Raw genomic sequence first — 70,269 nt, 5'->3', positions numbered from 1 at the left:
GGCGGAGTCTCCCGTGGTCCGTCGGGGATCAGCAGCCCGTGGCGTCCGTGATGAGGCGGTGGCGGAAGAGCCTGGTCCATCTCGAGTACCCGCGTTTGTGCTTCCTGCGTGTCTTGCCTGCCGGCATGCTTGGCAACTTCGGTGGCGACCTGCGCGCGAGGCGCATGTTAAGAAGACGGTGGCGCCATTGCGGCATCCGCATGGGAGGCCCTCGCAAACTATTATAACGCCAGGCTGAGCACGTCCGGCATGTGCCCTCATACTGTGGACGGACAAGCGCACTCTGCCGCAGATTGGGCAGGAGGACGTCAATCCGCCGCTCGCTGGTCGACAAGGAGTTGCGGCGCTCACGTCGGGAAGAGGTTCCGGCGGAGGCAGTGACGGGCCGGTCACCGCAGTGAGGGAGGGACGGCGCCACCGACACAGAGGGTTCCTTGTGATCCGCAGGGCGCGTGCAGGCCTGTCGAAGAGTGGGCAGGAGTCGCATCGCGCCTGTGCGCAGTGCCGCCACTCGGGGACCGATGTCCGGGTCAACACCAGGAATAGAGTCCTCGCCACACCGACAGGCGCCTGTCACGCGGTGTGCGCGCCTTCCTTTTCCTCCTGGGCATCCTTCCATTATAACCTCTTCACTGCAGTGAGGAAGTCCACGTGCCAGGCATTGACGCAGTCCTGCGAGAGGGATCGTGCAATCGTGGCTTGTTTGTCAGCGGCCGCACCGCGTGGAATACCGCAGTGTGATGGGAAAATATAAAATCCACTGGGTGACCTCGCCTCACCAAGGAAAGCAGCATAATCCAAATTTACTCAGTAACGCGGTCTCGCACGGTCGGTGGGCAACGCGGGGTGCCTCCATTGCCGAGAGGGAGTCCGTTTCCTCCAGCATTCGTGTGGGCGATTGGGATGTTTCCAGACAAGGAGGTATGAGATGTCTAAAAACATTTTCGATCGCAAGGCAGTCTGCCCTATATGAGCATGCGAGGCTGCCAGCTGCTGCACGATGTACCTCCACAGGGAGATCATTTGTCGTGGTGGAGTCATATAATAGCGCAGCGGATCCAGATGCGAGTGCAGCGAGATATGAAGGACCGTCCGTCCACAATTCAAAGTCACAATCCCCCAAAGAGGAGTGAGTAGAATCAAAAGCCGTGCGCCCGACATCGTCAGAGGCGTCTTCGGCAAACAGTGGCTGATAAAATCTCAAGTTGTTGCAGATCGCAGTGTCCCGGGGAAAAATTCGATGTTGGGCAAGAGGCGCGCGAATGTGGTTGTGGGGTGTCCCAATAATGTCACAGACGCGTAGCAATCCATTAATAGCAGCATCTCTCGGAAACGGATTGATGTCGCCGCTTTCCCATGCATGGACGGAGGCATAGGTTGCGAGTAGATAAGGGAACGCAAATCCTCGTGATCATGGAGGCGTATATAGCGTTCGTATTGTGTGAGTGCACGACGCCAGAGTACCTTCCGGAGCGGAAGAATATTGGCCTCCAAATAGACAGATGTGTCTTCCGTAGAGGCGCTCAGGCCAAGAATGTTATGCCGCCGTCGCGGTACCGTACCTCCATATTGTGGAGGTGAGTGGGGGCGAGTCACGGGAGAATTGCCTCGCCATTATGAAATAGCACAACATGAACGTATCCAATCAAAAAGGATCGCATGGTGTGATGGGACGTGCCCGCCTCTGCGACCAGACGCAGCTGATAGCGGCGTGGCATGGTCCTCTTTGCAGCGGTGGAAGCATGCGCAACAAAATTAAGAAGTTGATCGAACGTGTTGCCCAGCAAGCGCACTGGGCGTGGCTGAATACGCAGGTTCCCGCTAACAAGATGGAGATCGACCATGTCCTCGTCAGACCGTGTGTGTGTGAAGAGATGTAGAATAGAGCAGCTTTGCTCTTAGCGACGTTGATTTTTAGGCTGTGCTCGGCAGCCCATGTGGCCACAAGAGACAAGAGCGGTCGCATTGCCGCAGCACAGGCATGAATGTCCGCACCTGAGGCAACAAGTGCGTGTTCGTCAGCGTACATGAATGCGGCGGCAGAGTAGATGCTGCCCAGGCGGCGCAGCAGATCATCCACACAGTAGAGGAAGAGTTGGGGTCGCGGGACGCCGCCTTGCAGTACTCCAGCTGAGGCGAGTTGTTTCCGGGAGTGCTGTTCACGAGTGCATACCCCAACATAGCGGCCCCGCAGGTAGTTGTGCAGCCAGCGTTTGGTTCGAGGCCAAGGCGCGGAAGTCTGTCAAGCATGCAGAATAAATTCCCATGGTCAGTGGTGTCGAACGCAGTCGGAAAATCAATCGAGACCACAAGCGATGGCGACGAGGGCGTCGTGTGGGGGCGTCGTCCCCAGGGCGCTCATGCTCCACAGTGCCAAACTCATTCAGTCCACGAGTAATTTATCGATAACAAGTGCCACCACATCCGACGTAGAACGCGGAGGTGCAAATCCAAAATTGACGTGGGTGGTGCGGCAATAACGCCGACAGACGGCGGTGAATCATTCCTTCGGTTAACTTTAGTAAAACAGAGAGCAGCGTGATGGGTCTGTAACTCTCTGGGCGGCATGGATCCTTCCCGGGCTTGGGAATAGGAATAGCATCTCCCATTTTCCAGGAGCCAGGCAGGCTTCCGTTTGCGAAGGAGTCGTGGATCATCGTTCTAAGTGTGCTACGCGCGACGGGCCCGAGACGGTGCAGGAATTCATTCAACATGTCGTCGGGGCCAGGGGCTGAGCCAAGCAAAGAGTCACGGATGGTCACGTCAAGTTCATGCGGCAGGAAAGGCCGATCCATTTCCCAGCCACCAGGAACCGAAGGAGTGCAGCGAGCAGCAGCAGCAGTATAAGGCGGTATGGCACGTGAAACCGCACAAAATGACGAACAGGCAGATTTGCCTGTTGCCGAGGCAGGGCGCATACGCGGCCAAGTTCAGTGCGGAGCACAACCGATTCCAGAGGATGAGGGTGCGGCGCCGCCACGCCGTGAAGATATCGCCACCTCGGGCTGGGTGAGGCTCCAAGTCCTTTCGCGCGGGCCTCCAGAAGCACAGCGGAGCAACGGCGTAAGGCTTGATTTCGTTCCTCCCTTTTCGGGTACATTCGGGTCAAAGTAGGCTGTCTCCGGGTGAGGCAATGTGTGTGCTTCGTGTGCTGCTTCGGCGGCGGACTCGGCCTGTTCCATTTCGTGTGTCCATATCTTTTTGGAGCTGTCACGGCTGCCGCGCGGGATGTGGCACTCAGCTGCTCGTAAGATGCCTCCGCGAGGATCCAACCATGTGGACGCGGTGGCAAGGAGGGTTTCACACAACGATGCAAAAGCAGGCCAATCCGCTTTACGCAGGGCAAAGGTGGCTTTCTTCCGTCAAGGCAGCGTGTTTGCTAGTCGTGGAGTGCCATCGTCCATCTCTACCAAGTAAGATATTCAGCAGTGGTCCGAGTCCATGTAAGGGGCGAATGTCCAGTGGGAGACGCGTAGGGCGCAATACGCAGTCGCGTCAGGGGACGAGGCATTACGATGTGTGATCCGTGTTGCCTGTGTCGGGTAATTTGCCTGCCCAAAATCCATATCGATTAGAACAGCGGCGAAATCATCGCCTCCAGTCCTTGATGGTACATATGACTGTCCCAGAGTTCACGATGCAAATTCGGGTCACCCGCGATAATCGCTTCGGGCACAAGCGACAAACGATATTGATAAATGCGGATTCTTGACCAATTGCTGTGGGAGGGTTGTAGATATTCGCCACGCAAATGCTGCGACAGCCCGGTGGAAATACACGGGCAGCTATGGTCTCCAGGAGGTCAGTGCCAGGGAGCAACAGGCGCTCGCACGGTAGAGAGTGGCGCACCAGAACGGCAACGCCACCACCGCGCCCAGTGAGGCCTGAAGGTAGTCATTATGGCCACATAATTTCGTCGCCACGCCACCACGGTTACTTATTTCCAGCAGAAGAACGGTGTCAGGTGGACGCTGCTCCAATCGCGCCGCAAATGCAATCTTTTTCACGGACGAGAGGCCTGCAATGTTAAGCCGCCAAATATTGATGAAGCCATCCTCCTCGGTGGCGGGGTTGTGAACGTCACCGCCACGGGCGATATCAACGGAGTGACCGCTGCGAAACGGTCGTGCAGTTCTGACCGACAGTCTGCAGGCAGACCGCCTCACCTCCCCACACCGGGCATGGCGTGGAACCTTCTCGGGGGGTGAAGTCACCTTGGTCTCCGTCGTGCTCGCGGCAACGCCCAGCTGCGGAGTTCCTATACGCAACCAAGCCCCAACACCGCGACAAGGTGCAACGTCATCGCTGGGGACCGTGGATAATTACGAAGAATAGCGGTGTCGGCATTCCCAAGTCAGCCGGGATTGGCATACTGCTCTCATCCCTGCATTCCTCGGAAATAATAGAGAAGGTCAGTACCAACGGCGGCACACGCCCATGCAGCCGCGCGACGGAATCCCGTGCCCTGCTCCCGGCCATGGAAAGGCTGAGTATCCATCGTATCCAGCACAGGCAAAAGCCCTGCTTGTGGTTACGGACAGTCAGTCTCTTCTAGCCGCCGTCACCAAGGGCCCGCTCAGTCATACCGACTGGACGGAGGATCGGCTCTGGCAGCGTCTCTTGTCGCTGACGCGTGCCGGCTGGTCCGTGCAGCTGCAGTTTGCTACGAACATCGCGGAGTACATGTTAACGAGCCTGCAGATCAGCATGCGACGCAGAACACGGCAACCGGGCAATACACGGAGCATGGAATAGCACCCATACGGCACACGGACCTGCTGTCATGCATTAACACCCAGCTCACCAACAAGTGGCGTAGTACCATGCATCAGGACACCCACCACTACCTGCTTGGCGGCGCCAGGCCATCAGATCCAGGCGGCAAGCACCTAATCACTCAGGAGGCCCTCGACCAACAGGAACAGATACACACTGCACGGGAAGGGTGCGGGGAATCCGAGCTCTGGGGCCGCCTGTACTGGACTGTGAGAGACTGCACGAACCAACGCCGTTTCCGCAACATCTCACCGGAACACTCTGCTTTCATGCGCTCCAACGACGATCCCACCGCACCGGGACGGACGCTGTTCCCCCGACGACAAGGGAGGCCGACGCACCGCCTGTGGAGAGACGGCCCTCCACACGCCGTCGAAAGAAGAAACGCCCGCACTGTGACGCCACACTGGTGGGACACACGAACCACGTCGGCCACTGTCGGTGATTTCATCCGGAACGCCCTCCACCGCTTCCCGACCCCCACCGCGATTGCTGCGACACGGTCCTCCCCACACAAAAAAAGCACCGCACAGCACAGAAGTCGCCGCGCACACAACCCAGACGCTGACCGACACCGCAGCAGCAGTGCCAGGAGGCGATCTCTGCTGCCACAGGATCAGCCAGCCTCCACAAGCGCAACAATTAGCCCGCAGAAAACACTGCACCATCTGCTTCCGGAATGTACAGACGCTCTGGCTGTGCGCCAACGGCTGGGCATTAAGAAGGGCCTTCGCACCGAAAGCTTCTCCCAATGGCAGCTGCCTCATAGCAGGAAACTCATGTCGCTGCTCGACCATCTCCTCGGCACCCTGATGACATCGTGTGGCTAGACATGTCGGTAAGAGCAGGGAAAAATAATAATAATGAGCATTCCCGCCACTGTAGAGACGTGGTGCATCTTGCGATCCCGCTGGCGGCTCTCCTCTTCCACCGCTGTTTCTGCGCAAGAGGCCACCACAGTCATTTTTGTGGTTTGGTCGGCCTCGTGTTGCGCTCCGGGTTCTCTTCCATCGCCCTGCGGTGCTTCCTTCGCCGTCCCTGGCACCTGTGACTGTCCCGTGACGGTTTGTTCCGAAGCCTGACTGCCCTGGGAGGTCCTCCCGCCACCAGCATGCACTCCACCCGCTGCCTGCTGAGACGCGTCGGAGCGTGGGGATGTTGTGCCTGCAGATTGCCCTCCGCCCAAAGACTCCGGTCCACTTGCACGCATCCGAGCAGCAGACGCGCTGCCAGTGCCGGACGGATTGCAAGTGCCACTTCGCAGTGGGTCGCTGCTGGATTGGTCCTGCCTCGTCCGAGCAGTGAGTGGTCCTCCCGAGGTGGGATTGGGGTCCTCACCCTCAATGCTTCCCCCACCCTCCTCCTCTTCCTGATTGCTATTGTCCTCAGAGTTCACATTCCCCCTTCGTCCAGAGCCACCGGCCACGGGTCCACCTTCCGCAGCCATCACACCCCGCGCGTGCCCAGCAGTCACCGCGCCATCACCCGCGGCCGCACACGCACCCCGTCGCAGCAGCCGTCACTCACACGCACAAGCAGCTGCACATCACTGCAGGGGCCAACAGGACGCAGAGCACACGGCCAGTCATCATCACAAACAGTGGAGTCGCCTAACGCTGCGGAGCCAACCTGCGATAGCACGAGAAAAACAAAAGGGAGACACAGCCGCTACACCACCGCACAGCAACAAATGGCAGCACCCCAGCAGCATCAGCGCACACACCACGAGACAGATGGAATCAGTACGATTGCAGAGCTCGCGCACCGCACCGCAAACCACAAGTTTAAAAAGCAATAAAAAACAATAATTAAAAAACAATAATTAAAAAAGAAAACAAACCCAGGGCTCCAGTGCGCATGCTTATGAGTGTGTCCGCGATGCGTTCAACGTGGCGGATGCGGGGCACAACGCGGAGCACACAGCACGGCAGCAGAAGCAAGTGAAGCAAAACACAATCATTATTTCCTCTTATTTTATACAGTGAACAACAACACACGCGCACAAATCCCCGCGGTTGAGTGCTGGCACGCACAGCCCGCACACACCTCTTCAGCCCACAGTGGTGTACGCCAGCGCGGATGCGGCGAGCACCAGCGGGGCACACACCCACGCAGAGCTGCTGAGGCTGCCGTCGATTTCGCGAAGACGTGACGGTGCGCTGGTGGTCGACACAGCTGGCGCCTCTGTAGTCGTAGTGCTTGGTGCCTGTGTTGTAGTGGTCGTCGTGGTGGTCGTCTGGGCAGAAGTTTCAGACACCTTATTTTTTTGTTCTGCGGATGTATTAGTGCGACTTTGTTGCTCTTTCGTACCCTCTGTCATTGATTTATTTGGTTCGGTACTTACTTTTGGTCCCAGACCTGCCGTACTGTTAGATCCCGACCCCTCTCCGCCACCATTTCCCGGCTTTGCAACGGGTCCCTTTGTTGAAAGATCTGAATGACCGGGGTCCGGTGGTGCTACACCTGTTGCAGAGTTCGATTGACTGGGGCCGCTTCCATTGGCAGCATGCGGCTTAGTAGTTGGTGGCTGTGGTGGAGGCGGTGGAACGACACCTACATCAGGTTTGAGGTCGGCCTTCCCTTTGGGGTCTGCTGGCTGCGTTTTATTCGTCATTGCCGTACTGGAAGAACCATGAACATCAACTTCAGGCTCAGGCTCTGCCACGCACACGGACGGGCAGCAGCAGCACAAGGCGAGCACCAACAGGGCGCACAGCAGACGGTACGTCATCATCATCATCGTGAGTGTGGTCGTTCAGTGGTGTGGAGCTGATCTGCACAGTGAGGGAAATGGAGAGCAACAGGGGAGACGAGAGGTGCGGCAGACACACACAGAGGGCACACCACATGAGGAGAGGGCAGCAGCCAGGCATGCACCGCACGCCGCACACCACGCACCACACACACTCCAATCCACGGCAGCAGGCACACACACACACACAGCCCTGCCGCAACACCAACACACAGATGGAGGAGGGAGAAGCAAACAGGAGCGGCACACAAGGCTCCACCGCATGCACATACGGCGAGAGCGGTCCGTCGTGTCGGCACCCCTCACGGAGGGTGCGCACACACACAAGAAAGTGCAGCGCACACAGCAACACAAAAGCAAAGTAACAATTAAAAAGGAGATCCACGCACACCACGCGGATTGTTGGTCCACGGGAAGTGCAGCCAATATTCATCACAAAGCAGCTTGTTATCTTGTTTTGGTTGTATGCTGCTACAATAATGAGTGAGTAGCGCAAGAACCGTCCGTACAAAAGTGGCAAGTATTCCGTCGTGCGGGCTGGGGCAGTCACAAACAGTCGCAGTCCAGTTCCCAACGACGAGGGCATTCCCGCAGTGGATGAGGCGGGGTCTCCCGCGGTCCGTCGGGGATCAGCAGCCCGTGGCGTCTGTGATGAGGCGGTGGCGGAAGAGCCTGGTCCATCCCGAATACCCGCGTTTGTGCTTCCTGCGTGTCTCGCCTGCTGGCATGCTTGGCAACTTCGGTGGTGACCAGCGCGCGAGGCACCTGTTAAGAAGACGGTGGCGCCATTGTGGCATCCGCATGGGAGGCCCTCGCAAACTATTGTAACGCCAGGCTGAGCACGTCCGGCGTGTGCCCTCATACTGTGGACGGACAAGCGCACTCAGCCGCAGGTTGGGCAGGAGGACGTCAATCCGCCGCTCGCTGGTCGACAAGGAGTTGCGGTGCTCACGTCGGGAAGAGGTTCCGGCGGAGGCAGAGGCGGGCCGGTCACCGCAGTCAGGGAGGGACGGTACCACCGACACAGAGGGTTCCTTGTGATCCGCAGGGCGCATGCAGGCCTGCCGAAGAGTGGGCAGGAGTCGCATCGCGCCTGTGCGCAGTGCCGCCACTCGGGGACCGATGTCCGGGTCAACACCAGGAATAGAGTCCTCGCCACACCGACAGGCGCCTGTCACGCGGTGTGCGCGCCCTCCTTTTCCTCCTGGGCATCCTTCCATTATAACCTCTTGACGGCGGTAGGGAAGTCCACGTGCCAGGCACTGACGCAGTCCTGCGAGAGGGATCGTGCAATCGTGGCTTGTTTGTCAGCGGTCTCACTGCGTGGAATACCGCAGTGTGATGGAAAATATAAAATCCACTGGGTGACCTCGCCTCACCAAGGAAAGCAGCATAATCCAAATTTACTCAGTAACGCGGTCTCGCACGGTCGGTGAGCAACGCGGGGTGCCTCCATTGCCGAGAGGGAGTCCGTTTCCTCCAGCATTCGTGTGGGCGATTGGGATGTTCCCAGACAAGGAGGTATGAGATGTCTAAAAACATTTTCGATCGCAAGGCAGTCTGCCCTATATGAGCATGCGAGGCTGCCAGCTGCTGCACGATGTACCTCCACAGGGAGATCAGTTGTCGTGGTGGAGTCATATAATAGCGCAGCGGATCCAGATGCGAGTGCAGCGAGATATGAAGGACCGTCCGTCCACAATTCAAAATCACAATCCCCCAAAGAGGAGTGAGTAGAATCAAAAGCCGTGCGCCCGACATCGTCAGAGGCGTCTTCGGCAAACAGTGGCTGATAAAATCTCACGTTGTTGCAGATCACAGTGTCCCAGTGAAAAATTCGATGTTGGGCAAGAGGCGCGCGAATGTGGTTGTGGGGTGTCCCAATAATGTCACAGACGCGTAGCAATCCATTAATAGCAGCATCTCTCGGAAGCGGATTGATGTCGCCGCTTTCCCATGCATGGACGGAGGCATAGGTTGCGAGTAGATAAGGGAACGCAAATCCTCGTGATCATGGAGGCGTATATAGCGTTCGTATTGTGTGAGCGCACGACGCCAGAGTACCTTCCGGAGCGGAAGAATAATGGCTTCCAAATAGACAGTTGTGTCTTCCGTAGAGGCGCTCAGGCCAAGAATGTTTTGCTACCGTCGCGGTACCGTACTTTCATATTATGGAGGTAAGTGGGGGCGAGTCACGGGACAATTGCCTCGCCACTATGAAATAGCACAACATGAACGTATCCAATCAAAAAGGATCGCATGGTGTGATGGGACGCGCCCGCTTCTGCGACCAGACGCAGCTGATAGCGGCGTGGCATGGTCCTCTTTGCAGCGGTGGAAGCATGCGCAACAAAATTAAGAAGTCAATCGAACGTGTTGCCCAGCAAGCGCACTGGGCGTGGCTGAATACGCAGGTTCCCGCTAACAAGATGGAGATCGACCATGTCATCGTCAGACCGTGTGTGTGTGAAGAGATGTAGAATAGAGCAGCTTCGCTCTTAGCGACGTTGATTTTTAGGCTGTGCTCGGCAGCCCATGTGGCCACAAAAGACAAGAGCGGTCGCATTGCCGCAGCACAGGCATGAATGTCCGCACCTGAGGCAACAAGTGCGTGTTCGTCAGCGTACATGAATGCGGCGGCAGAGTAGATGCTGCCCTGGCGGCGCAGCAGACCATCCACACAGTAGAGGAAGAGTTGGGGTCCCGGGACGCCGCCTTGCAGTACTCCAGCTGAGGCGAGTTGTTTCCGGGAGTGCTGTTCACGAGTGCATACCCCAACATAGCGGCCCCGCAGGTAGTTGTGCAGCCAGCGTTTGGTTCGAGGCCAAGGCGCGGAAGTCTGTCAAGCATGCAGAATAAATTCCCATGGTCAGTGGTGTCGAACGCAGTCGGAAAATCAATCGAGACCACAAGCGATGGCGACGAGGGCGTCGTGTGGGGGCGTCGTCCCCAGGGCGCTCATGCTCCACAGTGCCAAACTCATTCAGTCCACGAGTAATTTATCGATAACAAGTGCCACCACATCCGACGTAGAACGCGGAGGTGCAAATCCAAAATTGACGTGGGTGGTGCGGCAATAACGCCGACAGACGGCGGTGAATCATTCCTTCGGCTAACTTTGGTAAAACAGAGAGCAGCGTGATAGGTCTGTAACTCTCTGGGCGGCATGGATCCTTCCCGGGCTTGGGGATAGGAATAGCATCTCCCATTTTCCAGGAGCCAGGCAGGCTGCCGTTTGCGAAGGAGTTGTGGATCATCGTTCTAAGTGTGCCACGCGCGACGGGCCCGGGACGGTGCAGGAATTCATTCAACATGTCGTCGGGGCCAGGGGCTGAGCCAAGCAAAGAGTCACGGATGGTCACTTCAAGTACATACGGCAGGAAAGGCCGATCCATTTCCCAGCCACCAGGAACCAAAGGAGTGCTGCAGCAGCAGCAGCAGTATAAGGCGGTATGGCACGTGAAACCGCACAAAATGACGGACAAGCAGATTTGCCTGTTGCCGAGGCAGGGCGCATACGCGGCCAAGTTCAGTGCGGAGCACAACCGATTCCAGAGGATGAGGGTGCGGCGCCGCCACGCCGTGAAGATATCGCCACCTCGGGCTGGGTGAGGCTCCAAGTCTTTTCGCGCGGGCCTCCAGAAGCACAGCGGAGCAACGGCGTAAGGCTTGATTTCGTTCCTCCCTTTTCGGGTACATTCGGCTCAAAGTAGGCTGTCTCCGGGTGAGGCAATGTGTGTGCTTCGTGTGCTGCTTCGGCGGCGGACTCGGCCTGTTCCATTTCGTGTGTCCATATCTTTTTGGAGCTGTCACGGCTGCCGCGCGGGATGTGGCGCTCAGCTGCTCGTAAGATGCCTCCGCGAGGATCCAACCATGTGGACGCGGTGGCAAGGAGGGTTTCACACAACGATGCAAAAGCAGGCCAATCCGCTTTACGCAGGGCAAAGGTGGCTTTCTTCCGTCAAGGCAGCGTGTTTGCTAGTCGTGGAGTGCCATCGTCCATCTCTACCAAGTAAGATATTCAGCAGTGGTCCGAGTCCATGTAAGGGGCGAATGTCCAGTGGGAGACGCGTAGGGCGCAATACGCAGTCACGTCAGGGGACAATGCATTACGATGTGTGATCCGTGTTGCCTGCGCCGGGTAATTTGCCAGCCCAAAATCCATATCAATTAGAACAGCGGCGAAATTATCGCCTCCAGTCCTTGATGGTGTATATGACTGTCCCAGAGTTCACGATGTAAATTCGGGTCACCCGCGATAATCTCTTCGGGCACAAGCGACAAACGATATTGATAAATGCGGATTCTTGACCAATTGCTGTGGGAGGGTTGTAGAGATTCGCCACGCAAATGCTGCGACAGCCCGGCGGAAATACACGGACAGCAATGGTCTCCAGGAGGTCAGTGCCAGGGAGCGACAGGCGCTCGCACGGTAGAGAGTGGCGCACCTGAACGGCAACGCCACCACCGCGCCCAGTGCGGTCCGAAGGCAGTCATTATGGCCAGATAATTTCGTCGCCACGCCACCACGGTTACTTATTTCCTGCAGAAGAACGGTGTCAGGTGGACGCTGCTCCAATCGCGCCGCAAATGCAATCTTTTTACGGACGAGAGGCCTGCAATGTTAAGCCGCCAAATATTGATGAAGCCATCCTCCTCGGTGGCGGGGTTGTGAACGTCACCGCCACGGGTGATATCAACGGAGTGACCGCTGCGAAACGGTCGTGCAGTTCTGACCGACAGTCTGCAGGCAGACCGCCTCACCTCCCCACACCGGGCATGGCGTGGAACCTTCTCGGGGGGTGAAGTCGCCTTGGTCTCCGTCGTGCTCGCAGCAACGCCCAGCTGCGGAGTTCCTATACGCAACCAAAGCCCCAACACCGCGACAAGGTGCAACGTCATCGCTGGGGACCGTGGATACTTGCGAAGAATAGCGGTGTCGGCATTCCCACGTCAGCCGGGATTGGCATGCTGCTCTCATCCCCGCATTCCTCGGAAATAATAGAGAAGGTCAGTACCAACGGCGGCACACGCCCATGCAGCCGCGCGACGGAATCCCGTGCACTGCTCCCGGCCATGGAAAGGCTGAGTGTCCATCGTATCCAGCACAGGCAAAAGCCCTGCTTGTGGTGACAGACAGTCAGTCCCTTCTAGTCGCCGTCACCAAGGGCCCGCACAGTCATACCGACTGGACGGAGGATCGGATCTGGCAGCGTCTCTTGTCGCTGACGCGTGCCGGCTGGTCCGTGCAGCTGCAGTTTGCTACGAACATCGCGGAGTACACGTTAACGAGCCTGCAGATCAGCATGCGACGCAGACCACGGCAACCGGGCAATACACGGAGCATGGAATAGCACCCATACGGCACACGGACCTGCTGTCATGCATTAACACCCAGCTCACCAACAAGTGGCGTAGTACCATGCATCAGGACACCAATCACTACCTGCTTGGCGACCCCAGGCCATCAGATCCAGGCGGCAAGCACCTAATCACTCAGGAGGCCCTCGACCAACAGGAACAGATACACACTGCACGGGAAGGGTGCGGGGAATCCGAGCTCTGGGGCCGACTATACTGGGCCGTGAGAGACTGCACGAACCAACGCCGTTTCCGCAACATCTCACCGGAACACTCCGCTTTCATGCGCTCCAACGACGATCCCACCGCACCGGGACGGACGCTGTTCCCCCGACGGCAAGGGAGGCCGACGCACCGCCTGTGGAGAGACGGCCCTCCACACAGCGTCGAAAGAAGAAACGCCCGCACTGTGACGCCACACTGGTGGGACACACGAACCACATCGGTCACTGTCGGTGCTTTCATCCGGAACGCCCTCCACCGCTTCCCGACCTCCACCGCGATTGCTGCGACACGGTCCTCCCCACACAAAAAAAGCACCGCACAGCACAGAAATCGCCGCGCACACAACCCAGACGCTGATCGGCACCGCAGCAGCAGTGCCAGGAGGCAATCACTGCTGCCACAGGATCAGCCAGCCTCCACAAGCGCAACAATTAGCCCGCAGAAAACACTGCACCATCTGCTTCCAGAATGTACAGACGCTCTGGCTGTGCGCCAACGGCTGGGCATTAAGAAGGGCCTTCGCACCGAAAGCTTCTCCCAATGGCAGCTGCCTCATAGCAGGAAACTCATGTCGCTCCTCGACCACCTCCTCGGCACCCTGATGACATCGTGTGGCTAGACATGTCGGTAAGAGCAGGGAAAAATAATAATAATGAGCATTCCCGCCACTATAGAGACGTGGTGCATCTTGCGATCCCGCTGGCGGCTCTCCTCTTCCACCGCTGTTTCTGCGCAAGAGGCCACCACAGTCATTTTTGTGGTTTGGTCGGCCTCGTGTTGCGCTCCGGGTTCTCCTCCTTCATCGCCCTGCGGTGCTTCCTTCGCCGTCCCTGGCACCTGTGACTGTCCCGTGACGGTTTGTTCCGAAGCCGGACTGCCCTGGGAGGTCCTCCCGCCACCAGCATGCACTCCACCCGCTGCCTGCTGAGATGCGTCGGAGCGTGGGGATGTTGTGCCTGCAGCGTGCCCTCCGCCCAAAGACTCCGGTCCACTTGCACGCATCCGAGCAGCAGACGCGCTGCCAGTGCCGGACGGATTGCAAGTGCCACTTCGCAGTGGGTCGCTGCTGGATTGGCCCTGCCTCGTCAGAGCAGTGAGTGGTCCTGCCGAGGTGGGATTGGCGTCCTCACCCGCGGTGCTTCCTCCACCCTCCTCGTCTTCCTGATTGCTATTGTCCTCAGAGTTCACATTCCCCCTTCGTCCAGAGCCACCGGCCAAGGGTCCACCTTCCGCAGCCACCACACCCCGCGCGTGCCCAGCAGTCACCGCGCCATCACCCGCGGCAGCACACGCACACCGTCGCAGCGGCCCTCACTCACACGCACGAGCAGCTGCGCATCACTGCAGGAGCCAACAGGACGCAGAGCACACGGCCAGTCATCATCACAAACAGTGGAGTCGCCTAACGCTGCGGAGCCAACCTGCGATAGCACGAGAAAAACAAAAGGGAGACACAGCCGCTACACCACGCACAGCAACAAATGGCAGCACCCCAGCAGCGGCAGCGCACACACCACGAGACAGATGGAATCAGTACGATTGCAGAGCTCGCGCACCGCACCGCAAACCACAAGTTTAAAAAGCAATTAAAAAACAATAATTAAAAAAAGAAATTAAAAAGAAAAGAAAACAAACCCAGGGCTCCAGTGCGCATGCATATGAGTGTGTCCGCGATGCGTTCAACGTGACGGATGCGGGGCACAACGCGGAGCACACAGCACGGCAGCAGAAGCAAGTGAAGCAAAACAAGATCATTATTTCCTCTTATTTTATACAGTGAACCACAACACACGCGCACAAATCCCCGCGGTTGAGTGCTGGCACGCACAGCCCGCACACGCCTCTTCAGCCCAGAGTGGTGTACGCCAGCGCGGATGCGGCGAGCACCAGCGGGGCACACACCCACGCAGAGCTGCTGAGGCTGCCGTCGATTTCGCGCAGACGTGACGGTGCGCGGGTGGTCGACACAGCTGGCGCCTCAGTAGTCGTAGTACTTGGTGCCTGTGTTGTGGTAGTGGTCGTCGTGGTTGGTGCCTGTGTTGTGGTGGTCGTGGTCGTCTCGGCAGAAGCGTCAGACGGTTTAATCACTGGTGCAGAGGGAATTGGACTGGTGGCATTTGTATTGGTTTCAGGCTTAGACTTCTCGTCACCCTCCGGTAACTTTGTTTTAGTAGCCGTTGTGGTCGCCTTGGCATCTTCCGTGTTCTTATGTGGTTGTTCCTCGGACAAACTCGCTCGGCTTTCGGAAACTGTCCTGCTTTCAGTAACCACTTTCTCTGCCGCACTCGAAACTTCTCTTGATTTCGGATCTGAATTAGTCGAACTTTGTCCCTCTCCGCCACTATTTCCCTGTTGCTCAGCGGACCCCAAACTTGACGACCCTGACTGACCGGCCGTCGTATTTGGGGGCTGTGGTGGAGGAAGCGGTAGACTGGGGGCGGCTTTAGGCGCAGTCTCAGTCGCTGTCGCGCACACGGACGGGCAGCAGCAGCACAGGGCAAGCACCAACAGGGCGCACAGCAGACGGCACGTCATCATCGTGAGTGTGGTCGTTCAGTGGTGTGGAGCTGATCTGCACAGTGAGGGACATGGAGAGCAACAGGGGAGACGAGAGGTGCGGCAGACACACACAGAGGGCACACCACATGAGGAGAGGGCAGCAGCCAGGCATGCACCGTACGCCGCACACCACGCACCACACACACTCCAATCCACGGCAGCAGGCACACACACACACAGCCCTGCCGCAACACCAACACACAGATGGAAGAGGGACAAGCAAACAGGAGCGGCACACAAGGCTCCACCGCATGCACACACGGCGAGAGCGGTCCGTCGCGCCTGCACCCCTCACGGAGGGTGCGCACACACAAGAAGGTGCAGCGCACACAGCAACACAAAAGCAAAGTAACAATTAAAAAGGAGATCCACGCACACCACGCGGATTGTTGGTGCTGCTGTCACTGCCTCCAGTTGTTTTTTTTTTTTTCTACTCTTACCAGAGCGTCTAGCTATAGAGTGCCATCTCAGTGCCGAAGAGGTGGTCGAGCAACGACAAAAGTTTCCTGCTATGAAGCAACTGCCATTGAGAGAACTTTCCGAGGCGAAGGTCCTGTTCAATGCCCAGCCGTTGGCGCACAGCCAAGGTGCCTGGACATTCCGGAAGCAGATGGTGCAAGGTTTCCTGCGGGCCGATTGGCGTGCTTGTGGCAGCTGGCTGATCCTGCGGCAGCAGAGATCGCCTCCTGGCACTGCTGTTTCGATGCCGTGTGACGTCTGGGTTGTGTGCGCAGCGACTTCTGTGCTGTGCGGTGCTTCTCCGTGTGGGGAAAACCATGTCACAGAAATCACATTTGAGCTCGGGAAGCGGTGGAGGATGTTCCGGATGAAATGACCGACAGTGACTGAAGAGACCCGAGAATCCCGTCAATGTGGAATCACAGTGCGGACATTTCTCCTTCCGACGGCGTGTGAGGGTCCGTCTCCTTACTGGAGAGACGTCTTCCTCCCTCGCCGTCGGGGGAACAGTGTCCGTCCCCGGTGCAGTGGGATCGGCGTTAGAGCGCATGAAAGCGGACTGTTCCGGTGAGATGTTGCGGAAACGGCATTGGTTTCTGCAATCTCTCACGGCCCAGTACAGGCGACCCCAGAGCTCGGATTCCCCGCACCTTGCCCTTGCGAGGTGAACCAGTTCCTGACGGTGTAGAACTTCCTGAGTGATCAGGTCCTTGCCGCTGAGATCTGATGGCCTTGTGCCGCAAAGCAAGTAGCGAAGAGTGTCTTGACGAATGGTACTACGCCACTTGTTGGTGAGCTGGGTAGTAAAACATGTCAGAAGATCCGTATGCCATAAAGGTGCGATTCCTTGCTCCGTGTATTGTCCACTTTCCATAGTCTGCGTCGCATACTGATCTGCAGGCTCGTTAGCATGTACTCCGCAATGTCCGTAACAAAACTGCAGGTGCACGGACCAGCCAGCACGCATCAGTGTCAAGAGACGCTGCCAGATCTGATCCTCCGTCCAGTCGGTATGACTGAGCGGGCCCTTGTTTAGAGCCGCTAAAAGAGACCGACTGTCCGTAACCACAAGCAGGGTTTTACGCCTGTGGCGGATACGAGGGATCATCAGCTTCTCTAGGGCTAGAAGCAGCGCACGGGATTCCGTCCTGTAGCTGCATGGGCGTGCACCGCAGTTTATGCTGGCCTTTTCTATTATCTCCGATGAGTTGAGGGATGAAAGCAGTATTCCAACCCCTGCTGACTTAGGAACGTCTACACCGCCATCGGTCGCAAGTATCCACGAACGACGGCTGTGCAGCGCTAGAGCCTCTTCGCTGACTCTGCGCTTTTCCCGTATCAGCTCTTCTTCGTCAGTTATTGAGTGGTCTATCGGAAGTTCCACACCGATGGTGACCCGGTGAGCGGAGGCCGAAAACCAGGGAGGAATGGAGCTGCGAAAGAACCGCTCTTCGCGTGGTGAGCTCTCGGTGATGCCATAGTCCTTTGTGTATGCGTCTACGAAGGCATATAGCTCGTCCCGAGATAATGGCGAGATGCGGAAACCGGCGCGAGGCGGTGGCTCAGGCGGGGGTCTCCGCATCCAGTCCATCTGGCATGCGCGTGTGTTCTCAAATATTGAGAGCCGTGCGCGCAGGCAAAGGACGTGGAGCGGCGGCATATTAGCCTCCAGTAGCGCGGATTCCGGGTCGACAGTGCTCGGAACTCCGCTGACAATGCGTGCCAGTGTTGCGTGCATCTTCTGCATCTCATTCTTCGCTGAATCCGTCGCTACTGCCCATATGAGCTCGCTGCCATAGCGTATTTTGGAAGCACCGTATCCAATGACGAACGTGCGTAGGTCATGTGGAGATGGTCCCGCCTCTTTGTGCGCTATGCAGCGTGGCTGCGATATCCGTTGCGAAGTGGCAGCGCATTGCTTGGTGGCCGCCACATTTAGCGTCAGTCGTGGATCGAGATCCATGCCGAGAAGCTTCGTAGTTCGCGATGCCCCCATGGTCATGACTGGGATTTGACATCCAGCCACTACCAGGGGCCACCTTCCTTCACGATCATAATCTGACTCCGTGTGCGTGGAGAGTGTGAACCAAGCAGCTTCACACTTTGACGGGTTGATGGCCAGGCCATTTTCCTGACTCCACGCATGCAGCTTTCCAAGAACCATGTTGGCAGTGGGAATGGCGTCTTCCCGGGACTGCCCCTTAACGATAATAGAGAGGTCGTCCGCATACATGTCCGCTGTGACACCCGCAAAGCTGTTCAGCAGATTGAGAAGTGGGTGTGCGTAAAGGGAGAACAAATACGGTCCCAGTACGGACCCCTGAGGAACTCCTCGCAGCATGGGACGCCGATCGCTGTGTCTGTGGCCAACTCGTGTCTTCGCGTAGCGACCACATAGAAAGTTTCTAAGCCACCTTCGACAATTCACCCCCGGAATATTAGCCAGCAAGCGACTGAAGACTCGATGATCTATGGAGTCAAAAGCCTTGCTGAAATCAACCAACACCAGCAGGGTCCGATGGGGTCTGTAGTGGAGTTGATTGCCAATACCGCTCTTCTTGAGAAGGTTCACTTGGAAATAATGATTTCTATTATGCACCACTTCGTGTATCAGGTGTGCCAGCTGCATCGTCGTGGTACGCATACTACGATATGCATACTGGTGGGGGTGCGGCGTCCACACCCAAAGCAATCTCTTCAGTACCATTTTCTCAGCAACCTTACTCACAATGGAGGTAAGGCTGATGGGTCGATATGACTCAAGCAGTTCCGGCGACTTGCCGGGTTTTAAGAGTGGAACGATGGTAGCGCGTCTCCACTCAACCGGAATCGTACCGGTCGTCCAGCTGTGGTTAATGCAACGAAGAAGGAATCGGAGGCCCTTTGACGAAATATGTCGCAGTGCCTCACTGTAGACTTCATCCGGTCCGGGGGCCTTGCCATACGGCGTATTACGTAGCGCAGCAAGCAGTTCCGTACGATTAAAAGGTGCATCAAGAGGGGAGTGAAGATGAGCAACTAAACCAGATGTGGTGGCAGCTTCGTTTCTATCCTGTGGCTCAGAACTAGATGAGAGTGAAGAACCTGAAGTAGATGTAGCGGCAGACTCGCTGTTGTTCTGCTGCCCAAAAAGAAAGGAAGCGTTAATGTTCAAAGATGCACTCTGTCTGTTGATGCCTTTGGAAAACCTAACTGCCTTGTGAGAGGGGTGAAATGGAAAAAAGATGCGATTGAGAGCATTCGCTGCTCTCCTTGCTGTTTTATAAGTGTGTTGACCATCTCCTAATAACATTGATGTGGGAGATGGAAGTGATGCCTTTTTTTGTCCGGAAATGTATTTCCATGCGAGTGGCTCGCCTGGATTTAACTTGCTGATGCGACGTAGGTACGTGTTGCGCAAGCGCTCTCGGAGCAGGAGGAAGAATTGACTCCTTGTCCGTTGCATTTCTGCCTCACGGTCGGGCGTCGGTAACTGTAGATAGCGGGCCTTGCTGTCGGTAGCCATCCGCTCTGCCTCCATGAGAGTGTCGTCCCAAAGCCTGGGACCGTCCTTGTGCATGCCGCGGGGGCAGTGTCGTCGATACGAAGTTATAAGCGCTCTCTTGAAAGCCTTAATGCCGGTGGACTGCTTTTTATAGTCGTATGCCGGAAGTTGTGCGTCGAAGTCCTTGATGAATAAATCCCACTTGCACTTCCCCCAACTGTAGAAAAACTTAGGTGCCGAAGGGGGTGCCGAAGGTATGGTATCCTTAAATGCCTGATGCAGCGTAAATGTCAGCATATAATGATCACTAAGCGGCGACACGGAAGCTGACCAATCCGACACAGTCAAATGCTTTGACCATGTCAGATCGATACAGGATCGTTCTCTTGTGCCACGGGCATACGTGATCTCACCAGGGGTGTTAACCAAGGTGAGTCCCGCATCCGTGCACAGTTCTAAAAATTCTGCAGCAACCTCGCTTGGAAAAGTCTCCAAGAATGGCTCCCACTGTGGGTGATGCATGTTGAAATCCCCGCACAGCAGGAGCGGCGACGAGGCTGGAAGGCAGTTTACTAACCGCCTGAAGGATTGCGTTACTTGCGGTGGTGGTCTCATATAGGCACTCGCCACAATGAGATCACGGTTCTGGTCCAGAGCAACCTGGACCACCACCACTTCAAGGCTGGTGTCATGCTGGGGGGTGGTGAGAGGTATACGCTTGGAGCGGAGAGTTTTCCGCACCAGCACCGCCACACCGCCTCCCTTGCCGATGCGCGACTGTGCATAGAGCACATAATCTCCAGTGTGCATGCTGGCGATCTGCTCTGACGAATTCCATGTCTCCTGAATGGCTATTATGTCTGCTCCTTGCGCCATTAATGTTGCGAGTTTTGACGGCGTGAGGCAAGAAACGTTCATCTGGAGTACTGCTATGGGGCCTGGGTGCTGCTCAATGTCTCCGCTTAGCAGTAGCTTTTGTCGTTGCGCGTCACATATGGCACGCAAACGGTATGTATAGCGCTGATAAGCGCCGATGGAATTCAGTAGCGGAGAGAAATACCGCTCCGCGGGCAGCCATGTAAATGGCTCCATCTGGTGCCCTTCCGACCCGTTTGTGCGGCGCCTCCTGCCTCTCCGCGCGCAGCGGATGGGCAGCAGGCGCTTAGCTTCCTCTCTAGCAAAGAGTACTAGACCCTGGCACCACGTTGAGGTGGCCGGCTGAGCCAGGGCTGAGGATGTGTCATTCATCGCATCATCGCCGTCCGCAGCTTCGACAGCTCTCATTAGTCCAATTCAGGTGGATAATAACCCGCATTCCGCATTTAGAGACACTCCGTCGCCTCCACCATTATTCGTCCGCGTCAACACATCTCCTCCACCCTCACTTCCGTACTCGTCCCTTGCGTGCCCAAAACCGGCACCGCACCACAGCACGCAGAGGGCACACACCAGCAGCACACGGCCAGTCATCATCGCCATCACTCCTGTCAATTGCGTGTAGCCTTCAGCAAAACCTAACACCCCGTCAACAGAGAGGGGAGAAAAAAGATAGACACAGCCGGTACACCACGCACAGCAACAAATGGCAGCACCCCAGCAGCATCAGCGCACACACCACGAGACAGATGGAATCAGTACGATTGCAGAGCTCGCACACCGCACCGCAAACCACAAGTTTAAAAAGCAATAAAAAAACAATAATTAAAAAAAGAACTTAAAGAGAAAAGAAAAACAAACACAGGGCTCCAGTGCGCATGCTTATGAGTGTGTCCGCGATGCGTTCAACGTGGCGGATGCGGGGCACAACGCGGAGCACACAACACGGCAGCGGAAGCAAGTGAAGCAAAACAAGATCATTATTTCCTCTTATTTTATACAGTGAACCACAACACACACGAACGAATCCCCGCGGTTGAGTGCTGGCACGCACAGCCCGCACACACCTCTTCAGCTCACAGTGGTGTACGCCAGCGCGGATGCGGCGAGCACCAGCGGGGCACACACCCACGCAGAGCTGCTGAGGCTGCCGTCGATTTCGCGAAGACGTGACGGTGCGCGGGTGGTCGACACAGCTGGCGCCTCTGTAGTCGTAGTACTTGGTGCCTGTGTCGTAGTGGTGGTCGAGGTCGGTGCCTGTGTTGTGGTAGTCGTCGTCGTCGTCGTCGTGGTAGTCGTCGTGGTATTTGGTGCCTGTACCTTAATCTCCTCATCATTTTTTGACACTTCCGTATCATCATATTCTTTTTTTACGTCCGGATATTTGGAATTACCCGTTGAACCTGGCGAATTATTGTCCCCATCGCCTGACACTGAATGACCGGGCGTACCTGCTTCCCCTTCCGCCCTGGCCACACCTTTTACCTCCGGAGAAGGTGACGATGAATCGGGGTCTTGAGCTGTCACGCACGCGGACGGGCAGCAGCACAGGGCGAGCACCAGCAGGCCGCACAGCAGACGGCACGTCATCATCATCGTGAGTGTGGTCGTTCAGTGGTGTGGAGCTGATCTGCACAGTGAGGGGCATGGAGAGCAACAGGGGAGACGAGAGGTGCGGCAGACACACACAGAGGGCACACCACATGAGGAGAGGGCAGCAGCCAGGCATGCACCGTACGCCGCACACCACGCACGACTCCCTGGAAGCAAAACAAAACAAAGAAAAGATCTCTCAGCAGAATGTTTCGTTTCATGTGCCCCAAAGCATACAGGAAATGGGTGCGTGCATACATATTGCCCGCACAAACAGAAAATATCACTGTTCCACAAGCCCACACAACATCCCTCACAGTCCATGCGGCATCCGGCCTGCCCCTCCAATCCCCGTTTTGTGCGGTTCGTGGGACGCACAGCAGTGAGGCCGGCACCGCGTGTGAGTGGCAGAAGCAAACAAAAGGAGGAAACACGTCACTCATGACGGTGTGTCTGTTAGGCGGACATTGAGGGAAAAAGGATTTTGGAAAAAGGTCAGAAAAGCAAACAAAAAACACGAAGGCGCTTATTAACCCAACAAAGCACCTGCGCCAAAAAAATAAAAAGAAAAAAACAGAAAAATAAAATCCCCGGCAAAATGAATTAAGTGCTGCTGGAAAGCTGAGCAGTTTTTTCCTCACGGGGAGTCGCAATTCCACTCCCCATGCCTTTTTCAGCACAGAGCCGTCATGCCCCACAGTTGCAGCACCAAAGCAGGCAGTAGTAGCACCGGGGACACGGACAAATGGACGGTGCTGTTGCCAGAGCTCGGGTCACCCTCGTGCTTCCTCTGCTGTTTGGCAACACCCGATTGTGGAATAGGAACTGTGCTTGCATTGAGTTGCTCCAACCCTTCACAATACACTGTGTGGTTGTACAGAATAACGTTGGTCACCGTCATACGGCTGCTCTCCGTGCCTCTCGCACTGCCCCAGCCAATAAAGAGGTATGAGATCCTGTGTTTCTCCAGCAGGGTTTCAAAGCTTTCCTCGTCCGCCTTCTTCATGTACAATACCCTCCCATCCACAAACACGTAGCAGCCATCCGTATTCATTTCAAGCGTCACTTGATACGTCGTGTTTGGTTTCCAGTCAAAAAGAGCAGGCTCGTCAGGATTAGCGTCACTAGGAGTCATAAAGCTCCAATTCCTTTCGTGGGTGTACGACAGGCCAATGAGCACCGTGCTGTTGGGGTCGCTCATCCCCACACCCACCAAAGGGACGTTGCCACTCTCCGGCACCTCGTGAATCGACACCGCCGCCGCAAGAATGAACTCCCTGTTTGCAAAGTGGTGCGGCACAGTCGGCCCATTCATGTCGACCGGCCACTGCGCTCCCGCTCCGGCGCCTTTGAGCATCACTCCATTAACAGCCGCTGCCGTATTCTTTATTATTGCGCCCACGCCGAGTTACTCGTCCTGCCACTCGGTTTCAGTTGAGCTGCCGGACAAAAAGGCAACCAGCCCTTTGGTGGGAACAGGACCAGTGCACATGCCATTTGCTGCCGCCCAGCCAACCTTGGCAGTACGACTGCATCATTGAGGGGCGCTCTCCAAATCTGTCCATTTCTTCGCCACATCCTTTACACGCTGCAGCCCCGCCGCCACGCGCACTGCAAAATGACCGTCTGATCCGTCCTCGCTCTTCTCTTTGTTCTCGTACAGTGAAAGCAACTCGTCATTATTCCCTTTCACCAACAGGGAGCTGCCGGCAGCGTCATCACCCTCACGGGATATCGGACCAACATCGTGCACACGCACAATGCCCGTCACCCAAAGACGAAGCCGACCCTTTTCATTGTCCTTAGAATACGCGGGCAGGGCGGCGAGCATCACCTTCTCGCCCGCAATGACTGCGGTGGTGGATCCACTCTGCACTCCGTACCCTTTTCTATCATGTGAGTTGCCCCACACGCGATTAATCGACACACGATTTGGATACCAACTCGTCCCATGCCCATCGGACATGCACAGTTGGTGCTGGCCATCCCCACAAGAAGACATCAGAATAAGTTTTTTGCCAGCTACCCACTCCACAACGGATAGATCCCCGCAGCCCCTGCCAGTCGTGCCATACGAAAGCCTCCATTTATTATCCGACGAAGTGAGCCGCACGGCGAGTAAACCACTCTTTCCATCCCCGCCTGTGGCCTGCAGGGAAACACAATCGTGCCGCCATGAAACGCAACACCCAAACCTCCTCCACCATTCAAATTCTTCAGAGAGTTATTGCGACCTCCGGCATCGGGTTTAACCGCATGGGCCCCACTGCATCGGAACTTCTTGCTCTCACCCTCTCCAGTGACGGTCCCCCTCACAAGCAAAAGGCTCCAGTTGCTTGCGTCAGCCGGTTGTGTGTCCGAACTTGTTTTGCCGTAGCCCCCAAGAGGCATGTAGATGTTGCCACCACTCACAACTGTTGTGGGCCGCGTTATCTCTGCTGCCTCCTTATCATCCGTAGCAGCAGCACCCCCCAGAAATCGCACAAAAGGGACACTGTTGTCCGCCATCGAGATCTCCATTGGACCACCACTTAAATTCAGCCGCCTCGCCATAATCCCATCACAGCCGCTGACTCCGCCTTCTGCCCTGCACTGAACCCCAGCGGTGGCAAACACACCGCCCTTCACACCCACAAAGCTGGGAGCACGAAGCAAGGTAAGTTCCACGTCATTTTTACCTTCGCCCTATTTAGCAGAAGAAATAATTATCATCCCTTCAAATTAATCAATGAGCTGCACCGAATTACTTTCCTCAGCTTCCCAGCTCCACCGGTGCCGCAGCACATCATCACGACGAGGAGGAGCAGCACCGCGGAAGCAAACACACGCCGGGACATGTTGGGCCTCTGCCGCTCACTCTCTCTTCCTTCCCTCCTCCTTCCGCAGGATCCGGTCACGCGGCGACGGTTGTGTGTGCGGAGTGCCTGCACTGCAGCAACACGTGAGTGCACATAAATATGTGTGTGTGGGCGGTGTGTGTGCTGTTGGTCCTTTCAGTGCCTTACAATTTCACAGCGGCGATTCGCGCTTGTTTTCCCTCTATGTGTGTGTTCAACAGGTGGAGGAGACAGCGACAGCGGCAATACATCAGACACGTCAGCGGGGTTAGAGCAGAGCACCCACGCAGAGAGCGGGGCACAAGACAATCCGGAAGGGACGGCACGGAGAGCCATCGCCCACAGAATAGAGCAGCAACACGGCAAGTCACGGCGGGCCGTCGGTGTGTGCGGGCCAGCCCTCACGCGGTGCAGCACGCCTCACACCCAACAGGAAAGGACAGACAGTGAGAGAGGGAGACGGATGGATGCCGTCAGGAGGCACTCACTATCAAAATGGCCCGTGAGCATGCGGCCACTCCACGCAGGAACACAGGAGGAGAGGGTGACGAGGGAAAGGCAAGAAGCAGCACAAACACATGGAAGAAACACCAGTCTCGGGAAAAGCACCGCCACGGCCCTCACACTGGCCGGCGACTCCACACCAGCCCTCACACACAAACACCATCGCAGTGCCGTCAGTCCGCGGGTGAGAGGATTCGGCCCTCCACACAACAAGCGCACACACCGCCAGCAGCTACCCGCCATGGAAGAGGAGAAGAGACCCAACGCCACCATCGCCTCCAGTTCAATCCCACGGCCAACGGGATACGGCCGCAGCCCCGCAGCCAACACACAGCACAAAAGGAGCAAGCAATCACCCACAGAGCCACACGCAGAAGCGATTCCTCATCCATCTACGACGCGGCGCCTCACTCCATGCGGTCACACAGAGTGCACCACTTCCTCAATACAAATTATTCGGCAATCCCTTTAAGATGCTTCTGTTAGTGATGAACCTTCGAACACAATAGAAGAAAATGGACAATGCAGTAACACCGTGACACCGCCAGCCACAATGATTCTCTCATGCCGGGGCAATTCTCCAATTATGCCTTGTGTGCGCACACACAATTAACATACTATATGAAAATCACCCAACGTTTTTACCAGAAAACAAACAACCCCACTCCACCCCTAATTTCTTTTGTCATTGTTATGTTCGATAGCGTTGGACGTTCCTGGCCTTCGTGTGCGGTGCTGCCGCATGGTTCTGGTGCACCCGCACCGTATGCATGCACACACAAGTATCCAAAAATATATATATCCCACACTATTTTTTACCAGAAATCAGAACTTCCCCCTTCCCTCCCCAATTCCTTTTCCCATTTCCGTGGCTATTCCTCACTTCGGAGAGCTGCGTCTCTTCCAAAGCCCCAGATGATATTGACACTTGGTACTGGTGCATCTCTTCCCTCCAGAACCCCGCTATTTCACGGCTTTCATCGTCGCTCACACTATCTAAATTGACGACACCACGTCGCTGCCAGCCATTCATCGGCGTTCTGTCTGCGCGCTGCACATAAATAATCTCCCACGACATGTCTCGGGATAATTCCTCCCAACCATTAAAATATGCCGCCAGACACTCAGTGAACTGCCTCACAGTGCTGGCGATGATGTGGTGCCCACCCGCCGTAGTTACCCGCAGCCCAACCAGCGTCACTGGATTTGAGTCCACAAAGAAAAAGGCGTCCACCAGCAAAAACTTTCCAACCGCCGGTATGCACAGCAGCCGATGCTTTATAGTACTATTTGTGTGGTATTCCATTGCAGCCGATCCACATACAACTCGGTGGGGTGCCCTCCAGGGATCGACTTCAGCATTGCGTGCTGTCCTCCACGACGTGCTGGTGCACCCAGGCCCTTGAGGTCCTCTACTAATGCACCGAAGAACTCACTCCAAATATGAATGCGCGCAAGCCAAACCTTCCATACGTTCAGAAAAAAGAGTATTACTCTTCCCCAATACTAGCAACAGAACTAAATCCCCATCACTCATCGCGTCTCCCAAAATAGTGCGGTATTCGACGCCCGAGGCAAACGGATATCGGTGCGTTGAGAAATCCCTCAGCACCGACTTCTCCTCTTGCTCGGACAACCCTCACGAGCTTTTGAGACGCATTCTCAGAATACCACAGCCTCACTCCCCCATGCGAAAAGTGCCTTTCACCATCCCTGGACTTGATCCCATCCAAGGCATCCTCAATGGCAGCAGAGCATGGAATAAACTTATTCGCATCAAAGATGTGACGTGGAATCGGCCCCACATTCTCCATGCGTTCTTTGACCTTCTTCCAGTATCCCGCCTGTTTCTCTGGAGTCTCGTCACGCTTCATCCATGCACACATCGCCTTCACATCCATCTCGCCGGAGCTATTCACGATGATCCGTTCGGCTTTTACTTGCTTCTCCCATTCACCATAGTTGCCCACGTTTGGGGGTGACACCACAATCATGCCCCATCCGGTGCTAGACACAAAATATTCCGCTGGCGGTGTCCCTTTCTCTGTCACATCGTATATAATATGCCCTTTCATCACACAATCCCACAATCCCACAAAACGTCCGTGGATGCTCCTCTACCCACGTGTCTTGTCACCGTCTTGATGGCCTTGTCACACACGTACGTCGTGCTTCCACCAAAACTGTAGACAACCACTTGGAGTTTCTCAACATCGCAGTGCAGCAGCTGGTAGAGGAGGTACGAGCCGGCACCCATCGATTTCCCGATCCCGGGCGTCCCAATCAACACACGCCGCCCAGGCGTAAAGTCGGTCCCACCGTCAGTGCTGAACCACTCGGTGAGATCGCCCTTGACAATCTGCCACACTCGCTCCACCTCACAGTTCACGTAGCAGTCACGAGTGGATTTGTTCTCCTTCCATTTCTACGAGTACGGCCATCCCATGTCCGAGGTGAGCACCATCAGTCTGGGACGCGGCCATGCACCGCCCCGCTCCATCTTCTCACTTCTCAAGTCTTGCGTGCCCGCACAAAGTGGCAAACACAATCAGAGTGCACACAAACCCAATCAACACCCTCACTCGCTAAACCAAATCATTCGCATGGAGTGGCATTTAAGCACACAGCACCAGTAGCAGGCTGCATGGAATTCCCCTGCCAACCCTGCAAAGAGACACAACAACTCTACCGAATCAAAGTGACAGCCCCTCGGTGTTGCCCGCAATTCACATGGCAGAACAAACTCCACGCACGCATAGTTCCGGACTCCTCGCTGTTTGAGTGCACACCAACAGAAAGTAAGAAAATACCTGCGCGCAAGACGACGTTTAAATAAGTCAATTCTTCAGCCCGTTTTGTTTGATGGCGTCGGCGAGCAATCCCACACAATCCAATCAAATTGACACGCCGGACAGAATGGCGTCAGTTGATAAACAAATAATTGCGACAATGCAAAAAGCAGCAGGAATTTGGGTTTTACTCCCGAATTCGGGGGCGACGGTGGCATAAGAGTGTGTATGTGCGCAAAGACTTTCGCGGGACGGTGCTGTCCAATCCCGCCGTGCCCTGAGGCAAAAGGGCAACAGAAAAAAAAAATAGGAGCACACTCTCCAGAAAAGGAGTGACGGTTGGGCAGTCAACCCCCGTTCCTTCTCACGTGACATCCACATACGTGCACTCCACCTCAAATACGTACGTCCCTGGACGCCGCATGCATGAAGTGTGGTTTCTTCACCCGCAATGTGTTTTTCCTCCCGCAAACAACCAAAAAAATAATAATAATAATGGCCATGGCGCAGCTTCACTCAGGGGAAGCAATCGGAACAGACACGAGTGGGGCCAGGGATCATACCAAAAATATGTTTTAAAAAGGGGGTAATAACTCCTCCAAGCCACAGAATCGTGCAGTGTCCATCCCTCCTCCTCTAAATTGAAGACCTCCTCAACAGAACAAATGCAACAGGCACATTTGCAGCACAATATCTTTCGCTGTCCCGCGTTCCATCTTAATTCCCATGACTGCCACGGCGGTGGTTGCGGCGTTACATCCGGGATGACTCCAAAATATCAAACGCCATGCTGTGGAGAGTGGATGCTTGCCGAACGTGCCCGCGTCAGCGTATAACACAAAATGACATTAAAATAAAAAAACTATCCACGACTCAAGCTACCCGTGTGTGGCCGTCCTAAAGCAAACACTGAGACACGTGTGGAGCGACGTAAAAAGAAAAAAAGAGAAGGAAGAAATAGTGAAATAATCCACAGAAGTACATCGATACATACATACCTACATACAAAGAAATACATCATTCCGCATAATTCTTCTTTTGTTGCTCTTTCTACACAACATCAGAAGTGTAAAAAGTGACAGGCATTCCCTCCCACACAGTCATCGTGGAACAGGAGAGAGAGTCACTGCAGGCACCCGCACAAAAATAAAAACAAACCAACAATCAATGACGCTGTCGAGCAGAGTACGATGGGTGGCTGCGCAGCCGCACAGCCGTGGCACCCACGCCCTCCCTCATATCAGCCAGCAACGCACACTCACAACCTCCAGGAGGTGGCACGTCACAGAAGGGCCTCATCGATTGTTTTCCCTAACGCTTTTCTGAATGCATCCTATGGCCCGCACACCAGCACCATCGTCGGGCACGTCGTCACTACTGAGAGCAGATATGAAAGAGAGAGAGCACCAGCCCCCATACTCGGTGCTGCAGCGGCGGGCGCAAAACACACGCACACACACACGTTACGCATCCGCCCTCGGGCTAGCGTGATAAGCTCGATATTCCGTTGTCGTCGATAATCGATAAAATAAAATAAAAGCAACGAAGCAATCACCCAATTAATCTATGAATAATGGAAAGAAAGAAGATACTCGCCAGAAGCGTCTACGTAATGCCGCATCTGCGAGGTGCGTTGTGCCTTCTCGCCGCGTACCGGTACTGTTGGGGTCAGAGCCCTTCCACCTAAAAAAAAAAAAAACCTGCGCTACATTTTTCTTCAAGCAGAGCATCTTCACCTGTCCAGGAGGACGTGATCAATTATTCAGCTCGCAATGGATGCACCGTCGAACAAGCTCAGAGCGTCTGAGCGGGTGTCACCGGTCACAGACTGCAACGGCGGTGCGGGTGGTCGGTACGACAACGCAGCGGTGGCGCCTGAGGCGTACGACGATGACGTCATTTCGTGGAGCTTCTGCGTCTCGTCGCTCTCCTCGTCATCGCGCAGCAGCGCCTCCAGCCCTCCACGCCGCGGCTCGCGCAGCTCCTGCCAGTGACGGTCCTCCATGTACCACACAACGACGCCGTACACAGTGGCCGCAAGCACCACAGTCGTCAGCAGCAGCACGATAGCCGCGTACGCCCTCGCACCGCCGTCGCTCGGCGCAAGATGGTTGGCCGCGCTGACCACGCACAGCGCCGCAAGCAGCACAAAGCTCGCCGTGTGCATCACCGTCAGGAAGGCCGAGCGCATCATGTTCGTGAAGGCAACCACGCCCGCGCCCGCAAGCAGCACAGCAGCCATGCAGAAGTACTGGACGTGGCAGCCTCCCACGGGCGGGTGCAAAGCAGCAATCAGGCACACCACGCACAGCACCGACAGCTGGAACACGCACCAGTACACGTGGCTGCCCCTCATGTTCGTCAGCATGCTGCCGTACATCCGCTGCTGCGCCGCGGGGTGCCAATACCCGACGGGGTACAGCAGGCGCTCGTGCAGCGGCTTTCTCGAAAACTGCCAGTACCTCGTAAAGCTCGCGCCCGTGTGGCGGGCAATGAAGTAGCACACGCCAGCAGGAAACGCCGCACCGTACAGCACGCCAACGACACCAATCACGCGGTATTGCACGCGGGCGCCGGGCATCGCCAGTGCAAGCACCGAGCCAAAGAAGATGCCGAGGTGCATCGCGTGCGCCACGACGTACGTCAGGCTCGGGAAGCGCATCGCAGCCCACGCACTCGCCGCGTCCACGCCGTGCCACCGCTGGAAGGCCGCCGTCACACCGCAGTGCACGCACCCGAACACAGCGGCAAGCAGCGCGTTGGCCACCACCATCCACAGCGGGTCAAGGGCAGCAAACACCGACAGGAAGTACGGCAGCGCAACGGTGCTCGCACGCTCCTGCGCCGAGGCGCATGGCATCCTCGCCAACACGCCGAGCGCCTGCATCTCCAGGACGGAGCCCAGCCCGCCGGTCACCACCACGGCAACAGCCGCCGCACCCGCAACAACGCCGGTGATCGCCGAGAGGGCGCTGGAGGCGGCGGGCAGCGTGTCCGACCTGATCGTGAAGGACCCAAGCAGCACACCCTTGCAGCCGCCGGACACCGCCACAGCGTCGCAGCGAATGACTATCGTCTCGTCGGCAGCAATGAAGTAACCGCGGTGCACGGGCACAGCCAGCTCCAGGACGGTGGACGGATTCGTCGCGTTGCGCACCCACGTCGCGTTGCGCAGCATCGCTCCCCACGGACCGCCAAACCCGCTCGGCTGCGCCGTCGACACCGGCACAAAGCTCAGGTGCGTGCCGAGCTGCGGATCGCGTGCCCAACGAAACGGCGGCGGCAGCGACACCATCAGCCGCGTCGGGACGGCGCTCCCACTGCCACGGATGTCGCTCTGCGTCAGGCCTCCTCCAGCCGCCGTCGTCGTCACGGCGAGCGTCGGGCACGCCACCTCGCTCCACCACAGCGTGCTGCTCACCGACGTCGTCGGGGTCCGCGTGGGCGACAGCGCCACCGTCCCCGTCACCTGCAGGGTCTCCGTCGGCCCGTACCACGTCGGACTGTAGTGCGTTGCGCTTAGACTCGGCGTCCATGTTGGCGTCAGGCTGCGCGTCTCCGTCAGCGTCGCCGTGTGGCTCACCAGCGGCATGCCGGGCGTGCGGTTGCACCCGTCCACGTGCGGCAGGTACACCGGCAGGCAGTCGCGCCCGTACCCGCCATCAGCACAGCGGCAGCCGCACGACCCCGACATCGCCCTCGTCGCAGCACCAAAGCAACTCACGTCGGCATCGCACACGCCACACGCCACGGGGCGGAATTCCCCGATGATGCCGGCGGACCTGTAGTTCATCGGCTGCAGCGCCTGCCCGTTCAGCGTCAGGCACCCAACGACGAACCTTCGGCCGGTGCCCCCGAGCGCAACGGTGCCGTCCATCACGACGGGCCCGCTGCCAGCGTTCCCGTGAAGCGTCAGCGTGCTCTGCACGAGATCCGCACGGCGCGGGTACGACGGCACCGACAGGAGCCTGCCACTGATGCTGTTGCCGCGCACCGACAGCCACGACCCAGACGCAAGCGACGCCGACCCCCGCAGCACCAGCAGCGCGCCATCGGTCAGCGCACCGGCGTTGTCGTTAACTACGACGGCGGACGCGTTGGCCGCCACCCCGCTGCCAAACACCAGCCCATGCGCGGCGTACACCTGGCTCCCCGACACGCGCAGCACGGCGCCCCCAGACGCAACCACGCACGCACTCGCGTAAAACGCATATTCTCCACCGAGCACAGCCGCGTCCACCGCGACACCGCCACCAACAAGCTCCAGCACAGCGCCGTCCACCACCACCGTCCGCCCACCAGTCACCACCGTCACGAGAGCCACGCCGGACACAACCAGCACGGACCGCACGAGCCGCAGGCCCGACAGCACCAGCACCGGTGCGTACGGCGAGGACTGCGAGCCGGGAAGATACACAAGCGGCGTCGGCCTCGTGGCAACCAGCAGGGAGTCCGTCACCGTCAGCACAGACCCCGCGGGGAACGTACCGGTCAGCACAAGCGCACCGTTCAGCGCCTCCACATCGCACACCGACAGCTCCACCGGCCCGCTCTCGTCGCTCCCCGCCGCACCCGCACCGCGCAACGTTCCACCGCCCATCACGTACAGCACAGCGCCGTTCAGCAGCGACACGTTCTGCACAACGATCCGCACGCCGTCCCGCGCCATCCACGGCACGTAGAGCACAGGACTCACGCCGTCCAGCACAACGTGGCGCAGCGTCACCTCGCTCGCACCGGCAGGCACAACGAACACCGACCGCACCGTCACGCCCTCGCGGACAAACACACTCGACGCAGTGCCCACAGCGGGCGGCAGCGCGGGAGCTCCCACAGGCACACACGCCTCGCCGTACCCGCCGCTGCCGCACTCGCACACGCACACACCGTTCCTCATGCTCGCAGTCGCCGTCCCGGGCGCGTAGCAGTAAATATCCCTGTCGCAGGCGTCGCACCCAGCAACGTCGATGCTCCCAGCGTCGCCAAAACCAGCCGCTGCGTACTCCTCCGCCGTCGACAGGACACGCCCACCAGCGTCGTTGCACGCCACCCTCAAATGCGCCCCAGCCGAGAGCGACAGACTCGCCGACAGCATCCGCGGCAGCAGCGCTCGGTTGCGCACAAAGCTCAGCGTGCTCCCAGCAGCGGTCACGGCGCCAGCGGCGTAGAGCATCTCCCTCGAGCCGCCGTCGTGCACGTTGCTCTTCGCCAGCAGCATCGACCCGTCGGCCAGGCTCACCGTCGAATAAAACGCCACCGCGTAGTCCTCCATCGACAAAAAGTCGCTCCGCACAAACGCCACAGCGGAGCCCGACACGCTCACAGCCCCACGCACAGACACCGCGTGCTTGCACAGCAGGAAGTCGCTGTCAACAAACGCCACCACGGAGACACCGCTGGCCGCAACACCGCCCTCCACCGACACGCACAGCCCCAGCGCCGTCTGCACCGACAGCCCGTCCACGTACAGCGCACCGCGCGACGACAGCGCCACGCCGCCAACAACCAACACACCAACAGCGTCGTCGAACACAGCTGCCACATGCGTGCGCGCGATGGTCAGCACGCTCCCAGTCAGATTCACCGTGTGCACCACGAGGCACGCGGAGGCGTCGCCAAGGTCGTAGGCGCCGCGGTACGCAACATGCTTCTCTGCGATCAGCACCGAGCCCACCACAGTGACGCGCGAGCCCGGCGGAAATCGGTACGCCACCAGCACGCCGCCGCCAGAGCGCGACTCAAGCCCGCTGATCAACACATCGGCGCGCTGGCCAGCAGGCGGGTCGGACCGCCACCCAACAACGTACAGGCTCGCTCCGTCCGCAAACGTGCAGTTCACCAGCGTCACGTTGCGCACGCTCCCTGACATCGACCCCACGTCCACCACGACGTCCGCCGCAAAGGTCACACCAACGTAGCACGCCACCGACGTCCCGAAACTGACGTTCACCTCCACATCCACACGCACATCGCGCACGCAGAAGTCGGCGCCGTCAGTGCTTGAGGGCTCGGGGACAGCGACGGGCAGGCACGCATCGCCATGGCCGCCCTCCGCGCACGTGCAGGCACAGCCATCACTCGAGGCCGTCGTCGTGTACGCGGGAAAGCACCACGCCGCAAGGGTGCATGGGTCCTCGCAGGTCAGGACAGTGGCATTGTACACGGACGGGATGCTGTATTTCACTCTCTCCTCGCCGTTCACAGTGTTGCACGCAGCCACAATAGCTCCGTTTGTGATATCGCGGGGCGTTTTGGGTATCAGCAGCATTGTCGGCGAGACCGTGCTGGACATGAATTGGTTGCCGGACACAGACACCGTTGAGTCGCGGAGATTCACCTTGGGGTTAATAAAGAGGAAGGCATCCGATGGGGACTCACGGCAGAGGTTGCTGCTCAACTGCAGCCAGGAGTTGTAGTAGATGTTGGGGGAGTACCTTGAATAAAACACAACCGAGCTTCGCCGCATCTCGTTGCCCTGAAACACAACCGCGGATTGGGACTCCACACTTAAGGAGGAAATTAAAAAAACGACGTACTGCACCTCACTCGACACAAGATTGCCTCGGATCACCACGGCAGAGTTGTTCAGTGCACTCAGTGACAAGGACTCGCTAGACCCTTCAAGATATATCAACGTACTGCCAGCCATATGAAACGTGTTGCTCAACACCGCAAACACGGAGCGCCACCACACCCTCAGCGCAGATCTGACAACGTGAATGGCGCTTGACGATGCCGTCACGCTCTGAAACACATTGCCGCTCAGCACCACCGCGGAGTCATTGCTGATCGCCAGCCCATTCATCGCGACACACGACGGGCTGCCAAGGCCCAAACCAGGCCGAGGGATTAGCCTCGTGACCGTGAAGCGGTTCCCGCTGATCGTGATGTTCGTGCGCGGTGGAAACACACCCTCCGGGCTGAGCAGCGCGTCACTAAATGTGTTGCCGGTGACGACGATGTTCAGCACCCCCACAGTGGCGTACGCGTTGCCCAACAGCACCAGCACGGCGCCGTCCCTCCACGTGCATCCATCGAACGTGACATGCGCCACATCGCCCGTCATCGCCCCTATCAGCACCGTCAGGCTCATGCCGCCCCCGCTGAACGTAACGTTGCGGTAGCACAGCCACGACAGCCCGCTGCCCACAGCCTGCGCCACCTCGGGGTACACCATGTCGCTGATGCACCCACCAACCGGCGGCGGTGGCGGTGTGGGTGGCACTGGCGGCGACGGCGGTGGCGGCGGGCCAGCAGGCACAGGCGCCGGGACACACACATCGCCGTGCCCTCCAGCAGCGCACTGGCACTCGCAGTCAATGACCGCCGTCGTCAGCGGAGCAAAGCAGTCGCCGTCCTTCGTGCACTCACCGCACGCAGCAACCGTCGTCACGTTGGTGATGCTGTTCAGTTCCAGCTCTGCCGCCGTCGTCACCACACGTCCCGCGACCGTCAGGCACCCAGCAACGAACCGGTAGCCGGCGGCAGCACGCGATAGCAGAGGCCTCGACAACCCCGTCGAGCCCATCTTGCAGCCCGTCAGCGTCACCACACTGCTGCCGTCGATGCTTACAAAAGCGGAGTCACTGTCGTAGAACATCGCACCCGAACCCACGTCGTTGTCGCGCCAATCCAGCCAGCTCGACCGCTCAACAATCCACAAGTCATCGTTATAGATGGCGTAGCACACAGAGCCGCTGTTCCCCACCACGCGCAACACGCTGTGATCCGAGACACTGAAGTCTAGGCATTGAAAAAAGAAGCTTGTCCCAGAGGACATCGTGTTGTTGAGCAGCGCAAAAACAGAGTGGTCGCGGACACTGAGGATATTTATGTCGAACATATGTGCGTATCCGTCAAAGCTGCAGTACCGCACGTACAGCGAGCTGCCACTTACCAGCTTCAGCGTCCCAGTCGAGTACAAACCAAACGCATCACGCTTCGATGCATGCGCATTGACGTTGCTGACCAACAACGAGGACGCAGTCAACTCGACGTTGTCCAGTATCACGACACTCAGAATATTGATCCTAGTGTCAAGCAGCTGGACCTCAGAGGACTGCACCGCGTCAACCTCCGTGACGGCGATGTCACAGTGCTGCGGGAAGGCGAATGCAAACACAACAACGGAGGACCGCATCACCGTCTGGCTCACGCGGATCAGGACGCCGGCTGACTCGGACGCCTCAGTACCCCCAACAAACTGCAGCGCGGCACCGTAAAGGAATGTGCACCCAGTGAGCGTGATGTTGATGGGGAGATGCAGCGGCATCCGATTGAGAGAGAACGTCAGCACAGCGCCCACGCCGCTAAATGTCACACCCACGTAGCAGTGGTGCGTCTTCCACATTTTCAGCGTGAGGCTCGTCAGCGTCTGGTTCACCACGCAGCTCGTGTCGCCGTCAACGGCTCTCTCCGGCAAGGGGAGCACAACCGTGTCGGGCACCTCAAAGGGAAGACACGACGCGCCATGCCATCCGTCCTTGCAGCTGCACGAGCACGAATTGCGGTCCACCGACTCCGTCCCGGGCTTGAAGCACGCCGCGTCATCGTTGCATGTGCCGCACCTAAACAACAGCACTTCCTCCGGAAACACACCGTCGTACGACACCTCCTTCTCGCCCTGCAGGTTGCACCCAAACACAAACTGCGCGGGCAACATCACAACAGTGCTTACAAGAAAGTAATTGAAAAAGGGCATTCTGGAGTCCACCTGACGGTTGCGTGCAAGCGCCACGGTAGTGCCGCTGCCCGACAGCTGAATTTCGTACAAGGAATCTCGCATACCTATTAATGAGGCTGCCCTAATGTTGTTGCCCTCCACACGCCACTGCGCACCACCCTGGAGGGTCACAAAGCCGTCAAAATACACCAGCGCGGGATCAAAAAATTCAGTCCTGCCAATGAACGTGCAGTCCGCCACTCTCAGCAGCCCCGCGGAGCTCACGGTGGTGTCCCCGTTAAGATACAAGCCATTGACCGCGCTCATCGTATTGTTCTCCACGTCAATGTAGCCGCCGTTCCTCACATCAACAGAAGTAACGCAAACAGATGATTCCATACCTTTATTCTCTACCGTAGTCAGCGTATTTCCCTTCACAATGATCCCGCCACCATCAGCAACAACAGCATCGGAGAAATAAACGGCGTAACTATTCCCCTCAATGTAGTTGTCAAGCAGCATCAGCGTCGTGTTTCTCCCAGGGAAAAACTCCAGAAAGCCAATGGCGTGCACTGATGTTTTCAAAAACGTACTGCCTACCACCAGTATCTGGGAGCTCGCGCCAAAATAACCCTCAAACGCCAACTCACCGGCATCCAGCATCGAGGATGTCACGTTCACGTGCACGCGCGCACCACTCCCCCTGATCGACAGGCCTATGAGGACGCATTGCAGCAGCGTAATGTTGAGTGTCTGTTGCGGCGCGTCGAAGCTCCACAGGTCCAGCACAATCGCGGCAGTGAAGGTCACGTTGACAAAGCACAGACCACGCACACCGGGATCAGGATAGTCCACGGAGCTGATGCTGCCACCGTGCACGCAGCGGACCTCCGTGTCCTTCGCATCGGGGAGCGGGAGCGGCCCAAGGCCGTCCGGAACCCCTGCTGGCAGACACGTGTCACCGTAGCCGCCAGCAGCGCACTCACACTCACAGTCGCGGATGCTGCTCGTCCTCGCAGCGAAGCACACAGCGTCCACGGTGCACGCGCCACAGTCCAGTGCCGTCACGGGTGCTCCAATATTGAGCTCTTCTTGGTAATCCGTCACAGGAAAGCCCATTGCCTCGTTGCACACGCCGTAGATGATCGGGCGCAGTTCGGATGGTGGTGGCCAGTTGCTTGTCATGTGTGCAATAGTTGACGAGTACGAGCCGTGAGTGAACTTGTTGTAAAGTATCGACCACACACTCTGGTCGCAGAACACCACGCCGTAGTATTCTGTCACGTACACAACGTAGGCGGTGCGGAACTCGTTGTCGCGGTGCACCAGCCAGCTGCCGTCAGTCACGGTCAGCGTGTTTGCCATGAGCATGGCGAAGCCGAGACGGAACATGCTGGACACAACCTGCAGCACGCTACCACCATCCAAAACAACTTCCTCAAACACACATGCGCCTTCATAGTATTCGATGCTCGGCGCACTCCACGAGCTGTTCTGTATGGAGAACACGGAGCCGCCGCTGACACGCAGGTCCGACGCAAAAGCGTACATCACGTGCGTCCGCGACAGGACAGCGCAGTTGTCCATGTAAAAGACACTGGACAGGTTCACACCGAGGCCGCGCTCCACGAGGATCGCAGCGCACGAGCCCCCGCCACACACCAGCGTCGACCGCGTCATGACAAACCGCGTCGACAGCAGCCGGACGCCATCCAGGACAAGCGCGGGGCCGTACCGGGATCCCGCGAAGCCAGGGGTCGTCGGCACGTACTGCGACCCGCCAACCGTCGCGCGCAGCGTTGAGTTCGCCAGCAGCACACTCGAGTGCAGCGGCATCGCGCCATGCAGCACAATCGTGCCCTCCAGCGACGTCACGTTCGTCATGTTGACGAGAGCGTGGGGCATCAGGCGCGCCGTGCTCTCGCTGAGGCCGCCAATCCGCAGCTGCGCGCCACCCGCAAGCACGCAGTGGCGCAGCGTCACGTTCAGCGCGTCAGCGAACGCGTCCATCAAGCGCAGGTCCACCGCCACAGTGATCGGCCCGCTGAACACCACCGAGTCGAAGCACGCAGTCGCCCGCCCACCGCCAGCCGTCACCGACTCCGTCAGCGTCACGCCGCTCACGCAGCCCTCCGCACCGCCACCACCACTGCCGGCCCTCGTAGGCGGCACGTCGAACGGCAGGCACGCCTCGCCCACACCGCCGGCACCGCAGCCGCACACGCAGTCAGAGAACGACGCCGTCAGCGCATCGAAGCACGCCAGCGCAGCCGCACAGCCGTCGCACGGCACCACGCTCACGGAGGGCAGGCCGGCCATGCGGTAGTCGCCGCTGCTCCGCAGCACCCGGCCGCCGGCACGGTTGCACTGCACCGACACGACGCCGCTCGTGATCGTCGGCCCGGAGACAAGCGTCGCGCCAGTGGCAACGCAGCGCGCAATCGACACGGCGCCACCGCTCAGCGTCACACCCGACAGCGATGCCACCGACGACGTCTCGCCCACCGCCCACACGTCGCGCAGCTCCAGCCACCCGCTGACACCGACCGTCCCACCGTCGCAGCGCACCAGCGACGACGCGGCAGACCCCTCGACGCACACGAAGCGCAGCACCGAGTCGGACACCGCGAGGCGCTCGCCAAGCACAAGGCCGCCGCCGCTGCTCACAACCGACACGTTCGTCACGGAGAACACCGAGTGGCTCCGCAGGCTGAGACGCGACGAGGACGCCACATGCATCGCGGACGCGGTCGGACCGCCCGACGCCTCCAGCGACACGCCGTCAAGCACCACCGCGCTCGACAGCAGGTCCACGCCGCCGCCAACGTACACCGCCGACCCGCCCGCGTGCAGTGACCTCAGCACAGTGTTGCTCACACGCAGCTGCGTCTGCAACAGCGACGTCGCGTGCAGCACAAGCGGCGACGCCACAGCGTCCGTCAGCCCGCCCAGCTGCGAGTAGCGCATCGGCCCCGCCGTCACAATCGTCGAGTCACGGACCGTCACGTTCGTGTGTGCCGGCAGGTTGTGCACAAAAACAAGCGAGCAGTAGCCGCCGGAGAGCCCGCTCACGCTCACCTCCAGGCTCCGGTCACTCGCCGGCTCGCCGCTGTAGCCCCGCACGTAGATCTGCGTGCCGCCGTCGCACACGCAGTTCCTCAATTCGATGCGCAGCGCGCCGGGAAGCATCGCCGCCACGTCAAACACCACAGCCACGCCGTTCGTGATGGACACGCCGTCCATCAGCACCGTGTCCACGGCGCGGCCAACCGTGATGGCTCTGTCCACCGTGCCGCCCCGCAGTCGCAACACCACCGCATGCACCGCAGGCATCCACGCCGCAGCAGCAGTCAGCGACAATACGACGAGCAGCGCCGCACGCACAGCCGCAATGGCCATGCGCAACACAGGGTGCCGGCTGCGCGGACACGCGCCCACCGCACACCACATCCACAAACCAATCAGATACCAATAGAGCTGTCGTGGCGTGTCGCACTCGCCCCGTCGACCGTAACTCCTGTCTGGTGAATCTCTTCCTACAGATTGAAAATCCAGAGACACAATTCCGATAAATCGTTATCCCACTACTACTAATCCTAATACCGCAAGTAACTCCTAACACCTTGAAACGATAGTTGTGCTGGTCAAGCCAAAATATCTCTAACTGCACAGTCAGAAAAGGAATAAAAGGCAGCAACAAAAGTAACCAAGCACAGTGGTACGCGGAGGCATCCGGTCACAGACAGTCCCCACCAAAGCACAACCACCGACAAAGAAAAGCGCAGACACAACCACGCCGTTAACACCATCGCCCTCCCACCGCCAAAGCAGCCCCACACAACCATTCAGAGTGGCGCCATCCCAGCAAAAAAGGCAAATGGCTATTGGCACCGCTCTTGCAGGCAAATGGTTCTACCACAGAGCAGTCCCGATGCCGCGAAAGACAAACAAGGGCCGAGACACACCCACGTGGCAGCGTTACAACCGGCGACCATCAAGCGCGTCAAAGAAATAAATGGTGACACGGGAGAGGAGTGGAGGATTCGCCATTCGCCAGCAGTCAAGACGTCGTTCTTCCTCGCGTGAGTCGGCATTGCACAGCAAGCAGCGGCACCATAAGCGCACAACACACACAAGAATGAAGGATGAAGAAGGGCGGTGACGGCACTCAGATACAGGGGACAAGGGTCCACACCGATTGTGCGGTCGGTTCCACCCCTCTCCCACTGGGACGCCACTCCACCGACGCCGTCGCTTGCCTCCTCCTTCACCAACACAACGAGGGAGAAGCACCCACACGCAACCGCCAGCACAGAGTACAAGAGGAGCAACCAACTACACTGCAATACCTATATCGTGTAACTGTCTCGTGTGTCTGCCTACGGTCACAAAAAAAGAAAAAAAGCATCTAAGAACACACACAACCACATCAGGGCGCCAGAAAAAAACAAGCAGGATGACTGTTGAAACGCAACACTGCACGGCTGCCCACACCGTGGCAAGCCGCGGGAAATATGCTGGAAAGTAAGAAAATATAAATCCGTCTTCCATTACGCATTCACTCTAAAAAAAAAAAACAAGAAAAACTGCACGCTGCTGCGTGACATCCAAATCGGTGCGCATGTCCCGCCTGCAGATAATGAAGAAATACGTTACACTCCTTCCAGTCGTTTAAACCCCCGGTGCCCACACATTATTTATATTCCACTGGGACACTCGGCGTGGTTTCGTGCACCCCATTCCATTGTCTCTTAGCCGGCGCCATCGGCGTGGCACACAATGCCAAGAGCGTCCATGATCAATTAAAAAAGAAAATAAAACTGAGTAGATCCCGCCGTAATTGTCGGACCACAACGCGGGGGGGAAATAAAAAAACAACCAAACAAAAACCACGCGATGATGGCCCCGGGGGGAGCATGCTTCCACATGGAGGAAGGGACCTGCGCGGCGAAGGGGGTACAAAGTAAAATAAAATGGTTAAAACAAGGCGTCACAGAAAGTGGCAATTAATTTAAAAGAGTGCGTGGCCAGACGCATATGTTCCCGCTGGAGGCAGGAAGTCCTCACCGCGATTTCTCAGTAAAGGGCTACAAAGGCGCAAAACCCCAGCAGCAGCAGCAGCAACTGCGATACGCCCCCACGCATGGAGCCGTCACCGTCTCCCTTTTTTGGCGTCGCTCTTCTTGACCATTTTTAGTTCACCGACACTCAGTGGGCGGTTGTACAGAAAGACGTTCGTCACTGCCACATCGCTGCTGTTGATGTCTCCCTCGCCTCCACCAATGTAGAAAAATGAGACTTCAGCCCCCTGCGTCTCAAGTGTTGGTATCGTCTCCGGGCTCCCCACAATCTCACCATCCACGTACACGGAGCCCTTGTGGCCGTCCTGTAGCATGAGCGCCACCTGGTGTTCTTTCCCCGGCTCCCAAGTGGTGTTCGATGTCGTTTTCTTCCCAGCAAACACTGTCTCCCACGTTTTATCCATGCTGTACGACAGCCCAATGAAGTTCGTGCTGACGGGTGCATCCAGACCCGCGCCCAGCAGTGGAGTGCTCCCCTTCGCAACCTGGTGGATGGTCACCGTCGCCACAAGAGTGAACCTGTGGTTCACAAAGCTGTACTGTCTGTTAGGTCCCCACCTGCTCATCGACCACATTGCCCTGGACCCAGGCCCCGTGAATTTGAAACCATTTTTGACCTTCGCTGCCTTCGTCACGGATGCATTCATTCAACGGTACTCGTCGGTCCATGTGTCACCACTGGCTGCATCGGACAGGAATCCAACCAGACCGGCCGTGGGTGTGGACGACTTGGAGAAGGAATCCAGTCTCACCCAAGTACTGAGGACGGGCTTGATCGTCTTCAGCTCATCAGTCAGGCGGGCAAGGGATATGCCCCGGCGCGTTCCCACAATACTCCCTCGTGAAAGACGCAACGCACCATCTGAGTACAGCAGGACGTTGGTAAGCGTCTCACCCACAGCATGATCCGTAGAAAGGGCCTCAAGAAGAAACGTGCGGCTATTGTCCGTGGCCCAAAGGTAGAGCGCAGTGGCGTTTCCCCCGAGGCGTACCCTCTCTGAGTGTAAAGCATGACCTTCCCTCAATGGTCGCGGTGATGAGGGCTTCCACACGCAAGCCTTCGTCCCAACGGAATCCTGATCGTGGTCTGACCCAAATGCCCGGGAGTGTTCTGACAGCCTCCGTCCACGTTGCCCCCATGTCACACGACTCGCACACATTCTGGGCATTCACACAATAAACAATCATGAGAATCTGTCCATCTCCCATTCGGTGATGCGGGATCAAGGCATTACACAAAAAAAAATGCCCACTGGGAACACCCAGTTGTTGCCTTTGTCCGTCGAGTAAGTGATCACGGAGAAAGGGTGATTTTTCCCATTCGCCGCCACCAGGGGAAACACAAGCGTGCCATTCAGCATCAAAATGCCTGAGCCACCAGCAGTAAAAAGTTCCCTCAGGTGATCTTGAGTGTGTTTGGGGATCTGTTGTGAAAGGAACTTGGGTTCAGCCCAGCTGATCATTGTACTCTGCACGCTGTCCGTGGACTGCATGGCCACACCCTCAACCAGTTGAATATCCCATCCATCTCCTAAATATCATCACCATTGCCATATCCTACAGTATCGATTCCCACAAGCAGAAACACCTTACTGTCCTTCGCAACTGCTGTGGACCGGTGCAAAACGCGCAAACGATTATCGCCATTCCTTCTGCCAAGGGTGGTGTGTGCCTTCCACTCCTTCTTGGTGATCCCAGCAACAATGGACGGCCACGTCTCCGCAGCCTTGATGTACCCGGCCACAATGTCGGGAAATCGAACCACAAACAATTTGTTTTCATGGGCGTTATACTCAAACAAGCCTTCAGCAATGGCAACCATCACCCCACCAGCACGAAAGAGAGGGTGAAACAAATGCTTTCTTCACTTCAAATAACCCAGTGCCATCCCTTGACACCACTGGCATCATATTCGGCACAAAAACGTCGATCTTCTGCGGCAGTTGCACTTCCCCTGCCTTACTCCCCACAGCGGTCGCAGCTTCACTACCGCAGCACATCATCGCAACGATGAAAAGCGCGGCGGAAGTGATGCCGGGACATGTTGGGCCTCTGCGGCTCACTCTCTCTTCCTTCCCTCCTCCTTCCACCGGATCCGGTCACGCGGCGACGGTTGTGTGTGCGGGGTGCCTTCACTGCAGCAACACGTGAGAGCATACAAATATGTGTGTGGGCAGTGTGTGCTGTTGTTGGTTCTTTCAGAGCCTTCGAATTTCACAGTGGCGATTCGCGTTTGTTTGCTTTCCTAGCGTGTCTGTGTTCAAAAAGTAGAGGGAAAGGGGAAAACAAGCCAAGTAAAGAGATGAGACAGCGAGCACCGCCACTCCGCACCGGCCATCGCGGGCGTCACGGCGGGCCGTCGGTGTGTGCGGGCCAGCCCTCGCGCGGTGCAACACGCCACACCCAACAGAGAATGACAGACAGACAGGCGGAGGGAGATGAATGGACGCCGTCAGGAGGCACTCACAATCCACATGGCCCGTGAGCATGCGGCCACTCCACACAGGAACACAGGGGAAAAGGGTGAGAGGGGAAAAAAGCAAGAAGCAGCACAACACACAAAAGAAACAAATTACAAGCGGGAAAAGCACCGCCACGGCCCTCACACTGGCCGGCAACTCCACACCAGCCCTCTCACACAGACACCATCGCAGTGTCGTCAGTCTGCGGAAGAAAAGATTCGGCCCTCCACACAACAAACGCACACCAAGCGAGCAATCACCCAAAGTGCCGCACGCAGAAGCGATCCCTCACCCATCCATGACGCGGCGCCTCACTCCACGCGGTCACACGGAGTGCGGCATTTCCTCAGAACTTATCCTTCGTCCATTCCTTGAAAATGCTTCTGTTAACAATGGGCATAAAAAAAAAAAAAAAAAAAAAAAAAAAGAAAATGGAAAATGCATTGGCACCGAAACACCGCCAGACGCAATATTTCTTTCATAACAAAGCGATTATACGATTGTTCCTAATATGGGCACAGGTATACGAATTTATAAAAATTACCTTTTTTTCACAATAAACAGAAATTTCCCTCTTCTTTATTATTCTTAAAATGATATGATCGATAGCGTTGCTCGTTTTTGACAACTTTATGCAATAATGCCGCTCGGTACTGTCAAACCCGAGCCGTATGCACCCACACACACAATCAACATACCATATAAAAACCACCCAATGTTTTTCACCAGAAACCAAGCAACCCCACTCCCTCCCTAATTTCTTCGGTCACTGTTATGCTCGATAGCGTTGAGCATTATTAACACTTGTGTGCGGTGCTGCCGCCTGGTGCTGGTGCACCCGCAATGTATACACACACACAACTATCCAAAAATATATAAATCTCACAATATTTTCTACCAGAAATAAAGGTTGCCCCTTTCCCAATTCGTTTTCCCCATTTCTTTAGTTATCACTGACTTCAGGTAGCCTGTTTTGCCATAACATTTCGGCTGTTACTGTCACTTGATACTGGTGTACCTTTTCCTCCCAGAACGCCGCTATTTCACGATTCTCAGCTTCTGTTAAATTCGCCGAATCATTACATCTCTGCCAGTCACTTATCGGCGTGCTGTCTGCGTGCTGCACATAAATAATCTCCCACGACAATTCGCGGGCAAATTCCTCCCAACCGTTAAAATAACTCGCCACACGCTCCTTAAACAGCCTCAAATTGCTGGTTTGGGTGTGGTGTGCATTTGCCGTAGTCGTCCGCAGCCCAACCAGCGCTTTCCACGGTGACTCCATGAAGAAAAGGGCATCCACCAGCGGAAAGTTTCCGACAACCGGTAGGTACAACACCCCGCACTCCAAATCCATCCTGTCAGGGTTGCCACGCAGTTTTTTTAATGTTTCACTGCGGGTGGGGTGACCTCGAGGTTTGTTGCTCAATACCGAAAACTGCGACGTTATTCGTCCTTCTGGCTGTAGCTCAGTGAGTTTTCTTTGTATTATATCCACGGCATGCGGATTCATAAACGCGGCCGTGCCTGCATACTCAAAGACAACCCACAGAAAGCAACCGAATTTACGCAGCAACAGATTGAAAACATCGACCGGCGGCGTCATATGTGTTAGATGATAAGTTATCGTAGCCATGGCCGAACGGGAGACCGGTGCGTTGCAACCTACTTCGATTCCTGGCGCTTCTCGCACTCGGACAACTTTCACGATTGTGTGAGAAACATACTCAGCAATCCAAATTTTACTCCTTCCCACACCCATGTAATCCGTAGAATTAGAAGGTTCAATAAGTTTTACAGCTTTTTCAATCGCGGACAATTGAATTTTATATTCTAACTGATTGAAGATACAACGTGGGATCGGACCCACTTCATCCATGCGCTCCTCCACCGTTTCCCAGTATTTCGCCTGTTCCCTCACTTGTTCCCCCGTGGGCTGCATGTGCTTCCTCCAAAAGCACATTGCCTTCACATCAATCCTGTCAGGACAATTAATTATGAGTGGCACCGCTGTCTTATGCCTCCTCCATCCCTCAAAGTTATTCTCTTTTGGTGTTGTCAGTACAATCATGCCCCATTCGGAAGGAACAAAAAAAACGACGGATTACGACCCTTCACTAACACATCGTAAATGACATACCCTCTCATCCCACGGGGAGATTCAAGATCAAAAAAATACTCCATAGCGGAGAGATTTATGTATCTTGTCACCGTCTTGGCGGTCTTGTCAAACAGGAATGCTTTTTCCGCAATAACATATATAACCACTTGGAGTTGCTCGACATCGTAGTGCAGCAGCTGGTAGAGGAGGTACGAGCCGGCAGCCATCGACCTCCCGATCCCGGGCGTCCCAACCAACAGACGCCTCTTGGGCTTAAAGTCGGCCCCACCGTGAGGGCTGAACCACTCGGTGAGATCGCCGCTGACAATCTGCCACGCTCGATCCACCTCACAGTTCACATAGCAGTCAACAATGAGTTTATTCTCCCTCCACGAGTACGGCCATCCCATGTCCGAGGTGAGCACCATCAGCCTGGGACGCGCCGCACCGGACTGCTGCACACTGTCATCCTTTTAGAGGGTGTCACCAACTTTCTTGTACGTCCATGACTGTTTCGGTTTCCCCTTCTCCACCTTCATTCCCATTTCTGTTTGCTCTTCCTCACAATCGGGTATTTCCACGACATGGCTCCACCTCGCATTGCACACAGACTGGTACAATCCCTTCAGCACCGTTGATTTAACCACCTTCGTTGATGTCCGCGCCTGAAAAAGGGCTGCGTTTAGTTTTCCCCTTGCAATAAGAGTGACCGTATCCTTTCCTTCATAGTCCCTCCATTGCTCGAGCGAGAACACACCCTCGTGGTGAAGTTTGTACACCCGGTACTCTGTTAAATTAAAAATAATTCTAAGAAGCCGCTGGTCTTGTACGTAAGCATCCGGCTCCTGAACAAACACCTGCATCGTCACGTTGTGGTCTTCACCAACGGCCGTCCTGCCGCCAACATAATTCCGAAGGAATTCATTCAGCTTCATGTCGGTGCTGTTATTGCTTCCCTCCAGCAGGATTTCCTCAACGCTGCTGCTCATGGTCCACTGCGGTCGCCTCGTTCCCTCCACTCCTCTGCGAGTTGCAGCGTCGGAACCATCACCGGAGATGCCGCTTCGAGGCGCCATCGCAAAACCCGTGCGGTGAAGCATCCCACTCGCACCGCCCAACGGCGTCCAGCTGGTGCCGCTGGCTCCAAAGGACACTCGCGGCTGTTTCGTCCCGCAGTCCCAATGGCGTTGGGCGTGGCACTCGCACGGCGGGGTGGTCGGTGCGCCATGCAGCCGCACTGCAACGCCTGTCGGTGAAACAGTCAAGGCCCACCGCCCCCGCAGCAACACAACGTCCAATCGGCAAAAACAACGCCACATTATCGCCCTTTTCTGTATTATTCACGTTGTCGGTCTGTTTGCCCCATCACCGACACAAAAAATAAGTGCACACCTTCACAGAGGGAAAAGTAAAAAGTAGGCACATTCCTACCGTCCCGCCGCGGGTCAACACTCTCCTCCACCCACTGCCATTGCCGCACAGAAGACCGCACTCATATCGCAGAGGAAGCACCACAATGTGCACCACACCACCGTGCACTGAACAATGGGCGAGGAGGAGCCAGGCATCGCCCCGCTCCATTTTCCCACCACTCAAGCGTTGCGTGCCCGCACAAAGTAGCAAACAGAATCAGAGTGCGCACAAAACCAATCAACACCCTCACTCGCTGAAGCACATTATTCGCATGGAGTGACAACATCTAAGGACACACCAGCAGTAGCTGGCTGCATGGAATTCCCCTGCCAACCCTGCGAAGAGACACAACAACTCTGCGGAGTAAAGTGACAGCCCCTCGGTGCTGCCCGCAGTCCACATGGCAGGAAGAATTCCCACGCACGCATAGTTCCGGATTCCTCGCTGTTTGAGTGCACATAAACAGAAGTAAGAAAAATACCTGCGCGCAAGACGACGTTTAAATAAGTCAATTCTTCAGCCCGTTTTGTTTGATGGCGTCGGCGAGCAATCCCACACAATCCAATCAAATTGACACGCCGGACAGAATGGCGTCAGTTGATAAACAAATAATTGCGCCAATGCAAAAAGCAGCAGGAATTTTGTTTTTACTCCTGAATTCGGGGGCGACGGTGGCATGAGAGTGTGTATGTGCGCAAAGACTTTCGTGGGACGGTGGCCCTCAATCCCGCCGTGCCCTGACACAAAAGGGCAGAAAAAAAAATAGGAGCACACTCTCCAGAAAAGGAGTGACGGTTGGGCAGTCAACCCCCGTTCCTTCTCACGTGACATCCGCATACGTGCACTCCACCCCAAATACGTACGTCCCTGGACGCCGCATACATGAAGTGTGGTTTCTTCACCCGCAATGTGTTTTTCCTCCCGCAAACAACCAAAAAAATAATAATAATAATGGCCGTGGCGCAGCTCCACTCAGGGGAAGCAATCGGAGCAGACACGGGCGGGAACCAAAGATCATACCAAAAATATGTTTAAAAAAGGGCGCAATAACTCCTCCAAGCCACGAAATCGTGCAATGTTGATCCCCCTCCTTCTACATTGAAGCCACCACAACAGAACAAATGCAACAGACACATGTGCCGCACAATATCCTTCGCTGTCCCGCGTTCCATCTTACCTCCCATGCGTGCCACGGCGGTGGTGCCGGCGTTACATCTGAGATGACTCCAAAATATCAGGCGCCACGCTGTGGAGAGTGGATGCTTGCCGAACGTGACCGCGTCAGCACCTAACAGGAAATGGCGTCAGGCACAAAAAAACATCCGCGACTCAAACTGCCCGTGTGTGGCCGTCCTAAAGCAAACACTGAGACACATTTAAAACAACGTAAAAAGAAAGAAAAGGAACCACCAGAGTGATCCAAAAGAATACACCAGTATATAAATCCACAAACACATACATGACTCCGCATACTTCTTCGTTCCTTCTCTCGTTGCTCTTTCTACACAACACCAGAAGCATAAAGAGCGGCAGGCATGCCCTCCCACACAGTCATCGTGGAACAGGAGGGAGAGTCAGTGCAGGCGCCCGCACAAAAAATAGAAACAAACCAACAAAAACCAACAATCAATGACGCTTTCGGGGCGGAATCCGATGGGTGGCTGCGCAGCCGTGGCCCCCACGCCCTCCCACATGTCAGCCAGCGACGCACACTCACAACTTCCAGGAGGTGACGCTTCGCAGAAGGGCTTCATCGATTGTTTTCCCTAACGCTTTCCTGAATGCATCCTATGATCCGCACAAAACCCACCGTCGTCGGGCGCGTCCTCAGTGATGAGTAAAAATCTAAATAGAAACCCTAGTCCCCATATTCGGTGTTGCAGCGAAAAGCGCAAAACACATACGCACACGCACCCGTTACGCATCCGCCCCCGGGCTGGCGTGATAGCTCGATAATCCGTTGTCTTCGATAATCGATAAAATAAAAAAACGACTCAATCAACCAAGCATCCAATAATAATAATAAAGAAGTAAACACATTGCCAAAAGCGTCCACTCTATGCCGCAACCATGAGGAGCCTCGTACATTCTCGCCACGTGGAGGTATTGCTTGGGCAGACACTTTCCAACTCGAGGTAAAACTGCGCCAACTTTTTCGTCAAGCAGCACAAATTCATTACTTCTCCGGCGTAGCACAACCAATTTTGCCTCTCGCACTGGGTGCACACTCGAGCAGGCTCTGTGCGTCTGAGCGGGTGTCACCGGCCATGGGCTGCAGCGGTGCGGGTGGTCGGTACGACGACGCAACGGTGGTGACTGAGGCGTACGACGATGACGTCATTTCGTGGGGCTTCTGCGTCTCTTCGTCGCTCTCCTCGTCATCGCGCAGCAGCGCTTCCAGCCCGCCACGCCGCGGCTCGCGCAGCTCCTGCCAGTGGCGGTCCTCCGCGTACCACACAACGGTACTGTACACAGTGACCGCAAGCACCACGGTGGTCAGCAGCAGCACGATCGCCGCGTACGCCCTCGCACCGCCCTCGCTCGGCGCAAGATGGTTGGCCGCGCTGACCACGCACAGCGCCGCAAGCAGCACAGCAGCCATGCAGAAGTACTGGACGTGGCAGCCTCCCACGGGCGGGTGCAAAGCAGCAATCAGGCACACCACGCACAGCACCGACAGCTGGAACACGCACCAGTACACGTGGCTGCCCCTCATGCTCGTCAGCATGCTGCCGTACATCCGCTGCTGCGCCGCGGGGTGCCAATACCCGACGGGGTAAAGCAGGCGCTCGTGCAGCGGCTTTCTCGAAAACTGCCAGTACCTCGTAAAGCTCGCGCCCGTGTGGCGGGCAATGAAGTAGCACACGCCAGCAGGAAACGCCGCACCGTACAGCACGCCAACAACTCCAACCACGCGGTGCTGCACGCGGGCGCCGGGCATCGCCAGTGCAAGCACCGAGCCAAAGAATATGCCGAGGTGCATCGCGTGCGCCACGACGTACGTCAGGCTCGGGAAGCGCATCGCAGCCCACGCACTCGCCGCGTCCACGCCGCGCCACCGCTGGAAGGCCGCCGTCACACCGCAGTGCACGCACCCGAACACAGCGGCAAGCAGCGCGTTGGCCACCACCATCCACAGCGGGTCAAGGGCAGCAAACACCGACAGGAAGTACGGCAGCGCAACGGTGCTCGCACGCTCCTGCGCCGAGGCGCATGGCATCCTCGCCAACACGCCGAGCGCCTGCATCTCCAGGACGGAGCCCAGCCCGCCGGTCACCACCACGGCAACAGCCGTCGCACCCGCAACAACGCCGGTGATCGCCGAGAGGGCGCTGGAGGCGGCGGGCAGCGTGTCCGACCTGATCGTGAAGGAACCAAGCAGCACACCCTTGCAGCCGCCGGACACCGCCACAGCGTCGCAGCGAATGACTATCGTCTCGTCGGCAGCAATGAAGTAACCGCGGTGCACGGGCACAGCCAGCTCCAGAACAGTGGACGGATTCGTCGCGTTGCGCACCCACTTCGCGTTGCTCAGCATCGCTCCCCACGGACCGCCAAACCCGCTCGGCTGCGCCGTCGACACCGACACGAAGCTCAGATGCGTACCGAGCCGCGGGTCACGTGCCCAACGAAACGGCGGCGGCAGCGACACCATCAGCCGCGTCGGGACGGCGCTCCCACTGCCACGGATGTCGCTCTGCGTCAGGCCTCCTCCAGCCGCCGTCGTCGTCACAGCAAGCGTCGGGCACGCCACCTCGCTCCACCACGGCGTGCTGCTCACCGACGTCGTCGGGGTCCGCGTGGGCGACAGCGCCACCGTCCCCGTCACCTGCAGGGTCTCCGTCGGCCCGTACCACGTCGGACTGTAGTGCGTTGCGCTTAGACTCGGCGTCCATGTTGGCGTCGGGCTGCGCGTCTCCGTCAGCGTCGCCGTGTGGCTCAGCGGCGGCATGGCGGGCGTGCGGTTGCACCCGTCCACGTGCGGCAGGTACACCGGCAGGCAGTCGCGCCCGTACCCGCCATCAGCACAGCGGCAGCCGCACGACCCCGACATCGTCCTCGTCGCAGCACCAAAGCAACTCACGTCGGCATCGCACACGCCACACGCCACGGGGCGGAATTCCCCGATGATGCCGGCGGACCTGTAGTTCATCGGCTGCAGCGCCTGCCCGTTCAGCGTCAGGCACCCAACGACGAACCTTCGGCCGGTGCCCCCGAGCGCAACGGTGCCGTCCATCACGACGGGCCCGCTGCCAGCGTTCCCATAGAGCGTCAGCGTGCTCTGCACGAGATCCGCACGGCGCGGGTACGACGGCACCGACAGGAGCCTGCCACTGATGCTGTTGCCGCGCACCGACAGCCACGACCCAGACGCAAGCGACGCCGACCCCCGCAGCACCAGCAGCGCGCCATCGGTCAGCGCACCGGCGTTGTCGTTAACTACGACGGCGGACGCGTTGGCCGCCACCCCGCTGCCAAACACCAGCCCATGCGCGGCGTACACCTGGCTCCCCGACACGCGCAGCACGGCGCCTCCCGACGCAACCACGCGCACACTCGCGTAAAACGCATATTCGCCACCGAGCACAGCCGCGTCCACCGCGACACCGCCACCAACAAGCTCCAGCACAGCGCCGTCCACCACCACCGTCCGCCCACCAGTCATCACCGTCACGAGGGCAACGCCGGACACAACCAGCACGGACCGCACGAGCCGCAGACCCGACAGCACAAGCACCGGTGCGTACGGCGAGGACTGCGAGCCGGGAAGATACACAAGCGGCGTCGGCCTCGTGGCAACCAGCAGGGAGTCCGTCACCGTCAGCACAGACCCCGCGGGGAACGTACCGGTCAGCACAAGCGCACCGTTCAGCGCCTCCACATCGCACACCGACAGCTCCACCGGCCCGCTCTCGTCGCTCCCCGCCGCACCCGCACCGCGCAACGCTCCACCGCCCATCACGTACAGCACAGCGCCGTTCAGCAGCGACACGTTCTGCACAACGATCCGCACGCCGTCCCGCGCCATCCACGGCACGTAGAGCACCGGACTCACGCCGTCCAGCACAACGTGGCGCAGCGTCACCTCGCTCACGCCGGCAGGCACAACGAACACCGACTGCACCATCACGCCCTCGCGGACAAACACACTCGACGCAGTGCCCACAGCGGGCGGCAGCGCGGGAGCGCCCACAGGCACACACGCCTCGCCGTACCCGCTGCTGCCGCACTCGCACACGCACACACCGTTCCTCATGCTCGCATTCGCCGTCCCGGGCGCGTAGCAGTAAATATCCCTGTCGCAGGCGTCGCACCCAACAACGTCGATGCTCCCAGCGTCGCCAAAACCAGCCGCTGCGTACTCCTCCGCCATCGACAGGACACGCCCACCCGCGTAGTTGCACGCCACCCTCAAATGCGCCCCAGCCGAGAGCGACAGACTCGCCGACAGCATCCGCGGCAGCAGCGCTCGGTTGCGCACAAAGCTCAGCGTGCTCCCAGCAGCGGTCACGGCGCCAGCGGCGTAGAGCATCTCCCTCGAGCCGCCGTCGTGCACGTTGCTCTTCGCCAGCAGCATCGACCCGTCGGCCAGGCTCACCGTCGAATAAAACGCCACCGCGTAGTCCTCCATCGACAAAAAGTCGCTCCGCACAAACGCCACAGCGGAGCCCGACACGCTCACAGCCCCACGCACAGACACCGCGTGCTTGCACAGCAGGAAGTCGCTGTCAACAAACGCCACCACGGAGACACCGCTGGCCGCAACACCGCCCTCCACCGACACGCACAGCCCCAGCGCCGTCTGCACCGACAGCCCGTCCACGTACAGCGCACCGCGCGACGACAGCGCCACGCCGCCAACAACCAACACACCAACAGCGTCGTCGAACACAGCTGCCACATGCGTGCGCGCGATGGTCAGCACGCTCCCAGTCAGATTCACCGTGTGCACCACGAGGCACGCGGAGGCGTCGCCAAGGTCGTAGGCGCCGCGGTACGCAACATGCTTCTCTGCGATCAGCACCGAGCCCACCACAGTGACGCGCGAGCCCGGCGGAAATCGGTACGCCACCAGCACGCCGCCGCCAGAGCGCGACTCAAGCCCGCTGATCAACACATCGGCACGCTGGCCAGCAGGCGGGTCGGACCGCCACCCAACAACGTACAGGCTCGCTCCGTCCGCAAACGTGCAGTTCACCAGCGTCACGTTGCGCACGCTCCCTGACATCGACCCCACGTCCACCACGACGTCCGCCGCAAAGGTCACACCAACGTAGCACGCCACCGACGTCCCGAAACTGACGTTCACCTCCACATCCACACGCACATCGCGCACGCAGAAGTCGGCGCCGTCAGTGCTTGAGGGCTCGGGGACAGCGACGGGCAGGCACGCATCGCCATGGCCGCCCTCCGCGCACGTGCAGGCACAGCCATCACTCGAGGCCGTCGTCGTGTACGCGGGAAAGCACCACGCCGCAAGGGTGCATGGGTCCTCGCAGGTCAGAACAGTGGCATTGTACACGGACGGGATGCTGTATTTCACTCTCTCCTCGCCGTTCACAGTGTTGCACGCAGCCACAATCGCTCCGTTTGTGAGATCGCGGGGCCTTTTGAATATCAGTAGCGCTTTCGGCGTGCCTGTGCTGGACATGAATTGGTTGCCGGACACAGTCAACGTGGAGTCGCGGAGATTCACCGTGGGGCTAAAAACAGCAAAGGCATTGGATGGGGACACGCGGCAGAGGTTGCCGCTCAACTGCAGCCAAGAGTTGTAGTAGATGTTGGGGGAGTAGCTTGGATAAAGGACAACCGAGCTTCCCTGCATGTCGTTGCCCTGAAACACAACCGCGGACTGGGACTCCACACGTGAGGCCCCAAAAAATAAAATGAAGTACCGCACCGGCCTCGTCACAACGTTGCCTCGGATCACCACGGCAGAGTTGTTCAGTACACTCAGCGACAAAAAATTTCCAGACCCTGCAAGATATATCGGCGTACCTTCACCGCCAGCCATATGAAACGTGTTGCCCAACACCGCAAACACGGAGCGCCACCACACCCTCAGCGCAGATCTGACAACGTGAATGGCGCTTGACGATGCCGCCACGCTCTGAAACACATTGCCACTGAGCACCACCGCGGAGTCATTTCTGATCGCCAGCCCATTCATCGCAACACACGACGGCCTCCCAACGTCCAATCCCGGCCAATGAATCAGCCTCGTGACCGTGAAGCGGTTCCCGCTGATCGTGATGTTCGTGCGCGGTGGAAACACACCCACCGGGCTGAGCAGCGCGTCACGGAAAGTGTTGCCGATGACGACAATGTTCAGCACCCCCACAGCGGCGTACGCGTTGCCCAACAGCAACAGCACGGCGCCGTCCCTCCACGTGCATCCATCAAAAATGACGTTCGCCACGTCGCCCGCCATCGCCCCAACCAGCACCGTCAGTCTCATGCCGCCCCCGCTGAACGTAACGTTGCGGTAGCACAGCCACGACAGCCCGCTGCCCACCGCCTGCGCAATCTCGGGGTACACCATGTCGCTGATGCACTCACCAACTGGCGGCGGTGGCGGTGTGGGTGGCACTGGCGGCGGTGACGGCGTGGGTAGTGGCGGCGATGGCAGTGGTGGCGGTGGCGGCCCAGCAGGCACAGGCGCCGGGACACACACATCGCCGTGCCCTCCAGCAGCGCACTGGCACTTGCAGTCAATGACCGCCGTCGTCAGCGGAGCAAAGCAGTCGCCGTCCTTCGTGCACTCCCCGCACACTGCAACCGTCGTCACGTTGGTGATGCTGTTCAGTTCCAGCTCTGCCGCCGTCGTCACCACACGTCCCGCGACCGTCAGGCACCCAGCAACGAACCGGTAGCCGGCGGCAGCACGCGATAGCAGAGGCCTCGACAACCCCGTCGAGCCCATCTTGCAGCCCGTCAGCGTCACCACACTGCCGTCAATGCTCACAAAAGCGGAGTCACTGTCGTAGAACATCGCACCCGAACCCACGTCGTTGTCGCGCCAATCCAGCCAGCTTGATTCCTGGACGGTCCACGAGTTAGATGCATAGATGGCGTTGGACACAGGACCGCTGTTTCCCACCATGCGCAACACGCCGTGATCTGACACGCTGAATTTTTGCTTCTGATACAAGAAGCTTGTCCCGGAGTCCATTGTATTGTTGAGCAGCGCAAAAACAGAGTGATCACTGACACCGATAATGTGCACGCAGAACAGGTGTGTGTACCCACCGAAGCTGCAATACCGCGTGTACAGCGAGCTGCCACCCACCAGCGTCAGTGTCCCGGTCGAGTACAAACCAAACAAGCCGTGCCTCGGTGCATTCGCCTTGACGCTGCTGACCAACAGCGAGGACGCACTCAACACTACGTTCTTCAGCATCACAACGCTCCACATGTTTTTCACAGATTCCGGCAACCGGACCTCGAAGGACTGCACCGCGTCAACGTCCGTGACGGCAATGTCGCAGTGCTGCGGGAGGGCGAATGCAAACACAACAACGGAGGACCGCATCACCGTCTGGCTCACGCGGATCAGGACGCCGGCTGACTCGGACGCCTCAGTACCCCCAACAAACTGCAGCACAGCCCCGTAAAGGAATGTGCACCCAGTGAGCGTGATGTTGATGGGGAGATGCAGCGGCATCCGATTGAGAGAGAACGTCAGCACAGCGCCCACGCCGCTGAATGTCACACCCGCGTAGCAGTGGTGCGTCTTCCACATTTTCAGCGTGAGGTTCGTCAGCGTCTGGTTCACCACGCAGCTCGTGTCGCCGTCAACGGCTCTCTCCGGCAAGGGGAGCACAACCGTGTCGGGCACCTCAAAGGGAAGACACGACGCGCCATGCCATCCGTCCTTGCAGCTGCACGAGCACGAGCCACGGTCCACCGACTCCGTCCCGGGCATGTAGCACGCCGCGTCGTCGTTGCATGTGCCACACCCGAACACATCCACGCCCTCCGAAAACACACCGTCGTACGAAACCTCCTCATCGCCCTGCAGGTTGCACCCCACCACAAACCGCGCGGGTGACGCGACAACCGTGCTCCATGGAACAATTTTCGCAAAGGCTTTACTCGAGTCCGCCTGACGGTTGTGTGCAAGTACCACGGTAGTGCCGCTGTCCGACAGCTTAATTTTGTACAAGGAATTAGGCATACCTATTAATGAGGCTGCGCTCACGCCGTTGCCCTCCACACGCCACTGCGCACCGCCCTGGAGTGTCAAAGAGCCGTCCCAATGCACCAGTGCGGGATCAAAAAACAGTGCGAAACCAATAAAGATGCAGTCTGCCACTCGCAGCAACCCCGCGGAGCTCACAGTGGTATCCCCATAAAAATAAATGCCACTGCCTGCGCTCATCGTGTTGTTCTCCACGCCAAAGTAGCCACCATTCTTCACAACAGCAAATTCAAACAAAAAAGCAGATTCCAAATGAACGTCCTCCTCCGCCCCCCTCAGCGTGTTTCCCCTTATAATGATCCCGCCATCATCAACAAAAACAAAGGAGAAATAGACTGCGTAAATTTCCCCTTCAATGAGGTTGTCAAGTAACAGTAGCGTCGAGTTCGCACCGAGAGAAAACAGCAGGCATTGAATGGCGCGGCGCGACGTCATCACAAGCGTACTACCCGCCACCAGTATCCGGGAGCTCGTGCCAAAATCACCTCTAAACTCCAAATCACCAGAATCCAGCATCGAGGAGACAACGTTCACGTGCACTCTCACACCACTCCCCCTGATCAACAGGCCCACAAGGACGCACTGCAGCAGCGTGATGTTGAGTGTCTGTTGTGGCGCGTCAAAATACGACAGGTCCAGCACGATCGGAGTGGTGAGGGTCACGTTGACAAAGCACAGACCACGCACACCGGGATCAGGATAGTCCACGGAGCTGATGCTGCCACCGTGCACACAGCGGACCTCCGTGTCCTTCGCATCGGGGAGCGGGAGCGGCCCAAGGCCGTCCGGAACCGCTGCTGGCAGACACGTGTCACCGTAGCCGCCAGCAGCGCACTCACACTCACAGTCGCGGATGCTGCTCGTCCTCGCAGCGAAGCACACGGCGTCCACGGTGCACGCGCCACAGCCCAGCACCGTCACGGGCACTCCAATATTGAGCTCTTCTTGGTAATCCGTCACAGGAAAGCCCATTGCCTCGTTGCACACGCCGTAGATGATCGGGCGCAGTTCGGATGTTAGTGACCAGTTGCTTGTCATGTGTGCAATAGTTGACGAGTAAAAGCCGTGAGTGAACTTGTTGTAAAGTATCGACCACACACTCTGATCACAAAAAGCAACGCCGTAGTGGTTGGTCACATACACAACGTAGGCGGCGCGGAACTCGTTGTCGCGGTGCACCAGCCAGCTGCCGTCAGTCACAGTCAGCGTGTTTGCCATGAGCATGGCGAAGCCGAGACGGAAAGTGCTGGACACAATCTGCAGCACGCTACCACCATCCAAAACAACGTCCCTGAACACACACGCGCCTTCGTACATGTTAATGCTCGACGCAATCCAAGAGCTGTTCTGTATGGAGAACACGGAGCCGCCGCTGACACGCAGGTACGACGCAAAAGCGTACATCACGTGCGTCCGCGACAGGACAGCACAGTTGCCCATGTAAAAGACACTGGACAGGTTCACGGCGAGGCCGCGCTCCACGAGGATCGCAGCGCACGAGCCCCCGCCACACACCAGCGTCGACCGCGTCATGACAAACCGCGTCGACAGCAGCCGGACGCCATCCAGGACAAGCGCGGGGCCGTACCGGGATCCCGCGAAGCCAGGGGTCGTCGGCACGTACTGCGACCCGCCAACCGTCGCGCGCAGCGTTGAGTTCGCCAGCAGCACACTCGAGTGCAGCGGCATCGCGCCATGCAGCACGATCGTGCCCTCCAGCGACGTCACGTTCGTCATGTTGACGAGGGCGTGGGGCATCAGGCGCGCCGTGCTCTCGCTGAGGCCGCCAATCCGCAGCTGTGCGCCACCCGCAAGCACGCAGTGGCGCAGCGTCACGTTCAGCGCGTCAGCGAACGCGTCCATCGAGCGCAGGTCCACCGCCACAGTGATCGGCCCGCTGAACACCACCGAGTCGAAGCACGCAGTCGCCCGCCCACCGCCAGCCGTCACCGACTCCGTCAGCGTCACGCCGCTCACGCAGCCCTCCGCACCGCCACCACCACTGCCGGCCCTCGTAGGCGGCACGTCGAACGGCAGGCACGCCTCGCCCACACCGCCGGCACCGCAGCCGCACACGCAGTCAGAGAACGACGCCGTCAGCGCATCGAAGCACGCCAGCGCAGCCGCACAGCCGTCGCACGGCACCACGCTCACGGAGGGCAGGCCGGCCATGCGGTAGTCGCCGCTGCTCCGCAGCACCCGGCCGCCGGCACGGTTGCACTGCACCGACACGACGCCGCTCGTGATCGTCGGCCCGGAGACAAGCGTCGCGCCGGTGGCAACGCAGCGCGCAATCGACACGGCGCCACCGCTCAGCGTCACCCCCGACAGCGACGCCACCGAAGACGTCTCGCCCACCGCCCACACGTCGCGCAGCTCCAGCCACCCGCTGACACCGACCGTCCCACCGTCGCAGCGCACCAGCGACGACGCGACAGACCCCTCGACGCACACGAAGCGCAGCACCGAGTCGGACACCGCGAGGCGCTCGCCAAGCACAAGGCCGCCGCCGCTGCTCACAACCGACACGTTCGTCACGGAGAACACCGAGTGGCTCCGCAGGCTGAGACGCGACGAGGACGCCACATGCATCGCGGACGCGGTCGGACCGCCCGACGCCTCCAGCGACACGCCGTCAAGCACCACCGCGCTCGACAGCAGGTCCACGCCGCCGCCAACGTACACCGCCGACCCGCCCGCCTGCAACGACCTCAGCACAGTGTTGCTCACACGCAGCTGCGTCTGCAACAGCGACGTCGCGTGCAGCACAAGCGGCGACGCCACAGCGTTCGTCAGCCCGCTCAGCTGGGAGTAGCGCATCGGTCCCGCCGTCACAATCGTCGAGTCACAGACCGTCACGTTCGTGTGTGCCGGCAGGTTGTGCACAAACACAAGCGAGCAGTAGCTCCCGGAGAGCCCGCTCACGCTCACCTCCAGGCTCCGGTCACTCGCCGGCTCGCCGCTGTAGCCCCGCACGTAGATCTGCACACCGCCGTCGCACACGCAGTTCCTCAATTCGATGCGCAGCGCGCCGGGAAGCATCGCCGCCACGTCGAACACCACAGCCACGCCGTTCGTGATGGACACGCCGTCCATCAGCACCGTGTCCACGGCGCGGCCCACCGTGATGGCTCTGTCCACCGTGCCGCCCCGCAGTCGCAACACCACCGCATGCACCGCAGGCATCCACGCCGCAGCAGCAGCCAGCGCCAACAAAAAGAGCAGCGCCACACGCACAGCCGCAATGGCCATGCGCAACACAGGGTGCCGGCTGCGCGGACACGCGCCCACCGCACACCACATCCACAAACCAATCAGATACCAATAGAGCTGTCGTGGCGTGTCGCACTCGCCCCGTCGACCGTAACTCCTGTCTGGTGAATCTCTTCCTACAGATTGAAAATCCAGAGACACAATTCCGATAAATCGTTATCCCACTACTACTAATCCTAATACCGCAAGTAACTCCTAACACCTTGAAACGATAGTTGTGCTGGTCAAGCCAAAATATCTCTAACTGCACAGTCAGAAAAGGAATAAAAGGCAGCAACAAAAGTAACCAAGCACAGTGGTACGCGGAGGCATCCGGTCACAGACAGTCCCCACCAAAGCACAACCACCGACAAAGAAAAGCGCAGACACAACCACGCCGTTAACACCATCGCCCTCCCACCGCCAAAGCAGCCCCACACAACCATTCAGAGTGGCGCCATCCCAGCAAAAAAGGCAAATGGCTATTGGCACCGCTCTTGCAGGCAAATGGTTCTACCACAGAGCAGTCCCGATGCCGCGAAAGACAAACAAGGGCCGAGACACACCCACGTGGCAGCGTTACAACCGGCGACCATCAAGCGCGTCAAAGAAATAAATGGTGACACGGGAGAGGAGTGGAGGATTTGCCGTTCGGCTGCAGTCAAGACGTCGTTCTTCCTCGCGTGAGTCGGCATTGCACAGCAAGCAGCGGCATCATAAGCGCACACGAAGCACACGAGAAGGAAGAAAGAATAAGCACGGTGGCGGCACCCAGATACAGGGGACAAGGGTCCACGTCGATTGTACGGTCTGTTGGCTCATAGACGTCCGGTTTACAATCACGCCGCTGCCCTGCAGTTCGTCAGTCTGCGGTGGTCTGAAAGGATGGAGGGAAGGGAGAGAGAGAAGGTGCAGCCCTCATCGATCTCGGTTGGGTGTGAAAACGGTGAGGTCATCTCATCAGATCACCTGTAGCAAAGAAGTTCGATGTAATCACTGGGCACGGACATCCAAAAGCTGACGCTGAAAAAAACAAAGGTTTTGGCTTCTTTGAGGCGTTTCCCACGCAAAGGTGAGCAGTCACCACCAGGCGCATTCGTACCCCATCAAAAGGCGGTAAACTTCACCGTCTCCATGGCCTGTCCCACGCGACAAACAGCATTGAAGGTCCGACGCGTTCTTTGGGGGCCATGTTATTCCGTCCGCAGCACGTGGCGGTGACACGGAAGAGGAGTGGAGGATTTGCCGTTCGGCTGCAGTCAAGGCGTCGTTCTTCGCTCACGCAAACCATCGCCGACGTGTCGCAGTACGCAACGAGATATATGGCAAAAAGGCTCCCTGCGCCACCCACAGCAGGAAGGTCAGTGCCGCACACACAACGCCCACTAGAAAACAGCGCAGCAGCGGCCGCTCTCCGGCAAGCAGCACAGCGATAAACATCAAGCAGGCATGCACACATACACATGCATGCCGCAAAGCCCTTGGATTGACTGCGTGATCCAGCAGCGACCGCAACAAAGTCCAAAATCGTACTCGTTAGCAACGTCACCCACGTCGCGCTGCAAAAAAAGCCATGCGCACAGCACACACACACGGCAACAACAAAACGAACGAGGCGCGTCCAATACCACGGCGCAGTCCTTCACTTCTCTCCGCCCCGACGGAATATCACTGAGCCTCACAGCAGGTCGTGGTGGATGGCGTTCCACACTCAAGAGTGAGGCACGGCGCACACCATCCGCTCAATTCCGAGTGTGCTCAGCAGGCCGGGGCAGGACGCCCAGTCACCCTCGTGCCATCGATGCCTCTAGCAGAAAAGAAAAAGTTATGAGGACATTTCAACGGCACAACCAGCAGAGGGACAGTCAACGGGAAACGAAGACACCCATTGGAAGTAGGCACGGCACAGAAGAACACGAGCCGCAGTGATTTACCAAAAGAAAAAAAGGTGAGAAACAAAAGGGTGGGAGCCTGGCGGGATTTCACAAAAGTAAAAAAAAAAATTGATGAATATTGTTGGGCAGGACTTTTATTACGTGTGCCATGCAGCAAAAGACGATCGTGTGTTTGTGTATGCATATTCCCTGCACCAGAAGAAAAAAAAAATTGGAGCAAAAAAAAAAAGATCGCACTCCTCCACCAGCCCACACAACATCCCTCATATTCCATGCGGCATCCGGCCTGCTCCGCCACTCCTCGTTTTGTGCAGTCCGCCGGACGCGCAGCAGCGACGCCGGCACCGCGTGTGGGCATCAAAAGAGAAACAAAAGTCAGAAACACGTCGCTCATAACGGATTGTAGCAAACGACCATTGAAAATAAGAAAAAACACAGCGGTGCTGATTATTCCAATAGAGCACCAGCCGCAAAAAGGAAAATAAAACAAAAAATAATAATAATAAAAGTTAGAAAAATCAAAAGAAAAAATGGGCCCCTGACAAAATTCGGTGAGTAATGCTGGGAAGCTGCACATTTGTTGCTCCACGAGAAGTCGCAATTCCACCCTCCCTCACACCTCAGCAGAGAGCCCGCAGTGGCCCACAGCCCCGGAAGCAGCAGCAATAGTAGCACACGAGAGACTCACACCCATGCACGTTGCTGTCAGCCCTTAGACCCATGGACACCAACTCGGTGATATTCTCCAAATCAAAAAGGTCATCGCCCAAGGGCGGCGCTGCGTTGAACTCCGATGGGATCTTGGACTCCGCAGGCGCTGTGCTCGGATGAGTCGGTGCGGTGCCAACGCCGTCCAGCACACTATCGTTGCGTTGAACAGTTGCTGGGTCTGTGCGGGGCTCAGGGATTTTTGTGGCGCCATCCGCGGGCGTCGCGTCGGTGGTGCTGAGTGAATCGGGGCCGCTGTTCGTGCCCACGGCAGTGTGAGCATGCGTGTCCCATTCAGGGCCAGCGTCCTGTTTGTCGCTGGCGAGCGTGTTGGCAGCGGACGGCTGCCCGCGCTCAACGCTGGAGACAATGCAGGCACCACTCCACCGCTGCTGGGTTCCTCCTCTTTCGATTCCCCCGTACCACCTGAGGTGGATGGGCCAATGGCATCAGCAGAAGATGTTTACGTGGAAGCTGCTTGACCATTTTTATTTCCTAATGGTTGCGCTGGTGAGTGTTGACTTTGCGGTGATGATGATGTGGCGTCTTGCTGCTCTTCATTCATGACGACGCCTCGTTGGCGGATTGAAGAAAGGTTTCACTCGCAGGATTGTTTTGAGGCGCACCTTTCGAGACCGGCACCTTCGCCACTGGAGTGCCAACGACGATCTTCTTCATTACCGCCTTGAGCTTGGCATTGCTCAATATGCGGTTGTACAGCAGGACGTTGCTCACCGTCACATGAACGTCGTCCGAGTCCCCCGCACGCTCCCCGCCAATGTAGGAGTGCGATGTGCTGTGGGAACTCAACACTGTTTTTAGCTCTTTTTTTTTTTTTTTTTCTACTATTACCAGCGCGTCTAGCTATACAGTGCCATCTGAGTGCCGAGGAGGTGGTCGAGCAACGACAAAAGTTTCCTGCTATGAAGCAACTGCCATTGAGAGAACTTTCCGAGGCGAAGGTCCTGTTCAATGCCCAGCCGTTGACGCACAGCCAAGGTGCCTGGACATTCTAGAAGCAGATGGTGCAAGGTTTCCTGCGGGCCGATGGGCGTGCTTGTGGAAGCTGGCTGATCCTGCGGCAGCAGAGATCGCCGCCTGGCACTGCTGTTTCGATGCCGTGTGGCGTCTGGGTTGTGTGCGCAGCGACTTCTGTGCTGTGCGGTGCTTCTCCGTGTGGGGAAAACCGTGTCACAGAAATCACATTTGAGCTCGGGAAGCGGTGGAGGATGTTCCGGATGAAATGACCGACAGTGACTGACGAGACCCGAGAATCCCGTCAATGTGGAATCACAGTGCGGACATTTCTCCTTCCGACGGCGTGTGAGGGTCCGTCTCCTTACTGGAGAGACGTCTTCCTCCCTCGCCGACGGGGGAACAGTGTCCGTCCCCGGTGCAGTGGGATCGTTGTTAGAGCGCATATATGCAGACTGTTCCGGTGAGGTGTTGCGGAATCGGCATTGGTTCGTGCAATCTCTCACGGCCCAGTATAGTCGGCCCCAGAGCTCAGATTCCCCGCACCTTGCCCTTGCGAGGTGAACCAGTTCCTGACGGTGAAGAACTTCCTGAGTTGTCAGGTCCTTACCGCTGAGATCTGATGGCCTAGCGCCGCCAAGCAAGTAGCGATGAGTGTCTTGACGAATGGTACTACGCCACTTGTTGGTGAGCTGGGTAGTAAAACATGTCAGCAGATCCGTATGCCATAAAGGCGCGATTCCTTGCTCCGTGTATTGTCCACTTTCCATAGTCTGCGTCGCATACTGATCTGCAAGCTCGTTAACATGTACTCCGCAATGTCCGTAACAAAACTGCAGGTGCACTGACCAGCCAGCACACGTCAGTGTTAAGAGACGCTGCCAGATCTGATCCTCCGTCCAGTCTGTCTGACTGAGCGGGCCCTTGTTTAGAGCCGCAAGAAGAGACTGACTGTCCGTAACCACAAGCAGGGTTTTACGCCTGTGGCGGATACGAGGAATCATCAGCCTCTCTAGGGCTAGAAGCAGCGCACGGGATTCCGTCCTGTAGCTGCATGGGCGTGCACCGCAGTTTATGCTGGCCTTCTCTATTATCTCCGATGAGTTGAGGGATGAAAGCAGTATTCCAACCCCTGCTGACTTGGGAACGTCGACACCGCCATCGGTCGTAAGTATCCACGAACGATGGCTGTGCAGCGCCAGAACCTCTTCGCTGACTCTGCGCTTTTCCCGTATCAGCTCCTCTTCGTCAGTTATTGAGTGGTCTGTCGGAAGTTCCACACCGATGGTGACCCGGTGAGCGGAGGCCGCAAACCAGGGAGGAATGGAGCTGCGAAAGAACCGCTCTTCGCGTGGTGAGCTCTCGGTGATGCCATAGTCCTTTGTGTATGCGTCTACGAAGGCATATAGCTCGTCCCGAGATAATGGCGAGATGCGGAAACCGGCGCGAGGTGGTGGCTCAGGCGGGGGTCTCCGCATCCAGTCCATCTGACATGCGCGTGTGTTCTCAAATATTGAGAGCCGCACGCGCAGGCAAAGGACGTGGAGCGGCGGCATATTAGCCTCCAGTAGTGCGGATTCCGGGTCAACAGTGCTCGGAACTCCGCTGACAATGCGTGCTAGAGTTGCGTACGTCTTCTGCATCTCGTTCTTCGCTGAATCCGTCGCTACTGCCCATATGAGCTCGCTGCCATAGCGTAATTTGGAAGCACCGTATCCAATGACGAACGTGCGTAGGTCATGTGGAGATGGTCCCGCCTCTTTGTGCGCTATGCAGCGTAGCTGCGATATCCGTTGCGAAGTGGCAGCGCATTGCTTGGTGGCCGCCACATTTAGCGTCAGTCGTGGATCGAGATCCATGCCGAGAAGCTTCGTAGTTCGCGATGCTCCCATGGTCATGACTGGGATTTGACATCCAGCCACTACCAGGGGCCACTTTCCTTCACGATCATAATCTGACTCCGTGTGCGTGGATAGTGTGAACCAAGCAGCTTCACACTTTGACGGGTTAATGGCCAGGCCATTTTCCTGACTCCACGCATGCAGTTTTTGAAGAACCATGTTGGCAGTGGGAATGGCGTCTTCCCGGGACTGCCCCTTAACGATAATAGAGAGGTCGTCCGCATACATGTCTGCTGTGACACCCGCAAAGCTGTTCAGCAGATTGAGAAGTGGGTGTACGTAAAGGGAGAACAAATATGGTCCCAGCACGGACCCCTGAGGAACTCCTCGCTGCATGGGACGCCGATCGCTGTGTCTGTGGCCAACTCGTGTCTTCGCGTAGCGCCCACATAGAAAGTTTCTAAGCCACCTTCTACAATTCACCCCCGGAATATTAGCCAGCAAGCGACTGAGGACTCGATGATCTATGGAGTCAAAGGCCTTGCTGAAGTCAACCAACACCAGCAGGGTCCGATGGGGTCTGTAGTGGAGTTGATTGCCAATACCGCTCTTCTTGGGAAGGCTCACTTGGAAATAGTGATTTCTATTATGCACCACTTCGTGTATCAGGTGTGCCAGCTGCATCGTCGTGGTACGCATACTACGATATGCATACTGGTGGGGGTGCGGCGTCCACACCCAAAGCAATCTCTTCAGTGCCATTTTCTCAGCAACCTTACTCACAATGGAGGTAAGGCTGATGGGTCGATATGACTCAAGCAGTTCCGGCGACTTACCGGGTTTTAAGGGTGGAACGATGGTAGCGCGTCTCCACTCAGCCGGAATCGTACCGGTCATCCAGCTGTGGTTAATGCAGCGAAGAAGGAATCGGAGGCCCTTTGACGAAATATGTCGCAGTGCCTCACTGTAGACTTCATCCGGTCCGGGGGCCTTGCCATACGGCGTATTACGTAGCGCAGCAAGCAGTTCCGTACGATTAAAAGGTGCATCAAGAGGGGAGTGAAGATGAGCAACTAAACCAGATGTGGTGGCAGCTTCGTTTTTGTCCTGTGGCTCAGAACTAGATGAGAGTGAAGAACCTGAAGTAAATGTAGCGGCAGACTCGCTGTTGTTCTGCTGCCCAAAAAGAAAAGAAGCGTTAATGTTCAAAGATGCACTCTGTCTGTTGATGCCTTTGGAAAACCTAACTGCCTTGTGAGAGGGATGAAATGAAAGAAAGATGCGATTGAGAGCATTCGCTGCTCTCCTTGCTGTTTTATAAGTGTGCTGACCATCTCCTAATAACATTGATGTGGGAGATGGAAGTGATGCCTTTTTTCGTCCGGAAATGTATTTCCATGCGAGTGGCTCGCCTGGATTTAACTTGCTGATGCGGCGTAGATACGTGTTGCGCAAGCGCTCTCGGAGCAGGGGGAAGAATTGACTCCTTGTCCGTTGCATTTCTGCCTCACGGTCGGGCGACGGTGACTGTAGATAGCGGGCCTTGCTGTCCGTAGCAATCCGCTCTGCCTCCATGAGAGTGTCGTCCCAAAGCCTGGGACCGTCCTTGTGCATGCCGCGGGGCAATGTCGTCGATACGAAGTTATAAGCGCTCTCGTGAAAGCCTTAATGCCGGTGGACTGCTTTTCATAGTCGTATGCCGGAAGTTGTGCGTCGAGGTCCTTGATGAATAAATCCCACTTGCACTTCCCCCAACTGTAGAATATCCTAGGTGCCGAAGGTATGGTATCCTTAAATGCCTGATGCAGCGTAAATGTCAGCATATAATGATCACTAAGCGGCGACACGGAAGCTGACCAATCCGACACAGTCAAATGCTTTGACCATGTCAGATCGATACAGGATCGTTCTCTTGTGCCACGGGCATACGTGATCTCACCAGGGGTGTTAACCAAGGTGAGTCCCGCATCCGTGCACAGTTCTAAAAATTCTGCAGCAACCTCGCTTGGAAAAGTCTCCAAGAATGGCTCCCACTGTGGGTGATGCATGTTGAAATCACCGCACAGCAGGAGCGGCGACGAGGCTGGAAGGCAGTTTACTAACCGCCTGAAGGATTGCGTTACTTGCGGTGGTGGTCTCATATAGGCACTCGCCACAATAAGATCACGGTTCTGGTCCAGAGCAACCTGGACCACCACCACTTCAAGGCTGGTGTCATGCTGGGGGGTGGTGAGAGGTATACGCTTGGAGCGGAGAGTTTTCCGCACCAGCACCGCCACACCGCCTCCCTTGCCGATGCGCGACTGTGCATAGAGCACATAATCTCCAGTGTGCATGCTGGCGATCTGCTCTGACGAATTCCAAGTCTCCTGAATGGCTATTATGTCTGCTCCTTGCGCCATTAATGTTGCGAGTTTTGACGGCGTGAGGCAAGAAACGTTCATCTGGAGTACTGCTATGGGGCCTGGGTGCTGCTCAATGTCTCCGCTTAGCAGTAGCTTTTGTCGTTGCGCGTCACATACGGCACGCAAACGGTATGTGTAGCGCTGATAAGCGCCGATGGAATTCAGCAGCGGATAGAAATACCGCTCCGCGGGCAGCCATGTAAATGGCTCCATCTGGTGCCCTTCCGACCCGTTTGTGCGGCGCCTCCTGCCTCTCCGCGCGCAGCGGATGGGCAGCAGGCGCTTAGCTTCCTCTCTAGCAAAGAGTACTAGACCCTGGCACCACGTTGAGGTGGTCGGCTGAGCCAGGGCTGAGGATGTGTCATTCATCGCACCATCGCCGTCCGCAGCTTCAACAGCTCTCATTAGTCCAACTCAGGTGGATAATAACCGGCATTCCGCATTTAGAGACACTCCGTCGCCTCCACCATTATTCGTCCGCGTCAACACATCTCCTCCACCCTCACTTCCGTACTCGTCCTTTGCGTGCCCAAAACCGGCACCGCACCACAGCACGCAGAGGACACACACCAGCAGCACACGGCCAGTCATCATCGCCAGCACTCCTGTCACTTGCGTGTAGCCTTCAGCAAAACCTAACACCCCGTCAACAGAGAGGGGAGAAAAAAGATAGACACAGCCGGTACACCACGCACAGCAACAAAATGGCAGCACCCCAGCAGCAGCGCACACACCACGAGACAGATGGAATCAGTACGATTGCAGAGCTCGCACACCGCCCCGCAAACCACAAGTTTAAAAAGCAATAAAAAACAATAATTAAAAAAAGAAATAATTTAAAAAAAGAAAAGAAAAAACAAACCCAGGGCTCCAGTGCGCATGCTTATGAGTGCGTCCGCGATGCGTTCAACGTGGCGGATGCGGGGCGCAACGCGGAGCACACAGCACGGCAGCAGAAGCAAGTGAAGCAAAAAAAGATCATTATTTTCTCTTATTTTATACAGTGAACCACAACACACACGCACAAATCCCCGCGGTTGAGTGCTGGCACGCACAGCCCGCACACACCTCTTCAGCCCAGAGTGGTGTACGCCAGCGCGAATGCGGCGAGCACCAGCGGGGCACACACCCACGCAGAGCTGCTGAGGCTGCCGTCGATTCTGCGAAGACGTGACGGTGCGCGGGTGGTCGACACAGCTGGCGCCTCTGTAGTCGTAGTACTTGGTGCCTCTGTTGTAGTGGTGGTCGTCGTGGTTGGTGCCTGTGTTGTGGTCGTCGTTGTCGTAGTCGGTGGTTTTGTCGTGGTCGTCGTGGTCGTAGTTGGTGGTTTTGTTGTGGTCGTCGTCGTGGTCTTATTCGAAGACCCTTCAGGCCCACTCGCTGCCTCTGATGCGCACACGGACGGGCAGCAGCACAGGGCGAGCACCAACAGGGCGCACAGCAGACGGCACGTCATCATCATCGTGAGTGTGGTCGTTCAGTGGTGTGGAGCTGATCTGCACAGTGAGGGAAACGGAGAGCAAAAGGGGAGACGAGAGGTGCGGCAGACACACACAGAGGGCACACCACATGAGGAGAGGGCAGCAGCCAGGCATGCACCGTACGCCGCACACCACGCACGACACACACTCCAATCCACGGCAGCAGGCACACACACACACAGCCCTGCCGCAACACCAACACACACAGATGGAAGAGGGAGAAGCAAACAGGAGCGGCACACAAGGCTCCACCGCATGTACATGCGGCGAGAGCGGTCCGTCGTGTCGGCACCCCTCACGGAGGGTGCGCACACACACAAGAAGGTGCAGCGCACACAGCAACACAACAGCAAAGTAACAATTAAAAAAGGAGATCCCCGCACACCACGCGGATTGTTGGTCCACGGGAAGTGCAGCCAATATTCATCACAAAAGCATTTGCAGTAGGCCTTCGTCCACATTCATCGTAGACCACTTCATGCAGGCCGGCCACCACCGCAACAGGAGCTGCTGAACACGCAACAAGAAACAAGAAAGGGAGGTGGTGTGGGAAACAGCATCGATGCTGTCACTGTC

At 57.4% G+C, this 70,269-nt stretch overlaps 7 protein-coding genes, 1 non-coding gene and 5 pseudogenes across 8 annotated transcripts, besides 18 other annotated features; all 13 read right to left on the bottom strand.

The window, feature by feature from the left end:
* Positions 1 to 61,587: a sequence feature (areas not merged during assembly with more than two copies in the genome that could not be assigned to a particular haplotype).
* Positions 352 to 4,311: a mobile genetic element.
* Positions 4,312 to 5,631: a mobile genetic element.
* Positions 6,570 to 6,606: a sequence feature (AT_rich).
* Positions 6,827 to 7,516, bottom strand: Tc00.1047053506173.310 (mucin TcMUCII, putative; the record flags this gene model as incomplete). The annotated part of the gene is made up of 1 exon (XM_815585.1): positions 6,827 to 7,516. The coding sequence occupies one exon, from the start codon at positions 7,514 to 7,516 to the stop codon at positions 6,827 to 6,829; it is 690 nt and encodes a 229-aa protein (XP_820678.1).
* Positions 8,108 to 12,429: a mobile genetic element.
* Positions 12,430 to 13,758: a mobile genetic element.
* Positions 14,699 to 14,734: a sequence feature (AT_rich).
* Positions 14,960 to 15,652, bottom strand: Tc00.1047053506173.270 (mucin TcMUCII, putative; the record flags this gene model as incomplete). Its single annotated transcript, XM_815584.1, has 1 exon — positions 14,960 to 15,652. The coding sequence occupies one exon, from the start codon at positions 15,650 to 15,652 to the stop codon at positions 14,960 to 14,962; it is 693 nt and encodes a 230-aa protein (XP_820677.1).
* Positions 16,092 to 20,845: a mobile genetic element.
* Tc00.1047053506173.240 (mucin TcMUCII, putative) lies at positions 21,564 to 22,088 on the bottom strand (the record flags this gene model as incomplete). Its single annotated transcript, XM_815583.1, has 1 exon — positions 21,564 to 22,088. The coding sequence occupies one exon, from the start codon at positions 22,086 to 22,088 to the stop codon at positions 21,564 to 21,566; it is 525 nt and encodes a 174-aa protein (XP_820676.1).
* Positions 21,763 to 21,794: a microsatellite.
* Positions 22,759 to 24,924, bottom strand: Tc00.1047053506173.219 (annotated as a pseudogene).
* Positions 26,235 to 27,890, bottom strand: Tc00.1047053506173.200 (annotated as a pseudogene).
* Tc00.1047053506173.190 (dispersed gene family protein 1 (DGF-1), putative) lies at positions 29,978 to 40,327 on the bottom strand (the record flags this gene model as incomplete). The annotated part of the gene is made up of 1 exon (XM_815582.1): positions 29,978 to 40,327. One exon carries the CDS (start codon positions 40,325 to 40,327, stop codon positions 29,978 to 29,980), a length of 10,350 nt encoding a protein of 3,449 aa, XP_820675.1.
* Positions 35,414 to 35,464: a microsatellite.
* Tc00.1047053506173.179 lies at positions 42,007 to 44,001 on the bottom strand (annotated as a pseudogene).
* Positions 44,821 to 44,852: a microsatellite.
* On the bottom strand, positions 45,364 to 47,841 carry Tc00.1047053506173.170 (annotated as a pseudogene).
* Positions 48,451 to 48,771, bottom strand: Tc00.1047053506173.150 (uncharacterized protein; the record flags this gene model as incomplete). The annotated part of the gene is made up of 1 exon (XM_815581.1): positions 48,451 to 48,771. One exon carries the CDS (start codon positions 48,769 to 48,771, stop codon positions 48,451 to 48,453), a length of 321 nt encoding a protein of 106 aa, XP_820674.1.
* On the bottom strand, positions 50,111 to 60,439 carry Tc00.1047053506173.140 (dispersed gene family protein 1 (DGF-1), putative; the record flags this gene model as incomplete). The annotated part of the gene is made up of 1 exon (XM_815580.1): positions 50,111 to 60,439. One exon carries the CDS (start codon positions 60,437 to 60,439, stop codon positions 50,111 to 50,113), a length of 10,329 nt encoding a protein of 3,442 aa, XP_820673.1.
* Positions 55,500 to 55,580: a microsatellite.
* On the bottom strand, positions 61,432 to 61,495 carry Tc00.1047053506173.130. Its single transcript, XR_008255328.1, has one exon. It is a non-coding gene; the product is annotated as an H/ACA snoRNA, TC8C3H1 (small nucleolar RNA).
* Positions 61,588 to 64,499: a sequence feature (heterozygous, non-Esmeraldo-like haplotype).
* Positions 62,755 to 62,813: a sequence feature (T-rich).
* Positions 63,818 to 68,562: a mobile genetic element.
* Positions 64,500 to 70,269: part of a sequence feature (areas not merged during assembly with more than two copies in the genome that could not be assigned to a particular haplotype) that runs on past the window's edge.
* Positions 69,017 to 69,057: a sequence feature (AT_rich).
* Tc00.1047053506173.120 (mucin TcMUCI, putative) lies at positions 69,285 to 69,674 on the bottom strand (the record flags this gene model as incomplete). Its single annotated transcript, XM_815579.1, has 1 exon — positions 69,285 to 69,674. The coding sequence occupies one exon, from the start codon at positions 69,672 to 69,674 to the stop codon at positions 69,285 to 69,287; it is 390 nt and encodes a 129-aa protein (XP_820672.1).
* Positions 69,445 to 69,564: a microsatellite.
* Positions 70,169 to 70,269, bottom strand: part of Tc00.1047053506173.100 — a 1,710-nt pseudogene continuing 1,609 nt past the window's right edge.

The sequence above is a fragment of the Trypanosoma cruzi genome (assembly GCF_000209065.1).
Source record: "Trypanosoma cruzi strain CL Brener chromosome Unknown tcruzi_1047053506173, whole genome shotgun sequence".
Lineage (NCBI taxonomy): Eukaryota > Euglenozoa > Kinetoplastea > Trypanosomatida > Trypanosomatidae > Trypanosoma > Trypanosoma cruzi.
This window is presented reverse-complemented; position numbering and strand designations above follow the sequence as displayed.